This window comes from Aplidium turbinatum, chromosome 10, assembly GCF_918807975.1.
Source record: "Aplidium turbinatum chromosome 10, kaAplTurb1.1, whole genome shotgun sequence".
Lineage (NCBI taxonomy): Eukaryota > Metazoa > Chordata > Ascidiacea > Aplousobranchia > Polyclinidae > Aplidium > Aplidium turbinatum.
In genome coordinates, this window is record NC_137481.1 from 4326247 (window position 1) to 4398335 (window position 72089).

At 37.5% G+C, this 72089-nt stretch overlaps 2 protein-coding genes and 1 non-coding gene across 3 annotated transcripts; all 3 read right to left on the reverse strand.

Moving 5' to 3' along the window:
* Positions 1-9990: 9990 nt before the first annotated feature.
* LOC145778778 (uncharacterized) lies at positions 9991-12504 on the reverse strand. The gene is made up of 2 exons (XM_082590355.1): positions 12034-12504; positions 9991-11770 (listed from the first exon to the last, which is right to left on the reverse strand). Exons 1-2 carry the CDS (start codon positions 12422-12424, stop codon positions 11754-11756), a joined length of 408 nt encoding a protein of 135 aa, XP_082446481.1. The 5' UTR covers positions 12425-12504; the 3' UTR covers positions 9991-11753.
* A 6965-nt stretch (positions 12505-19469) lies between these two features.
* On the reverse strand, positions 19470-19576 carry LOC145779165 (U6 spliceosomal RNA). The gene has a single exon (XR_014290517.1). It is a non-coding gene; the product is annotated as a U6 spliceosomal RNA (small nuclear RNA).
* A 27001-nt stretch (positions 19577-46577) lies between these two features.
* On the reverse strand, positions 46578-56142 carry LOC145778784 (gonadotropin-releasing hormone receptor-like). Its single transcript, XM_082590365.1, has 8 exons — positions 56016-56142; positions 52830-53046; positions 52268-52374; positions 50839-50961; positions 49540-49762; positions 49051-49262; positions 47305-47432; positions 46578-46924 (listed from the first exon to the last, which is right to left on the reverse strand). Exons 1-8 carry the CDS (start codon positions 56094-56096, stop codon positions 46801-46803), a joined length of 1215 nt encoding a protein of 404 aa, XP_082446491.1. The 5' UTR covers positions 56097-56142; the 3' UTR covers positions 46578-46800.
* Between the last annotated feature and the right edge of the window lie 15947 nt (positions 56143-72089).

The following is a 72089-nucleotide window of genomic DNA, read 5'->3' on the forward strand; positions in this document are numbered from 1 at the left end:
TAGGCTACTTAAAAAACAGCATCGGTGAAGCCCTAAGGACCCCCCGAAAACCCAAATACTAATAAAATATTTAAAAGTAAACAACTTGCAAACTAACTATACCTAACAATTTATTTGACATATTTCAGGTATGAGTTGAAATCTGCCTTCTATAAAATATAGACATATACGAAAAGTGGTGGCAACTATTAACTAAGATGGATTTTAGAAATTTTGCTAGCCCAAACAATCCTATACAAACCTTCAACTGACGAATTATTTGAAATTTGTCTGTAGTCGTCAAAAAAATTTAAACGTAACTTTTTAAATCAAAACATGTCACACAAACTTTTTTAGAAATCCTTTTTTGATTGGATAATATTGGTTAAACACAAAGCGTCTGCCTTGATGAAAAAAACATCATTAGGCCTAAAATAGTACAAAAGGCAAAAGCGATTCAACCAACGTTAACTTAGTGAATTTTTTTGGAAGCAATCCTTCTAGATTTCTTGCTAAACCAGTTACTTTTTCCAACCTCAACTATTACATTGTCTATTGATTGATTGATTGATTGATTGATTGACATTTTATTTTGTTGCGAGTATAAACACACATATTCAGCAAAGTCAGATAAAACAAACGGTAACGTAGAATGTGTGGATACTGCAACGGGTGGCTGCGAAGTGACCTGGAAGGTCTTCTAGTCGAGCAGCCACCCTCAACAAAAGAAAAAGTTACAAATTAAACATCAAAGAAGCGAGGCAAAAGAATCTAAAACATAAATTTACGGTATAGTTGCTTGAATGAACACAAAATGCATCATCTAATAAAAGTTTTACATAGGCCTGAAGCCATCATCATTGACATTAGTAATAATAGTAAATTTTTATAAAGATTTTTAAATGAGTTAGGTGAGTTTTTTTCTTATTTCCAATGGAATTGAATTCCAAACTTCCACTCCTGTATACTTGAAACTACGTTGAAGTTTTGAAGATGAGTATTGAGGAACATAAAAATTATCCTTGTCAATTGCATTTCTGGTATTGCGAAAATGAACATTTTTTGTTTTTTTAAAATAATTAGAAAAAGTACATGGTAATGAATTGTTTTCATATCTGTGCATTAATTTTGAATTTGTGCATTAATTTTGAAGTCTATTTCATTTTACGAATCTTGCTTAAAGGGTGTTTAAACTAGTATAAAAAAAAATTAGAGCGGTTTTATAGCTTAGATATCAAACTTCGTTTTTTCCATCGCCGGTTTGCGAGGCTATTTTCATTTTAAAACCGGTCCGCGAGAGAAAAATGGTTGGGGACCGCTGGTATAAATCTTAAAATCATACTGCTAGTTCCCATTTCAGGAAGTGTCTTAGTACCAGATCGCCTTTTCCAGTTAACTTTGCTCAATTTTGATTTTGTTTTAAATATGCGTTTTTTTATTTCTCGAGCCCCTTAAAACAGTGGTTCCCAACCGGGGTGCCGCGGCACCCTGGGGTGCCAATTGCAATGCTCAAGGGTGCCGCGAGATATTGCAATACTGCGGCCCATTCTTTTATTTTAACTTTAAGTTTAACCCGTTAAGTGTGGAATTTATTTATTTTGTTTAACTCTAATCCGCGGTAAGCCTTTGTTTTCTAACCCAGGAAAAACAGCGTGAAAGAGATTTGGACTCGTTGCTGTTCTTTCCATAAAAACGTTTGAAACGCATCATCATTGCCAGGTTTCACGGCGCACAAAGTCAAATTGCAATGATAGAATATCGGATTGTGTGACCCAGCACGATTATAAAATTGTACGATTGTTTACGAACCATTATAAAATAGGAAAGTTTTGCATGGGGGATACAAGCACGATACATAGCTAATCGAGAAAAGGTTAAGTTATAATTAATTTGTTCTTTATACTTATGAATATATTTTGTGAATTGCTTTGCGATTACAATTGGGTCTCCAAATTAGTGTATAGGCTATTTAGTAGATAACTTCAACCGATAAATTGAAACCACTGAGAGAAAAACTGCAAATGTGGTTCTTAATAAAGGAGAACGGAAACTTTGACATGCTTTCACATTTCTCTGAAATGAAGAACAAAGAAGTTGTCTCACTAATAAGTAACTCGGCAACTAAAATTATTGGAAGAAAAAATCGAGAAGTATTTTCTCAGCTTGTCCACGGAAAATTACGCATGGGTGAGAAATCCATTTTTACTGGACTCTCATATTGTTTTGAATCTTAAGAGTTAAGAAGAAGAATTAATTGACATTTGTAACGATGGAAATTTTAAGCTTATGCACAAGCAGATGCCTCGATCTCGACGAGTTCTGGATAAAAATTCAAAATGAATATCCTTGCGTTGGAAAGAAAGCTATTGTTCTTTTGCTGCAGTTTTCCACGTCATAGCCTACCTATGTGAGAGTAGATTTGCCGTATTAACGAACATAAAAACTAAAAAACGAGAATGACTGCTTATAGTCGAGGAAGAAATGCGGATGGCTTTATCGACTGTACAACTCATTCTGTGTTATTTCATAGTTATTTGAAATACAGAAATCTCATAAAATTGACCCAGTTTTGCCAGGGTGCCGCAAACTATTTATCTCTTTGATAGTGTGCCGCAAGGTCAAAAAGGTTGGGAACCACTGCCTTAAAATGATGTCATGCACTAGGACAAAAATGCGCTCTGGCAACGCTACTGGATGTGACTTCACTGCAAGGATGCCAGCGTTAGGTTTTTCCACCTAGATCTGCTTTTTTTTACCACATCTGGATTTTAAGTAATTTTTTTTAAATTTAGGTAAATCTAGGTTTTTCGGTTTGTAACTTTTCTTTGATTCAAAAACTTGCTTATACAGCTCTACATAAAATTTCAAAACTAGCACAAACATGATGGCTTTCTCGAGAACAGGTCATCAGCAGCACATTCGAGCAGTGGGAAGAACTGGTTTTGTATTTTCAGTCTCAATGTAAGACTGACAAGGTTGATGGTGCAAAAACGGATTTACGATGCACTTGTTAATCTTGAAACAAAGCATATGTTCGTTTTTTGCAATATGTTCTTAAAAGAGTCATAAGCTACGGTACTCATAAATAGTGTCAACCTGGAATTCCATTGTGCATGTTCGTCTTCACAAGTTGTATTTTATGGTTTCTACAGAATATAGAAATATTTCGAGTCTCTTCATCAGCTAAAATTACATCATGCACAGAAAATTAGGAGAAATAGGTCCAAGCAATGCTGAAAATCATAAGAACATGTCAGCTGTGCACCTTGGTAGACCAACAATGGCCTTGTTGGAATAGGAACCCCATTTGTTTTTGTATATAGTTATGTGCCATCAATGATGGGCATTATCGGCAATAAATTGTTATCGCCTATCGTTATCGCTCAATTATTTTTTCAGTTATTGTTTATCGTTATCGCCAAAGGCAATATTTGATTATTAATTATCGCCAATAAATTTTATTTCGGATCAACACACAAGTGGAAAGAACGTGAAAAGTAATAATTTTACTAGCCACCTAGTTGATGAAACTAAAATTGAAAGCAGTTTTTCTACAGTGCCTGAAGTGTGTGTGCACAGGTCGTTGTCAGGGGGGGGGGCACGCCCCCCCACGGCAGCGACGGCCCTGACAGCACAATAATTTTTAGAGTTGCAAATTGCAATGCACAATGAAATGCATGCAACAGTTTTCTTGTTGTTTTGCTTAGGGACGGTACATTACGGGACGCGCAACTCCGTTGTTCCTTCAACATTAGAAGGGTCAATTGCCAATTTAACATTTTTTTACGCTTTACTGCTGGCTTGCTTTCAACTAAAAACCTTAAATTACTTTAAAACCAACTTCACTCTTCTTATATAACCCATAAAAAGTAAAATATTTTGTAAATTACAAAAAACGTAACCCTTCTATAGGGATTGTAGATCATAGGGATGCGAAACTTCATCCGCTTTTGGCTTATCCTCAACACTAGAAGGGTTACGTTTTTTTCTAATTTACAAAATATTTTACTTTTTAAGGGTTATATAAGAAGACCTAAGTTGGTTTTAAAGTTATTTAAGGTTTTTAGTTGAAAGCAAGCCTGCAGTAAAGCGTAAAAAAATGTCAAATTGGCAATTGACCCTTCTAATGTTGAAGGAACAACGGAGTTGCGCGTCCCGTAATGTACCGTCCCTACCCTTCTAGTGTTGCGGATAAGCCAAAAGCGGATGAAGTTTCGCATCCCTATGATCTACAATCCCTAGTTTTGCTGCAATCGGCTATCGCGAGTGAATTTTACAATTAAAATGTAAGCGCACAGGCGAGTTTGCTGTAAACAGCCCTTTAAGCAGAAAGCAAAATACAATGTTTGGAATTTTTTATGGTATTTTCATTTGATTTAATTATTTTGCTTACTGCACGTAAGCGGCAGTGTAACTCAATTGATGAAAGCATCCAACTGGTATCTGAAGGTATAGTTAAAAGCACGGCGGTTACCTCAGTGGTTTGATTTTGGATCAAGAGGTTGAAGGTTCTATAGGCTACCCACTGCCGCTGTTGCGATTCTATTCATGCATAACTTACAAAAAGTTTTGTCTCTTTACAGTATAGGCCTTATTATGTTCGATTTTTCGTCATGTTGATGAAAACAATTCGTGCTGTATGAGATGGGGCAGCGCCAATCAAGAAAAAAAAAAGTATCTTTATCTGGCATTATCGGCGATAATTTTATCGTTTATCATTATCGCTTAACTTTTTTTTGATTTATCGTTTATCGTTATCGCTTTAGGCATTTTTCGTTTATCGATTATCGTTATCGATTAACTGAAAAATGAGTTATCACGCCCAACACTATGTGCCATAATAACTACCAACATTAGCATGTGCATTTGTATAGCCTAATTATATATACGTGATACTGTTTCCAGCTTTCTGAGACTTCTGTGTGATGATATAAAGTGGTGTTAAAAGTCCATGCAGGTAGCCTACTTTTACTCGCTTTACCACATCTTTTCTGGACCTGGATTTACTTTACCTCATCTGTTTTTTTGTTTTTTTTTTAACACACGATCCAAGTTTATTGGAAATTTATCGCTGGCATCTCTGCTTCACTGAGACGTTGCCAGAACATCTTGTTTGCTTGACGCGATGTCCAGCACATCTTGAGCATCACCATGCGGCGTATGATAGCTTGTTTTTCTGAAATGCTTGTAGTCATGCAAAGTTTGGATTTAGCAGTCGCCATGGTCTTAGCAGTTGACGTACAACGGGGTTATCGAATTCAAAACTGTCGATCCAAGACAAGGATGTTACCTTCAAGTCGGTCAGAAAGACCTAATACCCAGAGAAATGCAGGATCCAGATTTTGCTATTTTTCAACTGGTTCGGGTTGTATTTTTTGATAGAAGCCGGATCTGGGTCCAAAATTTTAAACACAAAAACGGATGATAACTTTCAAATAAGCTAACATTTTCCGAGTTTTGAAATATTGCCAGGAGCATCTTCTTACTTTCGTTTGTGACCTGCGCGGTCTCAACCCCTCCCTCCTCCCAAAAAAAAGAGTAGCCTAAGCAAAAGCTATGATATGTTACCGAAATTATGAAATTAAATTTGTTCACAAAAAAACGAAAAATTAATTCTGATCTAAAGATATTCAGAAATTATCAGATCCGGATCTCAAAAATCAAGAGGCAGCCGCTATGCAGTATAGGGATCTTAAAAATCTTGGATTTGTGCACCCTTGCTAATAGTTCAGTTCAGTTTATTTTTTGTTAATAGCCTATGTATCAGGGTTAACAGCCTATGTATCAGGGGTTCCCAACCTGGGGGCCGTGGCCCCCTAGTGGGCCATGAGCCTTTATCAAGGGGCCATGGAAAAATTTGAAATACAAGCTCAACCATCCCATTAACTGCATAGTGCATATGTAATAACTAATTAAAAACGATGAAAACTATTAATACTACAAAAGTGCTCAATGCTAAGCAAAAAGGCAAAGCAGAGCGAATTAAATCAAATATAGTTATTACTATCTGAAGCCTTTACAAATTGTTTCACCTAACGGATCATCAGAAGGTCTTATTCAAATAGAATCTATTTCAAAAGACGTCTTATTCAAATAGAATCTATTTCAAAAGATTCTATTTGAATAAGACCTTCTGATGATCCGTTAGGTGAAACAATTTGTAAAGGCTTCAGATAGTAATAACTATATTTGATTTAATAACTAATTAATGTGCTATCATGTTTATCCTGTGTTGTATTTATATCATTTTATCATTCTAATTCCCGGTTACTGCATAAAGTTAAACCAGTTTTTAATTAAATTTATTTCTTAATTTTTTCAAAAGATTGAAAAAAATGGTGGGGCCATTGATTTTTCAAATTTTTTAAAGGGGGTCCACGATGTAGAAAAGGTTGAGAACCCCTGCTATATATGATGACCTAAAAGAAAAAAGGAATGTACAGCTGTTTCTTCATTAGGGGGTGACAGCAAACAAAACTTCAAACTATTGCATCACAATTTTAAATTCAAGTTTTCTGTCACAAATTTACCTAATCTAAACCAGCTAGTAATTAATCAGGGTAACGCCTAGAACATCACACGGCCAGGGCGAAAGAGAAAACTGAATTGAGTCCTGTCTTTGTCATAAGTTACCATGGGGGGTGGGGAGGGAACAGGTTATACCTGGGACTGGTATATAAGTCCCCTCCACCCCCCTTGGTAACTCATGACCAAGACAGGACTCAATTCAACTTTCTCTTTCGCCCTGGGCGTGTGATGTTCTAGTCTTTTCGATTAATCAGAGCCGATAACAGTGTTGTCAACTTTGCGGTTTTCCCGCAAGTTTGGGCTTTTTTTCAAGTTTGCATTTTCTTTTGAGTTTGCGAGTTGCTTGTTTTTTTCCCCGTCTAACTTTTTTAAATTTGTTTGTGACACTGAATTTAGGAGTTTTTTTATTGTATAGTTAACATTGCATTTTTTCTTTTTAAGATAATTATTGCATAAAATGGATTAAATAAGTGTCATTCTAAAAATAAACGTGTTGTATAGACTTCAAAAGTTGTATTTAAAATTTTAAATTATCAAACTGCGTCTTTGATATTGATTGCAAATTATTGGGCTTGTTTTTGTGTTGATTTTCCTGTTGTTTTTTTTTAGATTCATTTTTTTGTTTTAAAAAAATAACCTGGCATCACTGGCTGCTAGTTTTGTGTTTTTTTGGCAGAATTGGATTAATTCTTCTAAAGCAGGAGTTCTTAACCAGGGCTTCACGCACCACTAAAGGGTGCGAGACCTGTGCCTAGGCGGTGCGGGGATGCTTAATTACCAAGGTTTGTTATAATATGACGTACCGTAAGAAGCAAAGTTGTTTTACCAGGTTTCAACAACAATTTCAAACTGTAGGTGGCTATTACTTTTCAGCCGATCCTAGGAGGGGGTGCGAGAACTGGTTGGTAATTTCAAGGTGGTGCCGACAAGGCAAAAAGTTAAGAACCGCTGTTCTAAAGAGTTGACAGTGCAATATTTAAGGTGGTTTTGATTTCGAGATTACATTATTAGAAATTAGCCTAGTCATGTAATTTGAACGTACCCGATGATATGTGAGTTTACCGTATCTATTTTAATGATAAACAGTCTAACTTTGGAAGTTTTATCATACGAGGAATTGAGCTGCGTAGTATAGTGGTTTAATTACTTTAAGTAAAAATTTGAATAAAACTGGCAACATTGCAAATGAGGTTAAAAATGATAGCCTACTATCAGCAGCTGTCATCAATTCGTACAAAAAAGTTTTAGTACAGATAGAATACCAAGTTAAGTGGAAGGTACTTGAAATGCCTTTTGATAAAGTAACTTATCACAAGTTTAGTTTTTAAGTAATGTGCAAATTTCTAAAAATCTTTCATACGTGGAGTAGCCTCAGCCTATATCTAGTGATAAACAAGCCACCATTCTTGAACTTTTATTTGTAAGCAGGGGCGCCGGAAGCAGGGGGGGCGGATGCCCCCCCTGCCCTTAAATTTTCTGCAGATGGAGGGGCAGGGGGGGCAATGGTGCCCTTTTAAAGTCATGTAAGCAACTGCACATTTTGCAATATCACAAGTTCTGCTATTCGCTTTTAGCCTAATAATAATCTTTCATTTTTGCCTCAAAATAATATTTACGGCAGAAAATTTTGCAACACAGTACAGGCCTTAAAACTCGTTTTTCTTTTGGAAGCTCCTTCTCGGCGGCCAAATCTGTGTGCTTGGAGGCCAAAATACAAAATAAAAATAACGATAGCACAAGTAAATAGAATTAAACTTGCAACAATGTTAAAATGATCACTTAGCGTTGTTGAAGTCTGGGCCTGGGCGATGTCCTACAATAGAATCGTTGCACCACGCAATAACTGCTTTATCGGGATTGTAATCCAGTACTGCGGGACCATCTAACGACACTCGCACGAGTGTCTCCAATGTGGCTGATTTTAAAGAAGTTCGCCACTCCCGTAGAATTCTTTTTAGCAACGAAAAACAACGCTCGACATAATTGTGTTGACGATGACGGCAAGGTAATAAAATAAGTATTTCAATGATGTGAAGGACATTACTAAAAGAAGCATAATTTTTGCAAAATATGATCAAAAAATGTTTTCCCCTTGGACGTCAACTAACCTAGTTCTCCTTTTTAACAACGATTCAATGTCCGACAACATCGAATCGACATAAAGACGACAATATTGCCAGCCGATGTAAATTAGCACTTCGGATTAAGACTTTGTTAAGATAAACGTCGAGAATTACAAACAAGACTTACAGCGCTGGTGATTGCAGCTGGATATATTCCATCAATAACAAATATCCCGCACAATGCAACAGTGGCGATTATGACTCGCTGACCTAATTTTGCGTCTCTCTTCGATACTACATATTTTCGACAGTTAATCCACGACCATTCTATTGCAAAATTAAATAATTGGTTAGAAGAGACCGGCGGCCAAACTTGGCCGATTGAGGAGGTAGCACCGGCGGTCATTCAAGCACTACTTAGCAGCCATGGCCGCCGGCTGCTTTAAGGCTTGACAGTAGGTTACATCATTATAACATAGCATGATGCCCTTCTTTGTATACTGGACACTTGTAGGCTATCATTACTCAATACATAGTGAGATGATAGATTAGCATTATCGCTATATCTTAAAACTTGACAAAAGATTTGCCTTTTAGTAAAAAAAGTGCTCTTTTTTCTTAATCTTGCCCCCCCAGTCAAAAATCGTTCCGGCGCCCCTGTTTGTAAGCGCTCGCAGCTTTATACTATCTATTTACAAACTATTTCACATTAGCGTTGGTTTTGTTTGCCGAAGTTCGTTGGCCTGTTTGTCACCACTGAGCATTCTCAATCTAAAGTCATAAGAAAGGGTAACAATAGAATATTACTTACTGTACCGTAGGTTGAAATAGTTGTGTTCAAATGAATTTTTTTACCTGGCAATCTTAACTTTCTTTCACTATAGGATGGCAAATTTGAGGGAATAGTAACTTATAATTTACGATAACTTAGTTGACGCCAAAATATGGAAAGTTACAATTATAATTCTCCAAATGTCGGAACTCTTCCTTCAATGGGAGCAACTGTAACTCCTCAAGATCAGCCTCCTGTTCCAACGTACGAGGTTGCGTCACAATACCAACAGCAGTTCATCCAGCCTAATTATCCCCAGAATCCACCTCCAGCATTCAGCGCTCCGCCTCCAGTGTATTATCCCCAGCCTGGTGCTTATCCAATTCAAACTCAAGGGTTTGCGGTTCCTCCGGGACAAATGGGAATTCAGCAAGGACCAATGGACATGACTCAACAAATGAACAGGAAGGCCAGAGACCATCAAAGAATGATGAAAACAAGAATGGTTATTAGCGTAGTATCAAGTCTTGTGTTTATTGCTTTTATAATTCTTTACTCTTTCGGCATATTTTGACTTCCTTCTGCTTGTAGGACGCAAAGTTGGAATAGAAATTTTATCACTAGACTGTTGAGCACAATTTTTGACGAACTTGGTATTCTTTTTAAACAATTTTTTTTTTCATAAATTTTTATTACATGTTGAAATGAAATGCATTTTTGTGGTATGCCGTTGGAATAACCCAGCATAATTACAACACAGCAAAACCATTTACCCAAATTCCAGAGTTCACACTTTACTGTACTACGGTAAGTTAGGCATTCAGAAAAACGCTACGTTACCTGCCCAATATTCTTAAATTTCAAGCAAACCCTTACAGTACAACCTATTTTAAATTAGTAGTTGCTCAAACTTCATGCTTTCAAGACTAGCCAAAATTTTAAGTTATACAAAGTTAGTCTGAAGCAATTTGTAGCCAAATCATATTGCAATCATATTTTTGGTTATTTTTGCACAACGTTATCTGAAAAGAAACTAGAAGTTTAAGAAATACAGTATTTGACTTAGCATTAGACACTAAAAAATGCAAAGAACATCTAAGATTTACCAACAGTATCATGTGGTAAATCCTAGTTTCTTTCTAGTTTGAGGTTTTGTATGAACGTTAAAATTTACAAACATTACGGTGCTTTGACGACTTGATAAAAAATCCTTTTGGATTAATTTGAAGTTGAAAAATTGCCACTGAAAATAACACTTTTGTCGAAAATTCACACATCTGGCAACATTTAAATCATACACTCAATTTTCTTGGTAGGTTTATTGGACAATGGACATCCTGTACATGGTACTTCTAGATATCCCTGTACTAAGGCTATAACTTTGATTGTACTGCATAGAACACTAAGCAACATTTCGTCATCAATTTCTCACAAGTTGGATATTTTGCTTTCTTGTTCAGCTTTAGTAGGGCTCAATCCAGCATACAACGTAAGCTAAAAAATATTAATTACAAACGCCTTGTCCTCTTGTGCTTCAAGTTCTTTTTTTATTGGTTTTGCGGCGAATTTTACAGTAGCGTATGTACTTTCATAACAAGAGCATATATTTGAAACGGTTTGGACAAGAACATCGACTATTGGTGAACAGTGATATGATTGATATCAGAGTGATACGCGAAGTCTAACTCGAGGTTTGCAGTTGCAACTTATGATACCTTAGGCCGAGGACCACCAACATCGTCAAAAGTTGCGTAATTTATGATAAACAAAAATCCCTTTTATTCAGCATGAGCACGGCATGCATAGCTTACTTTAAAATAAGTGATCAAAATAATACATTTCTGTTTTCTGAATGTAGCTGTGCATACCTTATTTTTGATGCTACAGCACTAAATTACAAAAGTGGAAAGGCCATTGTAAAGTCATCACATGCAAAGAAAGGTAGCCTAGGAACAATTGGAAACTTAAGTTGTAGAAATTGAGCTATCACCAAAAATATGTTGCATAATGGTTAATGCTTGTCCCCGCGCAAAAGTTAATTTAAAAAACGGCTTCATTTCTCTATAGCACACGCTGGTGCGTTTTTTAGATAAAAAAACAAAAGACAAAAAAACGATTAAACAACATTGAAAGAATTTTTACTTGGTTTATCTCAAAAGTGGTTCTTCAACTCAAGTCTTCAATTAACGATCTAAGATTTTTGGTGTCATCAAAAATTGCTTTAACGTCGACGTCCTCTGCGATGTAGGCGCCTTCGAGCTGCGACATGACCATGAGCGCGCGTTCTCCCACCATCGCCAGCAAAGCGAACAGGTCGTGCTATGGTCATTAGTGCTTGATCACGCGTGGTTGCAAAACCAGTTCGACTCTGGTTAAAATGAACGCCAATACAAGCCTGACATCGTGGACAACTATGCTTGACACCGTCCTGGAAAAGAGAATACAAAACGCAACATACACAAGGCCAGAATATTGGCGACAAAAGCATGCAAACAAGGCAGCAAATCTCACCACAAAGACTTGCTGAATCTTTTTTTATGTTTCCTTCTGTTTCAGTAATTACTGATTCTTTACAAAATTGGCAAACAAGATTAACAGGCGTTCTATCTGAATGTTGAGCATTTGTAGTAATTGCTCCATTTACAACTTTAGTATAAACGCTAGTGGGACCTAAAACATTTACAAATTCACCATTTTGAATGCCTTGAGGAATAGCTTGTTGCATTGTTCCAGGTATTGGTGCTTGCTGAAAGGTCATTGGTATTACCGAGGAGTGATTAAATCCGACAGGACTGGAAACAGAACCGTGTGAAAATGTTTGAAAGTATGGGTTCTGTTGATTTGGCATACCAGTCATCTGGAAGGTTTGTGGTGGGGGAAATCCCCCATTTGTATCTGTGTAAGGTGCTACCATCGGAAAAGCTGCTGATTGAGGACCTACTGCTGGTGAAAACGGCATTGAACTAAATCCTTGAAAGGGAGTGTTTGCATTATTTTGAACCCATGTTGGGGGATATTGTAGAGGTGCGGCGCTGGCTTCTTCATAGTTAGGTGGAGGTAATTGAGCAGTTCCATCTGTCATTTCTGTATTTTCGTAAGTGCTGTTATTTGTTTAAAATAGTTGCAAAGATTTCCATACTTATTGGCCCTTAAAATGGATTTACATCTGTAACGATATTTTTGATTCTTTACTACAGTAGAACTCGGTTAATCCGGATCTTCGCCTAATCCGGATAAAACTGGAAGTACAAATGATTTGTAATCTTTTTCTTAAGAAAAAGCTTCGGATTATCCGTATTATTTAATCCGGATCTTCGCCTATTCCGGACAAAAGTTGCGCTTTCTCTATCGCTTTATCCGGATTTGCCCAACAGTTTTGCCATTTTATGCTAAAACGTAACGTGGCTTATTGCGAGAAATTTCTTATCTATTGTTCCGTTAATGTGACGTAATAAATTATTACGGATTTCTTCCTTTCATGAACAGTAATCCCTCCTAACGCAAAATTCGTGCGCAAATGCCCAAACTCGTACTGTAACTTGAAAAGATGTCGGTGGAATTTTCGTCGGTATGTTGGTGACGTTTTTCCAATAGAAGACTTTGTTTGACCGTGATTTTTTGTAAGTTTTCCATAGAAACTCGTCTTCCGTAACTGTTTTCAAAAGTTTTGAGTGACTACAGATTATTCCAACACGCATGTCTGAAGATATAACTTTTGCCAGTGTGTTCTTGCGTTAGACGCAGAGTCTGCAAATACATTCGTTTTACATGCATACTGCATTTCAAAAGAATTCTATCGCTAATTTGGTGATTGCCCGTCTCGGAATTGGCAGATGACCACACTAATGCGTTCAATTTCGGTGATTTTTACCGATACCCTTCTATCTAGGTAACATCAGGCTTGATAGAACCGTCATCGCTTAATCCGGATCTTCGCCTAATCCGAATGGAATCGCCGGTCAAATCGAATCCGGATTAACCGAGTTCTATACTGTAGTTTGATTTGATTTCGACAACCTACAGTTCAAGAATTATAAACCGAAAAAATAGAGTCACCTCAATTACAACTGACTGTTTTTTTAGTCTGATTGCAAGTGAAAGCCGTCTAGTTTAAGTCATGACTGAGTTTACTGGTTATTAAAAGCTGACTTCACCACCAGAGACTTTAGTTTTGTTTTGAACTTTGATCCTCAGACTGACAAAGCCTTGATTGGTTATTCCTGGTAGGGGAAGGTGGGGTTAGTTGAGTCATGTTTCAGATTTTTCCTTATATTTTTTTACCTATTGTAGATACACCTATGAAACTCTAAGTGAAACAAAGGTAATGAAGTATGCTTGCTACTACCCATTTATCAAAATGCTATCTCATGTTTAATTCATGAGATGCATAACTTTTTGGGTCTCTATTGGGCACCGCCCTCATCTGGTACCTCTGATCTATACCATCAATGAACGTTTATTGTATTCAGGAGTGGGGAATAACCTACTTTGTACTGTGGGCCACAAAAATTATTAACAATACCAGGCGGGCCACATGGCCCTAAATTCGCCCGTTTTCTCAGTCTTTCCCTGAAAAAAGAATCTTCACTGCAACCAGACCCAAATTTTCCTCGGTTATTTTACCCGACTTTATGTCGTTTCTCTAAGAAAATAAAAATAGGTCTTTACCGCAACCAGGCCCTAATTTCTCTCGATTTCGCCCTACTTCATGCCATTTCTCTAAAAAAAGTTTTCATACCGCCTAGACCCAAATTTCACACATTCTATCGAAATTAGTGACGTAAAATCTAATAATTTTCATGCTTTTCCCGCTGGCCACATTGTATTGCTTCGCGAACCAAATTTGGCAAAATTGGAAGTATTTCCATTGGAGACACATAAGTGGTCTCTGAACTAGCTGAATTCCGAACAGAAGTTACGCTGGAACAAGCTTGATGTGCAGCACTAATGTTGGGTGTTTCGAAGGTTGCGGACAACTGATCCGTGTGTTCATTGATTTCTGAAGCACAGTTTTCATCTTGAATCTCAACACGTAACTCTAAAGGTCGGTTGGTCATTTTTGAAGGAGCAAAATCTATGTCAGTGAAAATGTCTCTGTATACAGGATATATCCCTGTTGTCTCAAAACCGGCAGCAATATTTTTGTGGGAAAAAGCATTTTCATAGGCTTGGTTTGTAATGCCAGCCACATCATATATAGCCTACTACAAGCCTTTCCAGGATTATTTATTTGCCAGGAACTCAATGCTCTGTTGTAGTAGGCCTTAAACGGGCCATACACAGCCCTGTCCAAAGGCTGTAATTAATGAGATGTGTGAGGGTGTAAAACTAAACAGAAAAGTAGGCCTAATGGATAATTTTAATCAAATAATAGCTCATTTTGTCCACGTAACTGATTTAATAATGCACGTTTAGCAATTCAAATTCAGAAGTAAGATTTCGGCAGCCTACAACTTGAGGTAGGCTTAGTTGAGTCACTGCCTCAACTAGCCCTGCAGCTATTGACTCAACCAACCCCAAACCTTCCTCGTGACAATTATTGAACATATTATCTATACGTAAAGCTTTATCGGTCTTACGCAAATGTACTGTGCTTAAGATAGCTATAAACTATATGAAACTTTGACGCTATCTTCGCTTACGCCTAGCATAGCTTCAGCATCCCAATCAACATTGAGCTGAAATATATTTACTTTTTAGTCCAAAAAATGGCATTTTGCTGACTGCATAACTTGCACGGCTGCTAAAGCAAGATGGACGCAGTTACCCATAATGCTTATTGTTTCTAGCAATTAATCTTCACGAAGTCATGCTTGGTTAGTCAGAAAACAATGGTGACTCAACTAACCCACTGACTCAACTAACCCCACCTTCCCCTAGTTTCGCATACTTGTAGACTGTAGGCTCTTGACGCAAGGCCGGTTACCGAGATTGACAGAGTGAAGTTTCCGATTGTTGAAGTGTTGTTGCGGGGGAATTATTCCATTCATTAGGTGCCGCTGAATGGAGAACAGTCCTGAAATGCGTTGTTCAAGCGCACATCCCGAGAGTCGAATCAGAGCCGCGTGATCTTGAGCCAGGCGCTTAACCACTGAGCTAACGAGACTCACCTTCAAAATAATATTTTAAGAAAACAATGCAAATTATGACATGCATGCCAATGCAATAGTCTGCTTTTGGCACTTGCAGTAATCATGAAATTTGGGACTTGTGCAGAAAATTAGAGTCACTACAATGCAGTCTACTTTGATTAACTGTAGCATATCTGCTGTGATGCTATTATTATCATACTCTTTTTTTAACTGTAATCTTTTCAACAGCTTTACTGTACATTGTGTTTTTATTTATCGTAGGCCTAGCCTACATCTTTTTCACAGCAGCCAATAACCATATCTATCTATCATATCTTTAGGGTAACGGTATCTAATCGGTAAAAATCCATATGGAAAAACATTCCGAATGGAAAATACCCAAACAGAAAATATCCATACAGAGAATATCCATCGTGGTAGTTGGCCTACATCATTTGAAGGTAGGCCTAATCTGTAATTTTCAGCGGGACTGGAATGCAATTACACTGGACAATGGACATTGTTAGCCTATTCAAAATATCGTTCGAACTTTTATTTCATAATTGATCAGCCTCAACATTAAACAGCCTACCGGTACCGAGTTTTGAACTTTTCATCATGATCGGTTTGTCCTTTCTTTTATTGATGTGGCCTGGCGTTTGTTCTGCTAGCAGAAATCCCTGAGGTGCTGCACTAGGCCAGTCTTAGCCTCTTAGGACTAGGCCTACCGTCTACTCATGTTTTTCCTTTACCAAATTTTAAGCTATCATCATGAAATAAAACTTTCCACGATTAAAAACAAAAATTAATTTCGTATTGGTGTTGATATTTCATAACACATTTACACAATGTCCAGAACTATTGCACTCCAGTCCACTGCAAATTGCTGATTAGGCCTACCTTCAAATGATGTAGGCCAACTACCAAGATAGATGTTCTCTGTATGGATATTTTCTGTTTGGGTATTTTTCATTCAGGATATTTTCCATATGGATTTTTTTTCTGGATACCAACTACCAGGATGGATAATTTCCATTCGGGATATTTTCTGCATGGATTTTTACCTACATTCTATCTTTAGTCAGTAGCCTTCTCTTTTTGCTGACCTAACTCTGACTTGCAGATTACAAGCAAATACGGTATGTTTTTTAGATATAGGGTAAGATTTGTCATTGAAAACAATCCATAAATAAAACATTTCAGGCTGACATTTTCGTTCACATCACCAGTGCTTCCACTTTTACAAAGCTAGATTACCACTTGTATTACCACATTTGTCCTCAGATTACCACATTTTTTGCTGTGATTTTCTTCCCGATTTTAACCATATTTCGACTTACTTATACAATAACAAAGTGGCTATTTTTACTCACTTGTTGCCATGGTTACAATCAGGTGTTGCCAGAGTTAGGATTAAAGTTAGGAAGGGTTAAAGTAGGCTAATGGTTAGACTTAGGAATAAGGTTAGGGTTTTGACTTTTACCCAGAACTAAAAAAAAATTCCAAAATGCAAGTTTTTGTTTTCAACAGCTTTAAACTTTTCACAAATTAGGGCAAAATTCCTTATCTGGCAACGCTATTATTTGTCTATATTTACACTATATAGTGTAAAATAAGGTCTAAAACAACTGCTCAGTTTATTAACAGTACCGGTTATTAACAGTTATTAAAACGTCTGAAATAAGTAAGCAAAGTACTGTATTTGACACCGCAGCTAGAATCTAAAAGACATCTTGACTATGAATATGGTCACCCTACGTTCAAAGTCAAAAGTCAGGATGCATTCCAAAATCAAACCGAAAACAGCCGAACATGTCAGTCGCATGCTATTATAAGTAGTTTTTTGCATATCTGTTCGATTTCGGAAGACAACAGTTTAAATGCTCTTATTTATTGATAGTATTTTATGTCAAATTTTCAATCTTTACAATTTCCAAATTTTGGCAACGTTTCCACACAAAATTTCCATATTACCTCTAAGTTACCACAAATTTTTCATTACCACATTTTTACCACAAGCATGATGAAAATTTCACAATTATGGTAATTACCACAAAAGTGGAAGCGCTGCACATCACACCGGCTAACCTTGAAAAAATTTATTGCTGTGTTGCCAGATTCCACCAAATCAATTTCACCATAGCTACCTCTCAAATTCCACGAACGCAACTCCACTTCACCAACAGTTTTTTTTTTTAGTGCAAATCGACTCCGACAGTTGTTTTGTCAAATCAACGGTTACCTTTAAAAGAATGATTAAAAGGTCTTCACTCGAGCATGGGAAAGTTATTCGGCTAATTTCTTCATGAAATGTAAAAGTAAAAAAGGGACTAGGCCTATTTCAGTTATGTGAGCTTCCTGAACAAGTCTTCTTGCTTGTTCCAGCTTTTCAAAACTTTGAAATTTCTCCAATTCAAAATTTTGTCTCCAGTGACTTTAAGACTTCCCCAAATTAGAGACAAAATTTTCTATCTGGCAACGCTTTTGTTGACTGATCTTGTAAAAGTGGACATGCCAGTTTATGACGTAATAGTGAACTACCCTCTAGTAATTCAGGGGTCACCAACTGGCGGCCCGCGGGCCGCATGCGGCCCGCCACGCTGTATCGCTGCGGCCCGCGGAAGGTATCAGCGTACAAGTATAACCAAAAATACTTTTCTTGAGGAGTTAAAGAGCACGAAGGCAAAAAAATACTTTCCGGGAAGCATATTTTCGCTTTGCATGCGATTCCACACTACTGTACCAAGATCTCGACATACTTCCCATCACTAACTTGCATCAATTAGAAATTTCTAAATTTGTCTTTAAATTTAAAAATATGCTATTGCCAAGCTATTTTGAACCTTACTTTAAGGAAATTACTGAAGTACATTGCCATGGCACTAGAGCTTCTCAAAAAAATAACTTTCACTTACGTAGTGTCAGCTCAAGAAAAGGCCAAGGCAGTTTGAAATTCTTAGGCCCAAAAATATGGAATGATTTACCTTCTGAAGTAGTAGGGGCTACGAGTGTAAAAACTTTCACAAAAAAATGTAAAATTTATTATATGAAAAAACTTTGTCTGTGACTGTTTTTATTGCCACAACATTGACGAGTGTTATCGCAAATTTTTCGGATTGAACATAGTTGATACTACGTAGACCTAGGTCTACTACTCACGAACTAGTGCTAAGTACTATTTATTAACGGCTGTCATCTTATTAACTGTATTCAAGTCGGCCTATAAACTGACTGATTTTGTTAAGGTTTAAAGTTATATACTATGATTAGGCCTACTTTTAGTGTTTCTGTTTCGTCTTTTATGCTAGCAGTTAGAAGTTGTTGTTTATGCATAGTTTTTTGTTTGTTTTTTTTCTCATAACTTACTACTTTTGTAGGGCATGATATTTTTTGATATTTGAATAAAATCACAGCAATTCACTTGACTGTCGCAGCAGTAAACAACTTTTTGTTTTCATTTTTTACGGAACTTAAGCTTAGCCTATCCTATTTTAACGCATATCTTGGTTTCAACGTAATGCCGATGTTTGACATTTGTCACATTAAAAACACGGGAAGCAGCTGACTCGATGACTAATATAGTCTTTCGCTGCTTCCTGTCTGTTGTAGATTCTAGTTATGGTGCTATTTTATTTGCATTGTCTATATTTTGTACCGTATACTTTTCTCGCAACAGACAAAATAAAAGGTTTCTCTCTCTCTCACCGACCGACCAATCAGATTATAGTTCTAGGTGGGGGTTGCTTAAAGTTATTCCAATGCGATGTCCAACCACACCGTCCCAGTGGTTGATTAAAACGTCTGTTTTCGAAATTGCCTGTGAGCATAGGGTTGCTTATTGTTTGCAAATGTCATGTAAACACTAATGTGCGTTTCACCTTTATTGTGTTTCTCGAGCAGTGTTCTCTTTATGCAAGTTTTTGTTGGAAAAATAGGTCGGTGTGCCAACTCAATTTATAATAAATTGGCAAAATATTATATATAAATTTGAAGACTTTTTCTGATTGTATAATGAAAATATTTAGCTTTGTACTGCAAAATGTTTTTTGTTTTTAAAGAAATATGGAACGCTTCACGATTTTGCGTGTCATCCTTGTGCAGGGGCCGTACTAATCTTCTCTGTATCGCTCCAATTTTAGCATATGTACTGCTGAAGCAAGTACTGCAAAATGTTGTTAATCAACAAATTCTTGCCACGCTGATAAGCATCGCAAGTGACAGTTGTCTATAATCAAAGAAAGACGGTTTTATAGACTCTCACAAAAGGATAAAAAACCAACTCATTACTTTTTTTAGAGGGAAGACTGTTCATGAATTACGATAGAATTACGATTTTTCGATGATTTTCACAAGCGTTTGTTTCATGGTGCCTGGTTTCTTTTTCCCTGTTATTGGAGCCTATTTTTCGCTGATAGGCTACGTTTGCAGATCACTATTGTTGCCTGTATTGCGATGTGTCAAACATTTCCTTGTTTACTGAAATTGTTAATTGCAAGATATCTTTTGTGAAGCGAAGTGACAACACCACTCTTGCTTGGCGATGAATATTCTGATGAAATCGCTCGCCTCGCTATAAGTGCGCAAAACAAGTGGCTTCGTTTATTAGGTATTCTTAAAAAAGTCAAAAGTGTTGTAAAAGGAGCTTGGCCTGGCAGTAGCGTTGTTCGATTAATTTTGTTGTTGCGGTATTGTAACATAAATATGAACAACATGTAACGCTGGATACTGGGTACGAAATGCGTTCTTTTCTAGCATAAGAGTCAACCTACCTAAAATTTTATTAGTGCGGCCCGCCACAGCTCTCCTTAGTGCCAAAATGGCCCGCATGCAAAAAAGGTTGGTGACCCCTGCTTCTAGTTGGTTGCAAAGGGATCAGAGACCGAGAGAGATTTCTTTTACTGTATTTCGTCTGCTGCGAGAATAGAATACTGTGCCTGATGGTGATGAACATGATGGTGCCTTGCACCAATATTATTATGTCTTGCACCAATATGGTGATGTCTTGCACCAATATGGTGATGTCTTGCACCAATTCGATGGTGTCTTAAACCAATACCAATATGACGGTGTCGCGAACCAATAGGGTGCGTTTTTGTAGAATGAGCTCTTATTCTACTTCTATGGGGCTGTGCTATGGTTCGAGCAATTTGGCTTTCGTCTTGATCAATTCGAATTGCAAACCCGGTTTTGTTACGGTCGTAATGTACACCAATGCAGGCTCGACAATGTGGACAACTATGCTTGACTCCTCTACGCAACATTCTAAATAGAGAAATGATCAATGCTGGCCAGAATATTGGTATTAAAGCAAAAATGAGAAGACAGCATATTTCGCTGCACCGACATCTGTTCTCTTTATTTAACTTTTCCACTTCTGTTGCCACATTTTCTTTGCAAAACTGACATTCCAGGTTAACGGGTCTTCTTTTAAGGTTGTGAGCACTTACTGGCACTACTTCATTTGCAGTTTGATTTTCCACTCTTTGTGTAATAGTGTTGGTACGATTATCACTGTCTTGTTGCACAATGTGAATCACCGGTGGTTGTAAATTACTTGAATAATGGTTTGGCATCTCTTGCAAAGTGGTGGTGGATAATGCATGAAAGCTAGCATGAGGTTGATTGATTATTTCAGGGTCAAATGTTGGCAACGAATTTATTAAAACTGGAACTGCTGATGAAGATACGTGGTCTCTGTCACTTATTTTGACCGAAGTATGAAGTGGTGAGATGACCATGCTCCCGGAGTCGTCATGCGTTCCATGGATAAATACTGTTGCTTCTGAAGTCTCAGTTGAGGGCCTGGATGACGTTTCTGCGGATTTCATACGCCAACCGCACGCTACCTCATATTTTGGGGGTTGCAGAGAAGCGTCTTCAATTTCATATTGTTCCGTCATAGCTGTAATTTTTAGTTCTCGTTCGCATAAAAATTTTCAATTTACGACTGCAGTTATGAAATTTTAGTGATGACCTTCTTTGTGTAACAGTTTGCAATAGGCTAAGCTGTTTATTATTCACTTATCTTTATCGGTTACGGATAAACTCTGAAAGAAAAAGCAACTGATAAATGCAACTGATAAATGCAACTTCAGAAAAACTTTAAAATAAACTTTAGAAAAACCTAAGATTGCGCGGAAATAACCTTTTAAAATGATTTCACTCACGGGAATTTGTATAGCGCAGGATAACATTGTAGAAAGGCCAAAGTTTCTTCTTATAAGCTGCAAAGTATATTTTTGTTGGTGTGCGACAAACAACAAGGATTTTACAAAGGTTTAAACCTAGATTTAAGTCTAAGCAGTTTACTTACTGCACTAATAGTCTGAGCGTAAAATGCGAAAATATAGGGCCGCCTGGAATAAATTGCGACCTTAACAAATTTGGTATCGTTGGAAAGCTTAATTCCCTTAGTTTAGGATTATCACTCTCCTCCAACCAGGGACCCTTGGCAAAAAAAGTTGTGGCCGTTTTTTAAGCAACACCTTGCGCCGCTAGTGGCGCAGCTAATGTAGCTATGTTTTCAGCAGAAACAGCAAGCCGTGTAAAATTCTGGCAGTCGAAGTTGCTCCGGTGACCACTGACCAGCTTATTAGCCATGTAGTGGTATCCATCTTGAACTCTGAGCGTTGCACAAAAAGAAAAAAAAAATAGCCATGAGGTTTGTAAGTAACTAGGCAGTACTGAGTAGGTTTGGGACAGCAAAGATTCTTGATCTACCACTCTGCACTGGCTGCAGTACTAGCCTAAATATCACAGAACTGAGTACCGTACCAGGCAAGCCTACCGTAGTTTAATTTGTTTTGGGAATTGTTTGCAAGAACATCATTATCGGTACCGTAAGTTATGTCAGGTTATTCATTTAATTTGGTTTGCAACAGAAGTCAAAACGTTAGATAGGGTTCCGGGCAGCAGGCGATACACATTACACAGGTGCACTAGGCCTATAACAGTGTACAGTACGGTATGCTGGGCTATGATGAAAGTTAAAGGAAACAGGTCTAAATGTTTTTTACATGCAGCATGTCTTATCATCTCTAGCTTATGTTAAATTTTTGAATTTACTGTTGTTCTTTTAGTTGAGTTCTCTTTCATTTAACATCTTGGATTTTAAATGGCATTGCATGCAGGTGTGAAGTATTTGTACCAATGAATGCAGTATGGTAGTAGTAGTAGGCCACTGTTACCAGTGCACTGGTGCACAAACTGACAAAGGAAGGGTGTTTATTGAGACCTGGTAGCTTCTAGTGATATCCATGCAACAATACGTTTTCTGGTAATTGCACACACTATCAGTTAAATAAGGAGGCCAGCCTACCAGTAGGAGCTATGGTTCTTGTTACTTCTGAGACCACCTGTAAAGGCTATAACATATTCAGATATAGATTAAGTTTGAAAGAGCAAATGTTCTGTGTGGCCATTTTTTTCCCAGGTCTGATGTTAGTTTTCTCTCTTTACAGCTTTAAAGATTTTTATGAAATACCGGTAATGATTTCTAAGTTGTATAGCTTAGTTTATTAAACAGTTAAAATTGATAGACTAGTTTTCAGATGTTATGGAGATAATTGAATAATGGAAAATCAGAATCAAGCTTTTTGTAATGAAAGTTTATGCATCAAATGCCAATCTCATAATGTATCAAAGCTACAAGAAGTGAAACGAGGTGGACTGAAGACATTAATCAGCTATGCACAAAACATTGGTGACAGTCATCTTTATCAATATCTAAAAGAAAAAGAAGAGAGCGAAAGTAGTTGTAAGGTGCATGAGGTGTGTCAAAAATTACTTGCTGTTTGCTCATGCTTGGAGTGGATGTGATACAACTTCTGCAATATATCAACAAGGTACCAATATAATTAATCAGCTTTGGTAGCAGTACATTTTAATCTTGCTTTCAGTGTTTTATCTATAGTGTTTGTTACAGTGTTTTATATATTTCTGAACTGCTTAAACCATGCTTGTCTGAAAGTATATACATTTTTACCATTTTCTGATCAGCTTTTAAAAGATATGCAAGAATTCAGATGGCAGTCATTACCAAATCTACTCAATATTATTCTAATATTGTAATACTTTTATTTGGAATGCCAATGCATGGAGTGTATGCACACATTATTTGGTGACAAAGATTAATTATGTCATCTGTCTTGTTGCTTAGGAAAGCTGAAGATGTTCAATTACCTGAAGAAGGAAGAATTTCAACAATCTGCTGATGTATTTGGGAGATTAGATTCTACACGTGAGCAAATAACTGATGCTGGAAGAGATTTGTTATTGAAAAGGTTAGTTACTGGTACTGTATTGGTGCACAGTTAATTAAATAAGAAGAAATGAAAATGTTGCTGAGTAGCCTACCAGTCTGAATGAGATTCACCGATGGTAATGCTATATTTTGTTGATCCATCAAGCTTTAGTGCAAAACCTGCCGATTCACTTGGCCAACTACGGTACGTCAAGTACATGCAGATGGTTGCAAGTTGCAACAGCTTCCACTGTTCATCCTGAAAGATTGCCACCCACCGAAGCTGCAATTCGTTTTCATTCCTTCAGAGTACATTTGCAGGTGAAATAATAGTGCGTAGCCTAATGGTATTGTAACACAATACCCGTAATCATTTAGTATAAAAGCGTCTTTGCTCTATAGATTATACCACTTGAAGATATTTTTCAAAAATTGTTTACTGTCGGTAACTTCAAAATATTACAGCAAATTGCGCTATTAAACTGCGGTAAGGAAAAGATGCAAGTTATAGCAAAACAAGTTGCGTTATAATATGACTAGCATAAACATGTGGTGTAGGCTACTACAAATCAAAAATTTTATGGCAGCAAGACTTGATTTATCTAAGTTGATATAAAACTGTTGCTTCAGGTATGTCAGTGGAAGCATCTTGACACTGAAATCTTGGATCTCGCACAATGGGGATGGAAAGCTGACGCAGCAGGTGCAGTTATGCCAATAAAGGCCAATTTAGATCCGGCACCAGAATGGCTATTGAACGTTGTACGATGCAAATGCAAAAAAGGAACAAAAAATCAATGTGGTACAATGTCTTGCAGCTGCAGAAAACATGGCTTAAAGTGCGTACAGCATGTGGAGAGTGTCGTGGGGAAACTTGTTGCAATCTCAGTTGTGTACAAGAAGACTGCCCTGAGGATTGCGACGGTTTGATCATGTTTCAATAAATTATCTGTTCTGCCAACAAATTAAAATCAAAATTTTACAAGTGCTCCAGTGATATTAAAAACGTTCTATTCCGTTCATATTGTACTCCAATGTATGCATGTCATCTGTGGGAAAATTATCATCAACGTAACATTAATCGCCTGCGTGTTGCCTTCAATAATGCATTTAGAATTATACACAATTTGCCTAAACATTATAGCGTACGTGAACATCAAGTCTTGTGCAACATTATAACATTTCATGCATTACTTCGGAAATATGTTTTTTCTTTTGTTGGAAGATGCGAAGTATCCGAGTGGTTAGCGCGTTGGGCTCGCATTCGAGAGCCTGCATGTTCGACTCCAGCCACCCGCACTTGCCATTGTTTCTCTGGGCAAGAAACTTTACGATCATTGCCTCTACCCAGTGATCGATTTCGAGTAATTAGTCCAGTCGTTGAAGCGAAAAAAAGGGCCGAACCTTGACTTAATTGGTGTAAAGCTGAAACTTTGCACAATGTTTCTGTTGATTATGTACATTGACCAAAAAAAAATCCCCGTGAAAATCTTTTGGTGAAAAAAAGTTATCCGCCTTTTTTGAAAATCCGCCATTTTTTTCTCAAATTGGCGGATAAACAAAATTTGAATATTTTTTCGAAGTATCGTCATACTATGGCTTCTTTAAAATATGATATTATCATTGTCACAATTAATAAGCAAGTAGTTACTCAATAACATTTATATTTGACTTTAAACGAAGTGACATTAACAAAATATTATATAATAGCCTGCCGGTACGATAATGTATAATTGTTCCAAAAACGATAATTTTGTTCACTTACAGTCAGGTAAATATATGGTTTGACCCCAAAAAATTGCTACAAAAGGTTTTCCAAAGTTTTTTTCTAGTATATTTCATCAAGAATAATATATTAAAAATCTAGGAGCATCAGAGCACCGGAAAGTTGTCATTTTCAAAATGGCCGCCAAAACAGTATAATCACAATAATTCACTTAATATTCATGCTAGAGCTCTAATTCTGGCGTTTATCCCTAGGTTTAAGGTTTTGAATTCAATTCAATAAGACAATTCAAAGGTAAGGAATTCAATAAGACAATTCAAAATGAAATTAACTAATTAGTTTAATGGAAAGACTTAGCCTATATGAAACAAAACCAATAGTGAAACACTGGCAGTACAAGAATCGCAGACCACTTATTAAGTTATTTACATTCAGTTGCTTAATAAGTCCTGGTCATCATCTTCATCCAGTAATGACTCATTGTACGTATTGTCACAGGCATCAAGTTGCACTGTCCACATGCTGAGGTACAGGGTAGATTATTCTGCCTACAGCTACACCTGGCAGTGCTACAGGCAGTTGCAGTGGATAATCTATAAGAGGGAATCTGGGGCCGCATTCATGTCCGACTCTGTTGTCACAAACTGACTGCCTTTCAGTTTCCAACCCCACCCGTAAGTTTCCATATTACTCTTCTGTCCTAGCCAGACCATTATTTGGTAGTAAACCCTTAGACGGTGAAATTTTGTCGATGACTCAGCAGGTGGTAGGCGTTCTGGTGTCACAAATGATTGGGAAGAGACTACTTTTTTTCTTAGTACTCTGTAGTGCTGACGAGAGGGAATCCGTCCGCGTGCCTCCAAAAATCACAGCCATCGCTTGACAATCTTTGTTCACAATAGATGCTGCTGCCTGCTTTGGAAGAAAGAAGTAATTGGCACAGTCTTTCAGAGTAGCATCCCCCTTTACCAGCTTGTGAAACACAGATTTTCTTACCCACACCAAAGATTCTTGATGTTGTGTCACATCCATTGTAGGCATATAGAAAAAGTAATTGGGAACATAATTCTTCACCCATCACCATTTTTGATACACTTTGTCAGCATTTTCCTTGTCGAAGCGGAAATATAGATCTTTGTTTGCTTGTTGTGCATAATGAAGAAGCAGGACCAACAGAACTGTGTCTTCTCCAATCAACGTTGTCGAGTGTGACACTGCATTAAGAACAGTAGCCTTCACAATCGGCACATCAGCATCCCCTGGGGCATTGATCACTTTGCAGCCTTTAGACTACCCCGAAATGTTTTACTGATCAAGTCGATCATTTTTTCGTTTGTTTATGTTCATGCACATTAACGTCATCCTCGGCCACACCATTCACAATATTGCTCAGGGTTTGATCCTGAGAAAAAGGTAGGCTACATAACCAGCCAGTGATGTCTTCTGCGCTTCATTGGCAAAGCGGAGTTGCATGATTTCAATCCTAGTCTTCTTTGTGATGTTGAGTTGTGATATGTTGTGCCTTGGAATCACACGGTTTGCTTTCTGACCCAGTGTCAAGGCAGCAATCATTCCCATCCCGTGGAAAGTCCCCTTCCCATCCAGGGTGATAATATTATGATCAACATTATCAGCTGCAAATAACATTGTACTTTCGAGTAGGTCTATGTTCTCTAGAACAATGGATTCTGACGCTACACAATCAGCTGCATTCTTTTCAAACCTCAGGACTTCTGCGTAAGAAGAACAATATCCCATACTGTGTAAACTGTAAAGTATCAACAAGAAATCTCGACCTGTACAAATGATGTCCTTGAACAGCAAGACCAATTTGCAATGGTGCAATCACCGCTCGTGGTCTGACAACTTGGCCAATAGGCCTACTTGCAACATTTTGCTTTGTCTTTTCCTACTAATAAGGAACTCAACAGTGTTCGTAAAGTTTCAGGCAAGTGGGCTACATTAGAGCAGGACCGAGATTGAGTGTCGGTTGCGTAGCCGAGTGGTGAAAACGTCTGCGCGACGTTCGAAAGGACGTGGGTTCGACACTGCTCCAGAGCACGCGGCTGTGTCTCGGCACAGACACTTAGGCCTAATGGCAAGCCAAAATAAGGGGAGCAGCTGACTCGAAGACTAGGCCTATATGTCACTTCGCTGCTTCCTGTCGTCTGTTGTAGGCTATCGCATCTGTGATCGCAGTGTTCGACAGCCGTGGCCGAGTGGTTAGCGCGTTGGGCTCGCAGTCGAGAGCATGCATGTTCGACTCCAGCCACCCGCACTTGCTGTTGTTTCTCTGGGCAAGAAACTTTACGATAATTGCCTCTACCTAGTGATCGATTTCGAGTAATGGGTAGTACCAAAATTTAAGTCATAAGTAGAGTAGACAACCGGAAACAGACATTGCCGTCGGCTGCAGCGTGGGTCAGGTGTACGTCGGAAGGCGTACACCGATGCATAGCGCTCAAGTCCGCTTTCCCGCAATGCAGGATAAAGATAAACAAACAAACAAACAAAACAAGTGTTACTGTATGTTATGTATCGCAATGGGGGCAAATAAAACACGATTATTATTATTATTATTGAGTGCGTCTGTGCTTGGATAGTGATCATTAACAGATGGAACACCATTTTTGATGAGCTTTGCCGCAGTTTTAATTATTTCTCTCCTTTGTGACTCTTCATCATCCTCATGCCTTGTTTTTAGGACATGAGATCGGAAGATTTCGGATGTCTTCCCTCTCATAGTGACAATGCAATGAAGGCCCTGACCTTCATTTACATAAATAGATTCACCGCACTATTTCTATAATTGGGTCTTCAGATATTTTGATCCATAAGGAAGGCAATCATCATTTGCTAAAAACTCCTTCATTTTAGATCTGAGGTCTGATATCGTTAAGTGTTCTTCATCATTCTGTTCAACATGGGAACACATCTTTAGAGATGCCTGGTCCTGTTCCTCATCCTTCGGTCGCCCAAATTTTCGACGTTTTGCCTCAGGTACTCCGCCGCATTGCAAGGGTACGTTAAATCCATATATAAAAGTAACACTACAAAAATGATGGTATAAACAGTCTGCAGCATGCAAATCGCTACCGTAGTATTCAATACGACCTTTCACGGCGCATGACCAATCGTCAGAACGTCTCTCACAACACTCTAATATAGTCCTTGCAAAAATATCTGTTTTAACAAAACTAAAGCCAGGTCTATCCGTGAGAACTCGAGTCCCACAAAACAAACAATGAGTCTTACTGTGAAAATTGCCATCAAGAATTCGAACACTTCGTTTCCTCGTGACGCAGGACCCACTTTCCTCTGTTCTTCTTAAGCTGTACATCGATTGGCTTAGTAGGCCTATAACGTTTACGACAGTCTATGTGTACTTTTCGACTAGCTGTCGCAACAGTGTTGTCCCTTCTATTAGTATTGGCAGCATTAATCCCATCAGCACCCTTTTGACGCAGTATACTGGAGGCTTCAGAAGCTTGAATTTCCTTGTCACAGATCGTAATTTCTTTGCAGGCATTTTCCCTGAACTCTTTTTCCGTGTATCCGTAAACTTCCTCCGGCAATCACGCGGACCACAACTTTGCAAATGTGAAATACTTGCAGTATGAAATTTACTTTTAATTGAGCACTAACACTAACAATAATTTCACAAAAATTGAATAATTCAGTATTTGGACATCCGCCATTTTGAAAAAAATGGCGGAATTTCGAAAAAAGCGGATAACTTTTTTTCACCAAAAAATTTTCACGGGGATTTTTTTTTGGTCATTGTGCACAATGAAAAGAACCAATGTACAAAATTTCAGCTTTACACCAATTAAGTCAAGGTAAAACCCTTCAACGACTGGACTAAATGGGTAGTACCAAATTTAAGTCATAAGTAGAGTAGACAACCGGAAACAAACATTGCCGTCGGCTGCAGCGTGGGTCGGGTGTATGTCGGAAGGCGTACACCGATGCATAGCGCTCAAGTCCGCTTTCCCGCAATGCAGGATAACGATAAACAAACAAACAAACTCTATTGTTGCCTCCCTGATGAGGTCCGATTGCCATCGTATATCAAATTATCGTCTTCATTATAATTATTCTATGTATGCTGATATCTAGTTTTGATGGCTGCCATGTCATCTGATTGTTTTTATCGTTCTGAATACTTTCAGTTCTTCTAACTTGCAACACTACCGTACCATTGTCTGTAAACTTGTAACATTAGATAGCCTATTTAGTGAGATTTTGTGCATTTGCAGTTTGTGTATTATTTCGTTGTTGTTGTTCGTTATTTGTGCATTTGCAGTTTGTGTATTATTTCTTTATTTTGTATATTGACAGCTTTGTCTGATGCAAATAAATATTATTATTTGTGTAGCCTATTGCCCAAATTTGAGCTCCCGGAAAGATTCCACTGGATAGTTGAGCTGTACTCCTCAGACATGGCATATCCACTAGCAGTGTGAGTCGAATTTTCACCGTCGACAAGAACAATAGTTACACGCCTTGGGCACTGGCAGCAGTGACCGAGTGGTTAGCGCGTTGGGCTCGCAGTCGAGAGCCTGCATGTTCGACTCCAGCCACCCGCATTTGCTGTTGTTTCTCTGGGCAAGAAACTTTACGATAATTGCTTCTACCCAGTGATCGATTTCGAGTAATGGGTAGTACCAAATTTAAGTCATAAGTAGAGTAGACAACAGGAAACAGACCTTGCAGTCGGCTGCAGCGTGGGTCAGGTGTACGTCGGAAAGCGTACACCGATGCATAGCGCTCAAGTCCGCTTTCCCGCAATGCAGGATAAAGATAATAAAACAAAACACTCCACGGCATAATTATTGAAGTAAAGTTTTAAAAATTTTCGCATTTTTTGTATAATGCCCATAATATAGCCACTTGTAGCGTTTAGTTTTGTCATTAAACCGGACCTGGGGTCAAAATGCCCCCTTGAATCATTATATGAAGCTCCGTTATGTCTAAAAACGATTTTTTAGAACAAATGTATTGGATCTGCAATTATCAATGGGCTGAGAGTAATAGGTAAGCAATTTTAATTTGATGACGTCAGAGTGACGTCATTTAAATATAAATAATATTTTATCATATGTGAGTTGTCTCTTTCTTATACACATAGGGAAAAAAGTTAAAAATGAGCCTAAAAACTTGTGCAAAAGGAAAAATACAGTTTCGCCACTAGCGGCGCAAGGTGTTGCTTCAAAAACGGCCATAACTTTTTTTGCCAAGGGTCTCTGATTGGAGGAGAGTGAAAATCTTAATCTAGAAGAGTTAAGCTTTCCAACGATACCTAGTTTGTTAAGGTCGCAATTTATTCCAGGTCAAAACGTTTTACGCTTAGACTATAACTCTAACCCTATATCCGAAAAAGTTTAATGACGTCATAGAATGTTGACAATAATGTTAAAGGTGGATATATGTGAACCTGTAACCTTTCCAAGAGGGCAGAAAGCTGAAAAAATGCCGAACATTTTTTATTATAAGTTAGTCAGTTGCAATTTTAGCAGTGTCTTGTTTTAGAAGCCTGGGACGTCATTTGCATCGAATCCAAGCTTCTTAAATGAATTCAAGAAAAATGTACGACCAGTCCAATTGATGTCAAGTTATCTTGTTGTGTATCGCGATACCTGCATTTTTTTTTTATAAATTTTGTCTCTTTATATTTGTGTACATTCTCTCCATCACAAATGTGAAGCTTGCAAATTTTTGTTCTCTGTAGGTATCATAGCTGATACAGCCCTCGATGTAGCCTACAATGATGTCCCAATTTGATCGATCTCGTGCGTCTTACCAAATTTTAGTAGGGTTTTTGAAATGTGGTTGAAAATTGTGCAAACATGTGAATATTTGAGCTCCTCTTGACCGTTTTCCTAGTATTTTTCCACTTAAAGATAAATCTTCAAGTTCGCCTTTCTTTATGATGTGACCCAAGAACTTCAGCTGCCGCATTTCTAAAGAGCTCATTATCTGCAGCTCCTGGCTACGGTATGTCTTTGTATTGCTCATGGCCACCTAAAGATACGGCCTGATTTGTCACATTTTGCAGAAATTTCCAGGTTTTTCTAACTTTGGGCGAAAGTTTAAGTAATTTTTTCTAAAAATTAGATTTTTACGCTTTCTTTATTCTTTTCCCCAGATGACACAATAGGTTTTAACATCCTCAGATGTTGAAAAACAAAGAAAGTTTGATTTCGAAGGTTTTAGTCAGACAGTTAATTTTAAATAACAGTCTGATTTTGCGTTTTTCAACTTACTTTTTCTCATTTGCTACTGCTTCCCCAAGGCAACAAAAAAGTTTTTTGTTATTAGGAAACCGCAAAAAGTAAAAACATCTCAAAATATGTCAGTCAAGCACTAGCAGTAGCTGTAATCAAAATCTGCAAAATGTAACAAATCAGGCAGGTGGCCATGTATTGCTACATGCTGGTTGCATGTTTCTGATGAAAGGCTGTTTTAGAACATTAGATTTATCAAGGTTTGTGAGAATGATAGAAACCTCAAAGTCAAACGAAGAAAAAGTTAACTGAAAAAGGCGATCTGGTAGGCCTACTAATATACATTTCCTTTCCTCAAGTGGGCAATTTACTTAATACAGAAGCAATCACTAACAAAACAAATCGATACGTTTTTTCACTAAACTTTAAAATCTGGCTAGGCCAACACTCACTACTGTATTTCAATACTATTTTATAATTGATGTTGCGGAAACGGTTTTCGTCCAATAGGACTCATCAGCACAACTGATTGGAAAAAAATTGCAATATAAATTGAAAGTAGTAAGTACAATTGGTCAGTACAAAACGAAAAATTACAGTTGAGTTCCTGGTAGAAATCGTTGTTATATTTGAAGCTGAAAGAAATATGCCAACCGACTTCAGCCCTTGCAAACTTCAAGTAGCCTAATCTGTGCAGTGTTGCTAATCATGGGTCAATTTTTTTGTTATTATCGTAAACTTAAAATTACTGCTTTTTTTCAACCAACTAACAACTCCACCAAAACTACATTGTTACTCCACCACGCAAAATAAATTTACGTTGAGTAAAGAGTTGCTTGACAAATGCACGAAAAAGTGGTTGATTTCTGTTAGGTAGTCACATTTATAACTAGATTCTTTTAAGCAATGCAGCTTATTTCTGTCAAATTTTGTCAGTGGTCTATGGGTAGCCTACACTATCACATCTCAACATCAACGTTAGTGCAGTAGCTTAACTTACTAAGTGCTCGCATCATTAGTAGGGTCAAAATAGGAAATATATGGGCTGACCCGAAAAAAATTGCAAGAAAACGTTTTATTGGTTTTTCCTTTGGCTTAACCTCAATAGAACAACATATGAAAAGTTTTCCAAGATTTGAGCATCACAAAGTCTGAAATATGACGTCACAAAAAGTGGCCTACTGCAGGTAAAAAATCTCTCTGGACTGTCAATTGTGAACCAACATAGCTGTTTATCCATAATTTGTTGACAATGAATTTATAAAAGAAGTGTCTAGTGTTGTTATTTTTCCATTATAATAGAATATAGATAGATTTTGCTTGTGTACAATTAATATTATGACGTCATTATTATGTCATGATGCCTGTAAGAGATAGCCGCCTCTAAGCAAGCAGTTTCACTGAGCGATTGTTACTAGGGTAGACTGAAAAAAAAAATTTCTAAAAAAATTCCCCTCCAAAAGCCTGGCAAATGGCCTAAAACTGGTTTGGGGGTGTTGCCCGCTAAACTGGTCGAGCCCGGGGCCGATAAAGGTCACGGAAAGGTCAAATTTCATAAAATTGCCGTAACTTTTGAACCAATTATGATAGAAAGGTGAAACTGGTCTTAAAAGATGCAGAAGGGCAAAGTTTCTATCTGTTGTAAGAGTAAAGTCTTATCTATCTTCTTCAGAAATAGAAATATTTCCAAAAAACTGCTTTTTAGAGGTCTGAGACAATAAAATATGGAACAAAACTTGTATCAGGTAGCTACACTGTGCAAACGTGAACTTATATAATGCTATAGAAGATTAGCTATTAAGGAATGATCAACACAATGTACAGTAGGTGTGAACATCCAGGTCAATCATCTGTTCTCTTCCTACCAATCATCGATATGTACCCCGGCGAAAAAACATGTATTCTAGCCACACTTGACTTCACCTGTAAGCGCGCAACAAGGCACAACATTCCATCTGTTATAACTTTTGATCAGCCATTGTTTTGGAAGGCTTCTGAAATTGTTAATGAAGTTGAAGCATCAAGTCCACTAAAAGATAATGTCTAGTTACTTGGTAGTTTCCATACACTCATGAATCTGTTGGGTACCATCGGGACATTGATGGAGGGAAGTGGACTGAAGGAAGTCCTAGAAACAATCTACGGCGAGAATGCTGTGGTACACATGATGAAGGGAAAGGCTGTGCAGCGTGCGCTTTGAGGACATCTCCTAGTAGACCATAGTGTCTCACCAACCAAATTGTCTCAGAGATCATTGAATGTGACATGTGACCCAGAGTTTGAGATTTGCCTGCTTGAACTTGAGCAATTATACAAACTGAGGAAGGTATTATAGATGTCGCCACATTATCCAGATCAGCGTGCACGGTTATGCTTGCTTGTTCAGTTTCCGCAAAGAAATACGAGTTGTCTGGAATTTCGAAAACTAGCAAGCTTTGGTTGAATTATCAGCGGAAGTTAGGAATTGTCCGAGAACTTATCGAGGCCGATCGCACTGGATCATGGGAAATGCATTTCCATACCATATCCGATTCTCTCCCAAGATTTGCTGCCGCAGGTCACCCAAATTATCTGAAGTCAGCTTACCTATATCTCCAAACGATTACTGTCTTAGAGATTGAACACCTTGATGTGTTTCAGATGTTCACGCAAGGATACCATGTCATTCGGCGAAGTGAAAAATTGTGAGCTGGACTAGGTTGCGACTTGGTGATCGAACAGACGCTAATGAGATCACTGAAAAGTACTGGGGGGCTTACACGAGGCAGTGGAATGACGGAACATCAGCGGACCATCTGGACGATGTCGTCTCCTGTATCATCTGCCTACTGTGCTAGGCAAGAGTTTTGTAATATGAGATATACAAGCAGTGAACAGCCAAAGAGGAAACTTCAGCAAGAATTTCAAGGGACACAGTAGAACGGACTAAACTGGCTACTACACTCGAACTCTATAGCCCATTTAAAGATGAGATCACACTGCGCAATATCATTACTGGGATGAACGCTGGCGCTGACGTGAATGTACACAACCTTTTTGCTGTTGGTATGGAAATTGTTGCCAATATGGATGGCCAGTTGATATTTTCGTATTCACATAGACGGAACACAAAGGTGAAAACATTGGCATCATCGAAGGCAATCAAGGTTGCAGATGAGCGATTGATAGAACCATCACTCCTGTTTCAGAGGTTTCATCACTCCTGTTATGGTTGCGTCGCAGTCTGGAGACCTAAGCTTGGGTGAAGTGATGCAGTACGAACTCTGCCCATATTCACCATCTTTGTTTGAAGCTCAAAATCTATTACGCAAGCCAGACAAACCTGCCCTGCTGGAAGCAATACGGAACTATGCCGCTTCTGTGGAAAGTGCTGTTCTTCGGACTGCATCAAAGACAGAGCACTACGTCCTAGATGGGGGTCCTCTCTTACATCGACTGAAATGGACAGAAGGATGCACATATAGTTCAATTGTGGATGATTACGTATCTTTCACAACTGGGTTGTATGGTAAAGCAACTGTCGTTTGCGATGGATATGGAGGGTCCAGTACAAAAGATAACGCACACCAAAGACGAAAGACATTTGCTGCTAGAAAGTCGATGTGACCGAATCTACCAAATTTGTTGGGTGAAGCAAGACTTCCTGTCAAATGATACCAACAAGCAGTCACTCGGTCGTTGATATGATATCAACTCGACTAAAATAGTGTGACTGTTATGTTGTGAAAGCAGAAGGGGATGCAGATGTAGACATAGTACGAGCAACGGTGGATCCATCTAAACTGAGAAACACCACGCTCATTGGAGAGGATACAGATCTCCTCATTCTGCTTCTTTACTATGGTGATGTAGACTGTAAAGATCTGCACTTCCGATCAGACAATGGGAAGCCAACTATCCACAACATCAGAGTTCTGAAAGATTTACTTTGGAGTTAGGTCTGCACTGACCTGTTGTTTGTTCATGCATTTACAGAATGTGATACATTTTCCAGAATCTTTGGTGTTGGAAAAAAATCAGTGTTTCAAAAAGTTATCAAGGGAGACTCTGTATTGCGATCATGCTCAAATATTTTTTGTGCACCACGCTCTGAACAAGGTGTAGAAAGTGCTGAATGTATGACTTTAGTATCACTATTTAATGGGACAACATCTGACTCGCTCGCAATATTACGTGATGGCTATCTCTGCAAAAAAGTTGTGACATCAAGCACATTTGTTACGCCTGAGCAGTTGCCGCCGACAGAATATGCATTGAAGTACCATTCATTACGCTGCCACTTGCAAGTGATGGCATAGATGGGCCTAAGTACTCAAATGGACGATGAAAAATGGGTTTGGAAAATTCAAGGGGATAAGCTATTACCAGTGATGACGGACAAAAACCCTGCTCCTGACGTTCTACTAAAAATGGTTCACTGTAATTGTTCAACTGGGTGCAATACACTCAGGTGCGATTGTAAGAAGTATAAACTTGAATGTACAAGGGCATGTGGTTCTTACCAGGACGGCAACTGTGCAAATATTAACACTGCACCCATTCTAGAAGATACTGATGACTGATTTATAACTCACACCTGATAAGACAGTTTCGTGAATTCTGGTATATAAAAGTCTTCTTTGAACGTATTTAGTGATGGAAAAGTGTGAATAAACAAGATATGAATGAAGACATTGGCATATTGATGTCATCGGAGATGAGGCAAACTGATTAAGTTTTCTGTAAGTCAATCTTTCGCACACGTATTTTTTACTATATCTCCAAATACTTTAAAATTGTAAATATTCGTGTAGCCTAAATAGGTGAAAACGTCATGATAATGTAATAGATGACGTCAAAAGTGAACGTTAGAGTACTGTGTTAACCAGGGGTTCCCAACCTGGGGGCCATGAGCCTATTTCAAGGGGGCCTTGGAAACATTTGAAAAATAATAATTTTTTTAATTTATTATCTCTAATCTAAGTCCACTCCAACACTATATAACAAAAAAAATAAATTAAAATTTAATAAAAATACTAGTACATTTTACCCAAATCTGTGGGTTTTCAACAAGGATATTCAATATGACATGCGGCTTGCTCTTTCCACCACCAAACCAGAAATTAAGACAATGTCACAGCAAAAACAAGCTCAACCATCACATTAACTGCATACGTATAATAACTAATTAGCCTAATGTATTATCATGTTTATTGTGTGTTGTATTTATATCATTTTATCATTCTAAGTACCGGTTACTGTATAAACAAGTTTTTTAATTAAAATGACGTTTCTTAATTTTTTCAAAAGGTTGATAAAAATAGGGGGGCCATAGATTTTTCAAAATTTTCAAAGGGGGCCACGGTGTAAAAAAGGTTGGGAACCCCTGGTGTTAACTGTTAAGATTACTGGGGTAATGCAGTTTATAGTTAAATTTGCCATTTTTATTGGTTAAGAATCAGTGTCTTTTTGGATTTGGTACCTATATACGAGTATTTCGGTAAAATGGCGGCCATCTTGAATTACGTAATATTTAGACCCTTTGTGACGCTCGAATTTTGGAAAACTTTTGATATGTTGTTCTCTGAACCGAAAACTATTGGAAAACACCAAAAAACGTTTTCTTGCAATTTTTTTCGGGTTGGTCAGCATATTGACCCTACTACATTACAGCAGGCTCAAATCAGAGAATGTGATGACTTATCTTATGAAATCAACATATGACTTCCTCTAAAGTGCGTGGTAATATGTAGCCTCCGTCATCAAAGAAATCGACAAACCTTGTGCGGTGTTAGTTTGGATAAACGTCATTGTTTTTTGGGTTTTTGTGAGATAGCCTGGCTTCAGGGTTTGTATTTTATACGTTGCTTTAGTGTTTATCTGTGAATTATTTGTTTATTTTTAACTGTTTATTTACAGTTCAAAACTTTGTGTGTTTTATACAAAAAGCACTTCGACTAGAATACCGCAAGGTTCGATATTGCTTCTTGCCGACGTATTTTCTCATTATGTATTTGGCTTGTAGTATTGAAACGCAAATAAACAATCTCTCTCTCTCGGATCTTGGAAATGGCCACTTGCTCCCCCAAACCAAAACAAACATGTAACTTTCTTCCGTTTTTGTGAAAATTTACTCCCTCGGTTTTCTCGGTCTTTATACGTAACAAGTAGTTTAGGGCGCGTGTGGTTTCAACTGTGGATGAAGAGATGGAAAGTTTTCTACCACTCACAAACGAAGATACTGCAATACTTCGAAGTAAACACATTCCTCTCCTCAATTCGCTAATTGACAATAACGATTATTAAGAATGAAAAAGGTTAATTGGTGGTGGGTTAATAGGTTAACTATTCCAGTTGTAATAAAGGTATGAGGTGAAATATGCCTTGCAAAATCTAAGGGAAACGTGAAGACACCTCAGACGGATTTTTGGAACGTTATACCGTACAAGACTACGCAAAATTAAAAAAATTAAAAATAAATTAGTGAAATTTTTTTGTGTCATGAAAAAAAAACGTCTTGAAAAGTAGCTTCACTTGATTGATCCTCGGCCTGAGATGGTTTCTATGAGAGCTTAATCCTGGCAGTTTTGCATACTTGTAGAAGCTTGGAACCACATACCCAGGCACGGTCACCGAGATTAACATGAGGAAGTTTTCAACGTAAACCTTATAACTTTAACTTCTTCAAAAATCCGGTTTCCAAAATATGGGTCGCACAACCACAACTCAAACCTGAGTCGTACAGGACAATTTAGAATTGGGACTCTTGTAGGCTACATGTAAATTTCTCACAACTTGTCTTTTTTTCCAGTTCTTTTAATTTCCATATAAACTTGACCATTGAATCACATGCATTTTGTTTGGCTTCATATTATTAAACTGAATAAGAAAAGTCAAGACTAGTGTAGGCCTACTATAGAGCAGAGTTTCCCGAAGTGCGTGCCATGAGAAAGTTGCAAGCGTGCATCGTCATCACAAGAACGCAAATTCAGGCAAAATGTATGCACTATTTTCAATCAACACACATTTTTCTCTAGTATAGGATGTTAAACAATAGCAATACAAAGAGGCGTAACAACCGCCCTCCGAACTCTCCGATCGGAGGGGGCCCCGCAAGGAATGAGGGCCCCTCCGCCGAAGTTTTTGGAAGACTATCGAAATACAGGATATAGGCTTACCACACGGTCACAAACGCACGCGAAATAGCAGAGCTTATTGGTATTGAGCAGGTGTTTTCAAAAAACACCTTACGACGTAGGAAGAGAATGTTTGGTTACGAATGTGCTGATGATTCGAGTCGTCTTTTTGCTGAAGAAAAATTCAAATCGCAGTTTTTTCTTGTTCTCACTGATCAGACCATGTCTTCTGTTTCTTTGCGCTTTGACCAACTCGTGGAGTGGTACAAGTTGTTTAAATTTCTAAATAACGCTAGCAGCCTGAAGAAGTGTTGCAGAGAAAATGGGTTGGTTGATTTTGAATCTTTATCCTCGGACTGACAAGGCCTTGATTGGTTATTCCTGCTAGTTTCGTATACTTGTATAGGCTCTTGACGCAAGGCCGGTTACCGAGATTGACAGAGTGAAGGTTTCGATTGTTGAAGTGTTGTTGCCAGGAAATTATTCCATCCACTAGGTGCCGCTGAATGGAGAGCAGTCCTGAAATGCGTTGCTCAAGCACACACCCCGAGAATCGAACTTGCGCCGCGTGGTCTTGAGCGGGCGTGTAACCACTGAGCTAATGGGGTGGACAATGGAACTGGACAATCACTGCAAAAAATTAAAAGAAAAATGGGAGACATTGATGCCAACGAACTAATAATGGAATTGAATCGTTTTATTTATGTCATTGATACAAAGATGATTAAGTGAATGTACCGCCACAAGCAGCGTGGCGTAATCGGTTAAGGTTAGGGCAAGGAAATAGTCATTTCGATTGCATGGGTTCGATTCCAACCCTCTAGTAATATTCTTTTTTCTTCTGCAACAGAACTGAGTGCAAGAAGGACCTTAATGACTGTAATCAATTGAGTTTATAAGGAAAATTGTGCTGGTTCGCACGGAAAACTGTCCTATGTTAAAGTGCCTACCGAACCAATGAATCTCGGACGACAACGGTGCTAGTATCACGCTTGATGTGCTCACAATCTCACATGCCTCACATGACCCTGCGTTAATGATTAGGCTACAATTCTAGATGTTTGTCTTTCTGGCTTAGTGCTAGTTAGTGTGACTCATTATTTCCCAAAACAAAACCACATAAAGTTGTTAGCTATGTTCCAATGGCAAGTCTACTAAGTATCATAAGTTTCCGAAGTTCATATGTCTTTGTTTACTGCTTGCAGCATAGCCTACATGCTTGCAGCATAGCCTACATGTGGTTTACCTGGATCAAATCAGAACCAGTTATAGAACTCTGCACTGGCAAATAGCGTGTACACAACTGTTCGACATAGAGCCAGTTTGAAGACAGAAAAAAGTAGACTACTTGCATTCTTAGCCTGATGTTATTGTTTAACGTAGTTTGATAAAAATGGCATGGATTGGACTCACATATAACAAAGTTGTCAACAGATTTTAAAGAAATCTTGTTAAAAATTTACATTTCTGTCTCAGTGAAATTATAAAGAAATGGTCTACTACAGTAATCTAAATAGTTTGGTTTTGTTTGCTCAGGATTTACTATAGTAGCTAGTAGGCCATGTATTGTGCTAGAGCTAGAAAGACAAATATCGCATTTCCTAGCGTAAGTTTGCATAGTGGCAGTCAACCACAAGAACAATAACCGCGACGCAGGCCGACTTGACTCAATCGTGTCTTCATCAGTAGGGCTGCACTTTTTCGTCTGTTTCTTCGATGTTATTCTTGATTAGGCCTCGGGTTTGCGCAGCATTGTGTTTTGCACCCATTTTTGTAAGTTTGACCTAACCATCTTTGTCCGAATTCAATTGCACTGTTTTTGTAAAATTTATATGATAGAACAGTAAAAGCACAACAATAGAATACTAATACAATGCGCTATAGAATAATTCTGTGAAAAAAAATCGAAATTCTTATAATCAGAAAAGGTAGAAGGTCGGGACCTATGATAATAGTGGGAGCCATGATCCACTGCTTTTTTTCGATATAACTTAATTTTGCATTTTTGACGTCATTTTATTTTTTATGTTTGGATGACTTTCCCTTAAAATTGTAGGCTACTGAAAGTTGAAGAGCGATGAAGATTTGTTGTTGTTCTGTTAAAAAAGTAATTTTTTTGCACTAAGTGCGTTTCAAGATAATTGATTTGTTGCGCAAGAAATGTTTGTGAAGTTTTATTTTGATGATTGGTAATGTATTCATGAAAAAATTAAACCGAAGTTTTTTTGATCACAGAGTTAGTTTGTTCTCAGCAGTTGTTTCATTTTCAAAACATTAGGTCGAGTCCCTTGAGTCATCTTATGGGAGACCTGCAAGCCGTGATATATAGGTGTTAGCTGTCATTGTTTAAAATAGCTACTGTATTTTTGTTCTTTCTTTACTTTCACTTGATTCAACATTTGGTTGATTTGTGTTTTCTTTGCATTTTTAGACTAGCTGATGCTTTCATTTTTTTTTAATGTAACGCAAGTTACCGTGATTCAGCGCCCGCAGATGTTGAACCAATGTAAAAAGGCAAGATTTTCTGGTTGATACTGTACCTGTAATAGGGGCTGTTCAACTGTTCAAGTATCTTATGACATAAATTTATTGTATTTTTGATGTAGCTTCGCGATTTCTATGAAGAACTACTTTATTTGTTGATTGATGGGTCCATACACGTGTCTTATCGCTCCCTGCATGTGGGGAGCGATAAGCCACTTGGCAGGTATTTATGATTTCAAGCGTAAATTAAACAATTGCTGAACTGATAGCTTGTGTCTTTGTTGCTAAGTAGGTTACACCAAAAGACATTGCAAGACCAATTTTTAGAGAAAAATTTCGAAAAACGTAGAAGATATGCATCAGAAAGAATAACGTGGCTCGCAAGTTCGACCTTTCCCTGCAGATGTATGGAAAACAAGCAGCCAGCAAGGCTGGCAAGTGACATGAAACTAACAGTTTGCAGGAAAGTTTTAGAATATTTTATCAATAAAAGTGCGATCCAGAATATAAACTTAACATGGAACAGGTTAACATGGAAACAGGGGATCATAGTAGAAGCGTTCACGTCGCGATCCCTGTCAGCACACTACACAGTAGTAGCTGCGAATTCTACTAAAACTTCTAAAGAGAGATCATGCACTGAAATGAAGGTCCCACCATCAGAGTCCCTCCCCCCAGGAGCAAACGCTCCTTGGGCAAAGTGGAAAACATTAAATCGACTCCGAACCGGTGTTGGACGCATTGAGTCTGCAATGGTGGAGTGGGGCTACAACACGGGCCCAGCTGCATGTGTCTGTGGCACCGAGCCCCAAACAGCGGACCACCTTCTTGTTTGCCCTCGGCTTACCACCCGGTGCAGTAGGTGGGACCTGTCAGAGTATAACTCCGTTGCGGAAGAATGTGTCAATCTGTGGTGTATCAACGAACTTTAGAAGACTCGATAGAAGAAGAAGAACATGGAAACAGCGTTCAAAAAAATTTATTTTAAAATATGTTTAAAATTTTGTCTAAGTTACTGCTTCGAATTTTATGTTTATTGTTGGAAGTTGTTACGTAATTCAACGTGGAAAGTAACCGCTCACACATCATTAGCCAATTTTTTAAAATATTGAGTGTTTTATTTTTTTCTTGCCTTCAATCGCACTGCAGTATATAACCTGGTGAAATTTTATTTTGTATGTTATTCGCTCTGAGGATGCGCATTTTCATGGTGCGCAAAACGTCAGTGAAGCAATAAACCATCCTGTTTGTTGCTTTTACTTTCAATTTCATCAGATGAACGTTGCAACTAGTGCTAGAAACGAAAATAATAACCTATTAACAAGCATTTCTTGTATGATCCACAGGAAATTTGATATTATACACTTTGCTTTTGAATAACAAAGCTTGCTGGATATTCATTAACAAACGTTGCGCAATGCAGAATTCTGAAAAACGTGATAATTTTGCAGCATGGTCTTCACAATCTTATGGTGCCATTGATGGCTCCCAATATTCAGGAAATGATCAAGTACCTCTTCTTCCAAGCTTAACAAAAAAGCCCATGGAGTTGACTTGCCAATTCTGTGGCAGTTTAGTTACAACTGAAGTTCAGAAAATTCATTTAAAAGAAGTAGACCCAAAGGGGTATCGTTGGCGTATGGTTGGAGACATTATCTTACATATTTTAATTCCCTTTCTGTGGTTCCGCTTCCTTTGTTGTCAGATTAAGAAGGCTTGGAAAGGAGCCAAGCATATCTGCCCAGTTTGCCGCACTTGTATTGGAATTCATTTCAGTCAAAAACGAACTGGTTATGCCACTATTCGCAATCAAGATGTCACAACAATAGCTATTAAGGTGAATAAATCAAGAAGGCGTCGAAGAAGAAATTTTGAAAGGGTGTAATCAAGTCTGGATGTAGCAAAATACATCAATGGCGGTGTAAAATGGTTTTATGCCTGTCATTGCTATTGAACTTGTTTTAAAGAAATTAGTTTTTACGGTAACGTATCAGAGATAGCGTTATCAATTTCTGATTAAAGCATGTGCGATGTCACAAAAATATTGAATCAAGAATAATATCAGCATATTATTACTATTAATGTAATTATTGTGATGCCTACAGTTTACTTATGTTTCTGAGTTATTGCTACCAGTAACTGGACTATGTTTTTAAGGCGCTTTTTATGTTTATACATTGAAATATATTTGAAACATTGCGCCTACCAGTCACACGTTGGACTTTTTAGTCAAAAGAGGGCTTGTATATGACGTGATTTTTAAACTGTACCACCTTCGTTCCGACTTCCGAAATCCGAAGCAATGCCACCACACATATTTGACGCATGTCCTCAAAAACAACTTACCAACATCAACCAAGCCAGCATCTGAGAGCAAAAAAAAGATGATGGTTTTAATATAACTTACGAGGAAACTAGTTTTGTTTCTTGTTGTCAATATTTCAATCACATTGTTTTATTTGTTTGGCGTACACAGGCTAAGGTCCGGTGATTGTGGATTTAGATTAAGTGGACGGAACGGCAAGGAAGCCAATCTTCGTGTCCACCTTCAGCCATGCCTTTAAGTTTCTCGCCAAAGTCACAGTCGCATGCTCTTCAGTGGTGTCGAACCGGCCCCCTTTCGTTCGTCCTTCCAGATCTCTCACCACTTGGCAATGCAGTCACATTGAAAAGATACTATGCAAAGAGGTGCAATATGGTTAAAAGGTTATATCTCATTATACAAAATCTTTGGCATGGCCAGGCATGTAATCGAACTAGACATACAACCACAAGCTGAAGGCGATAACCATTTGTCAGCTGAGTTGATTTAAAGCAGAGGTGACGAACCTGCGGCCCGCGGGCCGCATGCGGCCCGTCAAAGAATTTTGTGGGGCCCGCAAAACAATTTGACAATCGCTCATGCATTAAAGACACAAGACATCTCAAAGCTGTTTTATGCCTTCACTGGTACCGCACACCTTTCCTTTGTGTCATTGCATTATTCACCAGCAAAGCCTTTGCGCAAAATCTGTGGAGTTTGATCAATGATCATGTGATATCGGCATGAAAATGAAAGATGAAAGATGAAAATCTTAGTATGCAGTTGAGAGTTGCCACATCGTCTCTTCGACCTAATATTGAACGCTTAGTCAAGCAAAAAACGTTCCAAAAATCCAACTAAGCAAAAAAATTCACTGCTTCAATGTTATTTTTTAATATTTTATGCTTCAATGCTGCATTAGATAGCTTCAGCTGTATGATTCGCATGGGCTTTTGTTTGTTGTTTGAAAAAGAAATTTCATTAACTGATTTGTTGTTTCGGAGCATAATGGTCGAAACATTTAGTCAACTTGAGCAAAAAGGATAGAGCCAAAAAAAGAAGAAATCATACTCATATGAAAGCAAACGCTTCGAAAACTAAACTGTCTTCATTATCAGTGCAAGTAGGCTACTGTTGCTCTCTCCTTTTTGCTCAAGTTGATTTGTTTTTATTTTTTACTGTTGTATGTTTCGATTCTGCGTAAGCGTGGCCTACGGCGTAAGATAATTTCAACTGTGTGGGTTTTATTTGTTTGTTTGTTTTTATTATCTTTATCCTGCATTGCGGGAAAGCGGACTTGAGCGCTATGCATCGGTGTACGCCTTCCGACGTACACCTGACCCACACTGCAGCCGATGGCAATGTCTGTTTCCGATTGTCTACTCTACTTATGACTTAAATTTGGTGCTACCCATTACTCGAAATCGATCACTGGGTAGAGGCAATTATCGTAAAGTTTCTTGCCCAGAGAAACAACAGCAAGTGCGGGTGGTTGGAGTCGAACATGCAGGCTCTCGACTGCGAGCCCAACGCGCTAACCACTTGGCCACTGCTGCCGACTCGGCCACTGCTGCCAAATTTATTACTGCTGCCAAATTTATTACTTCCATCTGCCGTTTGTTACTTTTCATGAATAATTTCTTGAGTCGCTTCTAAAAGATTTCATAGTAGGTTACGATTAAAAAGTTGTGTGGCCCGATAACTCATGTGTAATTGACAAAGTGGCCCGCGACTGCAAAAAGGTTCGTCACCCTTGATTTAAAGGTAACTGAAACTACTTACTTGAAACTACTTAATTGTCTGTAACGATGTATAAAGTAGGCTACTATTATACGCACTATTTTCAATCAACACACATTTTAACAATACATAAAAACTTAACTGCCATCCAAGTACCCCTAAAAATTTTCTTGTAAACTCTTAGAGGTTCGCGAACCCCAGGTAAAGAACCCCTGGGCTTGGACGACAGTATTGTTGTCTTGCGCATACCGAGTGCTAAGCAGAGATGAGATTCAATGCCATTTTACAAGGTCTTGGCATGACCTGGCAGGATCGTACCCACGTGCATGAGTTAAAGACAAGCTGTTGTTGGTTATAGGCCATGAAAGTGTTTTGGTGCCGAGAAATCGGTCAATATCTGTAAAGGTTGAAGAGCACATGTCGTCCAAGCATTGGCCTTGTGTGATTTTTGATGTATCGGTGTATCAGATTCAAAATAGATGTTTGAGTGCTTTAAAGGCTGCGGCATAGTGCAGTGTCCAATTAACTCATTAATAATTTAATTAATGTCACTACGCAAAATATATTGATAGCAAAATAATAAAAGCATTTTAAAAAGCCACATTTGCAATAGGGGCCATTCTTTTTGCTACACAATGGCCTACATGGTTTCGACATAATCTAATCATGAAGCCTACTCAGCTAAATTCAAACTGGGCGCAACTGTTTATCAAGAAGGATCAATTTACAAAATAAAGCTTCAGAAAGGTTTTGCAGTTTCAGATGAGGACCGAAGCCCACGCTTGGCTAACAAATGTTTTACAAACAAACATAATTTAATGAGCAATCAGCCTCTATAAATACATTTTTCAAAACTGACATTTTATAATTTTGGCACATTTTTTTTTCTACTTTCATTTGAGACAGATTTTTCAAACTTCCGTAAAGATGAGGGTCGCTTCAACCAGTAGGCTATTACTGTACCATGCATTACATGGTAGCGCTGTGCGGCCAGGGCCGTTCAGAGGATAATGTCGGCCCGGTACCAATAAGATCATGGAATCCAAGTCAGGACATTGCAAAGAAAAATGTACCATATTTAAAGAATACGTGGTATCTTCAGTCATCCTTCCAGGCTTAAGTCCAAATATAACACCTGGATCCCCTTGTGAACGCTGCTCTATATGGCAATAGATAATTACACTAACTAGCTGAAGTTTAGAGACTAAATAATTTGTAACGTTGTTGGTATGCTGTATGTTAGAAGGCAAAGTTCGTGTCTGCGATTCTTGGATGTGCATATTATACAACTTTTGATAAGTTTTTTTTATTGCATCATTGAACCAGCGGTTTGAAGTAATCAAGTTTTCATTTCAATGAAATGCTGGAAAGTTTTCGCCGACGAACAACTGGATCGACTGATTGTCGAGAACGAGGTTTTTGTTCTTCAATTGTTTCTACTTTCTTTCATGTGGTTGGTTCAATGGTTTACCGTCTATTCCTGCTAAGTACATGACACTCGGTATCGACGGCAAAAGTGTATTGCCCATCGCAATTCAATTAACTTGAAAGTTAAAAACACTCCCCGTGGCAGTGCTTTTGGATCAGTTTTCCTTTCTTGACTTCCTTCATGATCATATTGTTGCGTCTTTGTTCCGTCAGAGTCGGAGATGTTGTCCTCCGACGCCATTGTAGCCTGTTCAAAAAGCGGTAAACCGAGTGCTCTCAACATTCAACCATGCAAACTTAAACAGTGTTTTTTAATCTTTTTGTAGCCACTAACCTTTTCTAAATAGTTATTTTAATGTTTAAATTTTAGTATTGTTTATAAACCATTTTGCATTTACGATCTCTTTGGGTTTTCGTGGACCATAGCTTGGGATTCACAAATTACCAATCTTCTTATGAAATTAGTATCCGGTGAGGTTTTACCCAGACTGTAAAATATATTATTTTTACCTTGATTCAACGTCTGCCGACGTTGAATCAACGTAAAAAAGAGGGATTTTGCTGTCTGGGTAAACCTCCAATTACCTAGACCAGAGTTTGGTGAAGTTTATTTGTTTATTTAGTTACCGTTTTGACCAGTGCAAGCAAGGGAAGTTGCGCCATAAATCCTTTCTAATGTCCTTCATAAGCATAACAGTGATGAGAGGGTGAAGGCACGGGTTCAAGTAGGAACACATCAACATTGCCGCTTCAACCTGGAAGAGACAAAATGACAAAAATATTGATAAAATATCTTACCATAAAAGTGATTCACGTCTGTCATGAAGTGACCTATTATCGGTGTTTTAGAAACGACTGAAACTATGAAACTAAAACTTTAACTTTCTCTTGTTTTGGAAATATTATCACACACAAAGGTTATCTAATCCAGAAATGGCTACTTTGTTAGGTTGTAGACAACAGGCGTTTACAATATGATTTTACAGGCGGCCTTTGTGCATCAAAACTGCGCATTTTCTGTCATCTTCCAGCTGCCGCTGCTTGTACTATTTTATTAGTTGCAGTCAACACTTGTAGAGTTGTTAATCGAACCAAAAGAGTCAAAACGGGCAAAATATGTCCCCGAAGCGTAGGTACCTGGCACACATATCAAACCAATCGATTTTTCATCTCTTGTAATCTAATGTTTCATGTAGGCTACGACCTATTCTGTTGCAAAGGTTTGCCCCTGTGACTATGAGGTGTCAGTGGTAACTATACAAGTTCAAGCCTACATTCGATGAAAGAAAAAGCGTGTTTATCTTGCTTTACTGCTTATTGTTCGATGCTAGAAAAAGAGCCAAAGGCAACAATGGAGACATTGTCATGCAGCTAACAATTCAATCTGTTAATTTCTTGAATTTATTTTCAATAGAAATCCTCTTTCTGGCAACAATCAAATTATCGTTAATTTAATTTAATTTTCTACGTATTGCGTCATTGGTTTATGACGCTCAACGATGACTACGCTGTTCTAACCATTCCAAAAACAACGTACTTTGAAGTAGAATTGTATATTTATTTTCAGTGCTTGTAGGTCTGTTTTTAACAAAATATAATATATTTTAGTTAATTGTTAGAATATCTCTGAAAAAAAAAATGCTTCTATCTTCATACAGTGGCGGCCTGACAGCCACATAGGTGGCCCACTGATATGTACCCTAATTCCCTGGTATTGTTTGACTGCTGTTCCTCTACCACAACGTATCTTTGGACACAGAGCCGTTGAGAGTATAGTTTGAGCTCGGTATCGCTAGGATTCTCAGGTTCCATAATTGCTCAAATTAAGACACTCCTGAGAAAACTCACTTACATCTAAACAATACGCGGTGTTTTCTTTAAGTTTCTGACCCCCTTCGAAAGGCTACGACCCCTAATATCGATCCGGGTATAAAAGTACCTCATGGACCTCTGTCAATGGTAGAATTTGAAAGTACTGGACATGTATTACGTATATTTATAATATACTGCATATGGGTATCATGACTTATTTATGCCAGCTTTTGCTCAAAATATTTTGGATCTGCTGGTTGCATTGGACACTATTTGTAACTGTTGCAATATACTCCCAGAGTATATGCGACTTATACGTATAATTACAGAAAAACTAACATGGATAAGTTATGCGCTACATAAGGCTTTATGTTAGATAGCAGTTTTGCGTAGCTACTTTATTTGTGACGTGACAACTTAGACAATATATACAGTATATCTATTGGCCATATGAAAAAACTGCGAAGGAATTTTCAAAGGTCTGAGTAGGATACATAACTTTCCTTCATAAAGGTTTAAATTATTTTCCCTAAATTGTTCACAAACCATTGTTTTACTTACAAGTCTGTTGCCTCCTCTATTTACGCCATTGTTCTTCATATTGTACCAGTGAATGAATCCTATGACATAATAAGGACCCCAACAAAGAACAAACACAGCGGTGATGAGACCTGTTACGATGCGGGATATTCGTCTGGCTCGAGCAAGATACTTCCTCGCTAAACTTTTTCTCCTCGAAACAGATCGAAATCCAGACGATCGAATCGCAGTCTCTGATGTACAATAAAAGATCAAATTGCGGCAAAATAAAGTGGCTTACAGTATTTGTAAAATATTGTTGGTGCGTTTTATTTAAAAGTCATTAATAATTGAAAGTCCAAAAATGCATCGCGGCCACACAAAAACGTTGTTGTGGGCGCATGTGGCCCGCGGGAAGCGTGTTTTAGACCTTTGTTTTAGAGGCTAGAATTTACTTTGTTGGTTAAATTTTCAGATAGTTTATCACAAAAAGCAAGAGAAAAGTTTTCCATAAAAAATAAAGTCGTGCACCTTTCGCCTTTTTATTCATCTTCCCAATGTGGATCGCTACGATGACGTAGCACGCAATTATGCAAACAAGTGGAATAAAAAATGAAAGACAAAGTGTGTAGAAGTAGAAGATCCTTCGACACCGCGTGTCCTCTATAAGAGCAAAATCAACGCACTGGACAATGCTGTGATCTGGACATTCGCATTCCATCGGCCAGTGTTGATAAGCAGAAAACATGACGCACTGAATATAAAACAAAATGTTTTGGTTCATCATGATAAAAGTTGGTTCTAAACCTATTTCTGTATAGAGAGAATTACAACGTTACGCTGTCTCTCGAACCAGGAGACAAAACTTGTTTGTAAAACAAAAATATTTGGTACCGGTTTTTACTTCAAAACAACATCAACAAATGACTGACAATAACATAATATGATTGAATAACATTATTCAAAACAAATACAATACACTAACAGAATAATAACATAATAAATTTAAACGTTTTCGACAAAAACTCTTTACCCTCATCAGGAAATACTTAATACATCTAAACAAAAACAAACAACTGTAAATAATGGTAATGCTAAGTGACTAAACAAAGAATGACAATACGCACTGTGCTAAGAACTCAACACAACTGAAGAACCGATACCAAAAGGGTTAACATTTCGTTGTAACGTATACTAGAGTGTAATCACAAGACAGAATTGCGAGATAACGAGCGGCATGAAAAGACAATCCGAGGAAGCAATTATCACCTGAAGCAATTGTAATCTAATATAAGTTCAGTAAAAAAGATGCCCCTCCAGCGAATAACTGCTTGTTGAGCTGAGGGTTGTGTTGTTTTATTTGAAGTGCCTTTTTGGTTTTTAATTGTAGTTTCAAAGGAATTATAGTTTTAAGTTGTGATTGACAGTTCCAAATTATTTCAAATGAATGTGATGTGGAAAGTGACGTCACAACAAATTCTGCATTCATGTATGTGATCTTTAATTGCACTGTGTTTGTTGATAAAATTTTTGTTTTTGTTTAGATGCATTAGATATTTCCTGATGAAGGCAAAGAGTTCTTGCCGAAAACGTTTGAATTTATTATTTTATTATTCTGTTAGCGCAGTTAGTGTATTGTAGTATTTGCTTTAAATAATGCTATTCAATCCTATTAAGTTATTGCCAGTCATCTGTTCATGGTATGGTAAAATTTCTTTTCATCAAACCCATAAAAGAAGATAACTCATTCAAACAATGGAGAAAATGTAAAGTGTCCAATACAAACTCAAATAATTTTGTTTTTATGACATATATTGATAAAAACCTCACCCCGGGAATTGAATTGAACAAACTGAAGATCCAAGCGAAAGAAAAGAGAAATTTAATTCTTTTCCTTTTTTTACCCGCTGAAACCCGGCGAGGTAAACTTATGACCCTGTCAATAGACATCACCTGCGGATGAGCAAGCATAAAACAAAACAGGTAATTCTAGTAAAAACAGAGAGAGACTGTTCACCAGGCATTTTATAATAAAAGTAATTTGCGTTCTTCTGGTGACTATTTACTAGGTTACCTCCTGATGTTAAAGATGATAACTAGCTTTTGTATTTCCGACGTTTCGTCAGTCAGCACGACTGACTTTATCAAGGTGGCTAAAACAGGTTAACACAACCTGTTCAGCAACGATGGCACAACACAAAAACGTACTGATAAAATGAATAAAGTAAGCAGCAAGAATCAGAATTAAAACACGCAACAAGACACCTAGAGGTTAAACTGAATGCAGTGAATGCCTAAAACCAGTAGGCTGCTTTCCAACAGCGTAAATTTATCTATCTATTGGGCCACCGTCAAGAAACATTGAAAAGTCATCAGACAAGACAGAAACCAAGGGAATTGGCAATAACAATGATAGAGAAGACGCACTGAGAATGGAAAAGGTGAAGTTAAAGTTAAAGTAATTTTTTGTACACAGAGGGAAAATTCTGACCATCTTTCTGGTTGAGAGCATGTTGTGCTTTCTACATAATACAGGTACATAAACCAGAAAGCACAACATGCTCTCAACCAGAAAGATGGTCAGAATTTTCCCTCTGTGTACAAAAAATTACTTTAACTTTAACTTCACCTTTTCCATTCTCAGTGCGTCTTCTCTATCATTGTTATTGCCAATTCCCTTGGTTTCTGTCTTGTCTGATGACTTTTCAATGTTTCTTGACGGTGGCCCAATAGATAGATAAATTTACGCTGTTGGAAAGCAGCCTACTGGTTTTAGGCATTCACTGCATTCAGTTTAACCTCTAGGTGTCTTGTTGCGTGTTTTAATTCTGATTCTTGCTGCTTACTTTATTCATTTTATCAGTACGTTTTTGTGTTGTGCCATCGTTGCTGAACAGGTTGTGTTAACCTGTTTTAGCCACCTTGATAAAGTCAGTCGTGCTGACTGACGAAACGTCGGAAATACAAAAGCTAGTTATCATCTTTAACATCAGGAGGTAACCTAGTAAATAGTCACCAGAAGAACGCAAATTACTTTTATTACAGGTAATTCTGTTAGCCAGCGAAGTAGCCTATATAGATATCTTCTCAAACCATTATCCTTTACAGTAGCATCTCTTCGTAGTTTTGGAAAATATTGTCAAAATGAAGTGGTGAAAGATGGATTCTCGCCTTTAAGGCTCATGCAAAGATTACGATGAGACTCGATTTGGAACAACTTTTTATGACAACATAAAGGAGCCAAACATTTTCATCTTACCACAATTACAGCAGAGGAAATGTACATTGAAAATTGCTTCAACATGTTCATAAGTCGGCAAAGAAAGTCTCCTGCAATCCATTCAAGTGTCCAGTGCCAAAACGCATCTAAATTAACAAAAATGATTATGAGGGTAACTTAGGTTGTTTTTTTTTTTAAGTGAAACTATTCGTATAAAAATCCACGGGTTACTATTATGCCGCGTAAAGTTTACATACAGATTCTAGGCCTAAGTTTTCAAGATTCAGTAGGCTACAGATGCCAGCAAGTTAAAAAAACTGGAATGCTATACAATATCATAGCAGTCAGATAAAGTCACACCAACTACACTCTGTCGCTATATACAAAAAATATGAAGTGGTATCTTCAAATTTCTGGGGCCTTTGGAAAGGTTACGGGCTCCTAAAATTTTCCCAAAAGTAGGCTACTCCCTGGACCTCTCTGTCAACGCCACTGGGTGATGGCAAAAACATGTAAATCGTATTTCATGCATTAATTGTACAACAATAGTTAAATTAAACAATAACCCGACAGTTTATGTTGAATTGAAACTTGAACTCACCCATGGGTAAAATAAAGCAGGTGAAGGCCAGGTTGGCGAGCGACAGATGCGTCATAATGTACTGCGCGTGACTTAATTGTTCATTCTTTCTCCGAAACGAGATGCTCACAAGGACAGACATGTTGCCAAACAAAGACATAAGAAATATCACTGACGTCACAATGATACGAACTAAATGATAGGATTCGAACACCAGACGATTTGCTTCCAAAAAACTCTGAAAATATGAAACGCCTTTGTTCGTTTCATCAAAGGTTTGGTCGTGAAGCTTTCTTTGCAGATTCATTGAAAGTTTAAACCAGCTCAAATCTCGTTGTTACTGGGAGCTGTGTTCGGAAAACTTATGAAAAACCACTGTTCCCATAGCGAACCCGCAGTATTAGGATGAATTAAATATATCGTTTTAGCTACACTTGTGAAATTTATCTTTTAGCCTACATCAAAGTCAGCTGGTTCCCTTTAGTTGCACTTTATCTTGGCACGGCACTGAAGTCTCGATATAAAAAGGTGTTTTTCAAAATGAAAGAATAATTTTCCACCACACAATAATGTTTTTGACGTCAAAGTGAACGTATTATTTACGTCATCAACGTCAAGTCCAGTGGCGTCCGCAGGGGCGGCATTGATCCGTGGATTTAGTATTTTCTTTTAACAATATTGTTATTTGTTTTGACAGTGCTATCCAAAACATGTTGAATGCTTCAATACTAGCCTATAATTCGTTAAATTGTTGAAAATGTTCTTTAAAAATGGAGGCAAAGCCTAATGCCCCTCCACCCTCTGCGTACGCCACTAGTCGAGTATATTTTACGTAAAAAAAAACAGAGAAAGACAATTTATTTTAAATCGACAAAATACATTTTGACTGCTTTCATGCTTTGCTTGGATACACGAAGACTATTTTCAAATGGGAACAAATAATTTGATCCGCCGAAAACAATGAATCATCGATTATTTTATTCAGCAATGTTTTGCAAATCTGCTTTGGAAAAGAAGATTGATTAAGCACAAAAACAGGCCACTTTGCAAACAAACAGACTGATTGATTGTTTTTTAGGACGAAAATAATTTCAATTCCTATCCGCTATCCCGCTCAGCTAGTCACCTATCTTTTTGACATTGATTTAACATCTGAAGGTTTTAAAGTCGGGTTATACTCTTCCTCCGTAAATATGGAGACATACGCAACTACAGTTTCGGTTTTATTTCCAGTTATCAAACCAAAAAAATGGTGCTTGCCATAACACAACAAATATCTATAAAAAGGTAGAAGCGACAAAAACGAACCTCGGAAACAAATTTAGGAAATATTTCATGTTCAATATCACTGCCCTATGCAATTTGTCAAGATTTACAATAATATCTTTTGCTTCCAAATTAAAATCCGGAGCAGATTGTTTGTTGGGGCGGGAAGTGCGTGATGGTTTATTCGAATTGAATATGGTAATTGGAGTCAAGTATTCAAACAAAATGTTCAATTTTATGCTAAAATTGAGTTCATGTGTGATGAAATACTGTAAACAATAACATAATACGGTTAACTTATCACTAAAACAACAAAAAAGTAAAAGTAATTGATGAGATATCAGTAGTGAACAATTTTTTAGTAAGTTTCGCGATACGTTGACTTTTTTTTTGCTGTAGGATAAATCTCAGACCATGCCGTTATTTACTTAAATAAATTAACCGCGCTATGAGTCCATTGTAGCGTGCTATAGTTTCTTATAACAATTAAACTCAGTTTTAGAGCAAATGTGTAAATTTTATTTTAACACTATGACCTTTCATTCACCGTTTCCTTTTCGTGTGGACAATTTCCTGGTTTAATTACAGTCTTCTTCATTTGAGCCTTCTTCGCCACACCAAGGGTCGAGGGGCTTTTGCCTTCTACCACCCTTGGGCAGTTGCAGCGACTCGGTCTAAATGTTTGGGCAGGTTTCGAGGAGAAATTGAATTGATTCGTCATCCAGTTCACGCAGACCATGCACACTATTTGGCGCATGGTAGATGGCGCAGTTACAGATGGTGCGGTCTGCGGTTTGTTCCTCCTTGCCACGCTCACAGATCGTGGATGGAGCCATCTCCCATTTGTGCATGTTGGAGCAGAATAGTCCGACGCAAGTACGCAGGCGATTGAGCCGCACCCAGGCCTTCCTTGGCAAGTACATTCCGGTTGGGTGGGGGTCGGTGTCGGAGATGAATTTGTGGAGCCTTGACGAGTTCTTTTTCCACTCCGAGCTCCATTGGTGGTCCGCCCAGGTAGCCGCACTGATGGATTGGTCTTCAGCGGTTTTCTTCAGAAGTTGTCTGGCACGTACAAATGGGTGTCGATTTCAATCGCCGGGTTGCTCGCTCACAGACTTGTAGAGACTTGAGTGGAGCAAGTGGTTGGGGTTCGTAGCGCGGCGAGAAACAGACAGGATGGCTTCTTTGCGACAAAGCTCAGCAGGTGAGATGCCTGCAAGGAAAAGGAGATTGTCCGATGGTGTAGGTCGCAGGCATCCTGTCACGATACGCATCGTTTATGGCAGTGTCAATTTGATGGCAGTGGGCACTGCGGCTCCAGACAGGTGCACAATTATTCTGCTGGAGCGTGATGAGCTAGCACAATGGTGGCAATACGCAAGGTGTCAACTCCGGCTCCCAAGCCTGAGCCGTCCAGACGCCTTAGCAAAGCTGTGCGTGTTGAGATCTTTTTGCGTAGTGACTCGAAATGTTGACGGTAAGTGAGCAACCTGTCCAGGACTACCTCTAGATATTTAAGGTTTGGCAAGAAGGACAGGGTTTTTTCATCGGTGTTGACCTTGAGCTCACACTTTGTTTTAGCTACAATTAACATCTTTATCCGAAGTAAACTTGATCAAAAGCTTAAAATTTGATTTTTTATTAAAATAAACAAATTTTGGATCAAACTAAAACAAAAAATTTCGAAACCTTTAAATCTCTTTAAAATCACTCGTCATTCTTGTCTAAAAATATTTTTAAAGTAAATTGTCATTCAATGACAATGCAGATTTATTGCATATCTTCTCGATTCGGATTTGCTCGTAGAATCACAACTGTTTTAAATAAAAAACTGGCATTTCTAATCGACCAATCTTCTGCATAAAATTAATAATTATAATTTTCAGTCGAAAAACAAAAAAATGTTAATTATATTTTATCAAACGCGAAATAAATATATACCTTAAACATGACGTCACAATCAACGTGCGTGGTTTCAGTCAAGTTCTCCAATGAGCATCCGGGATCTTGGGTCGTTGTCATGGTTGCAGCCAAGGTGTACTAGTGCTGGAGAAGAATCAGGAGCAAACACTTTTGCAAAACATTGGCTGCAGTCACACTTGCATTTATTTGTAATTACAGAAGAGTATTATTTTTCTATAAAGCTATAACTTAAAACTAAAAAAACATGGATTCTTAGTTTTCGGCTGAGTTTGAATTTTATAAAGCTCTTTGACCTTTACAATATTTTCTGAAGACTGATACCCGATTAAATAAACTTCTATACTCTGCTGATGACATTGGATAAATTAGAACTTTTCTTATTTCTCTGCTCAAAATTTGTCTCTCTATTCTCTTAGGAACTATTCTGGTGAGGCCTATAATTAGTAGCTATTTGTGGGTTTCATTTTACTTTTTACATAGTTTATTGAAGTTGCAATATAATTCAGGTTTGTATTAAAATGCGTCGGTTCTTTGTGCTGGATTTGCAAAGTTTCTTGTTAGTAGCCTATATCTATAAGCAACTTTCGATATGCTTGCCAGTTTTGTTTTAATCTATTTAGCCTACACCACTTCTCTGTATCTGTCATCACGGGGTCAAATAAATCGTCAGAATTCGCTCAGAGCAATTTCGTCGCTTTGGAATTGTTTTCAAGTATCTTTTATGGAAGTGTTTAAATTTTTGCTGTTTGACGGCTGACAAGCACGTCTGGTCTGCTAAATATCTTTCTTTATTTTCGAGTCTCCAACAAGTCAGCAGTTGTGAACTGAGCACATGGCAGTTGAGCAAGTGACAACTGAGCTAGCAACATTTTAGCAAGTGCCTAAAGTTGGTAAATGGTAACACTGAGCAAGCCATAACTTGGAATGGCAAAATTCAGAAAAATGAGTTTGACAAGCGATGACCAAGCAAGTCCGACATGAGCACGTAAATCTCATTTGCCGACGCATGCCGACTGTTCCGACGACCACTTAATTTTGTAGTAATCTGGTTAAACGTTGCACAACATCATTCAAACAATAACAAAACAAACTCCGTAAACAGTATCAAGTTTTTCTCTTTGCTTGACTTGTGTTTTGTGTTCTTTATACCGCGTTTCTGATTTCAAGAATACACTTTGCATTTTGATTTGTTCTGATGTTGCTGCAACGGAGACACCTCAGTTTTACAACTCTTGCTGACTGAGATAAAAAAGCAAATAGAAAAATTAACAGCAGTATTGTTATTACGTATGTATCGACATATTCTTTCTTTGTTTTTTGTTAGTAGGCTACCTGTCCAAGAGTATAAACAACTTCCAGCTATGAAATACACCAGCGCGGCGATGAAAGAAGAAAAATGGAAAGCTAGCGAAAGGTTTATTGAAGTAGACTTGTGGAGACACAGTTCTTTAGATCCTGTAGTAAATTACATATTCACAACAAGCATGGCCTTAAAGCTAAAGGCAAATAAATAACCAAGTATCGCATTTCCTAGCGATAAAACATCACAGTTCCTTTTTCAGGCCAACTGACGCCAGTAGAATTTATGACTTATAGCCTACCGTACATACAAGCACATTGATTTCGTCACCTGGTAGATGGACTGTAGTCGGAATGGAGAAAACGTCTTTTCAAGCTAACTCTAGCTAGAAAACAACAACTTGTTGACAAAACTCCGTTTTTATAGTTTGTATTTTAAAATTCCTGAAATCCAAGACGTGCCAATTATTTGTTCCACAGCAGCAAACTAAGGGGCTAACAAGTGGGCCGTTCAGAGGGTAGTTTGGGCCCGGTAGCAATCATAATATTCTTAGTCTCTCACCACACAGCTATCACAAAATACGAGAAAAATTATTAAGAAAAGCGTTGCTCTTTCCAAGAATAAATTTGATTTAAACCAAACCTTGTAACTTTAGGCTTAAGTTCAACAGAAATCTAGTTTTTAACTATATTAGGCTATGAATTTAGTCAAATAAAAAGTGTGCAAAAAACTGTGCATCATTAGCAAAACGACAGATACCGTATGGACAAAATATGTAAAATACGACCAAAACAAAGTAAAATATGCCGACATTTTCTAGGAGCAAGCCCTCCTGGTCTCTTGTCAATAATTTAAAATTTTGCTAGATCTAAGTATTTACATCGGTGATTGCGCATGGAATTTTTACGTTTTTGAAATTGTAGTGCTTTCCGAGTTTGTTTTAGAACCACTACTGTGTATGATACCCTCTAACATTCATTCAGTCTTTGTCATTTAGTGTCAAGTTTTGATGTCTATACAAAAGATTCTGAATTTGGTCTATAACAATGATTTTTAACGTTTTTTTTCATTGGCACTACCTTGAAATCACCACCCAGTTCTCGCATCCTCTTTTACAACAGCTAAAAAGTGATTGTCGCCTACAAACAACAATGTGAGCGAAAAGCCTGACCTGAATAAACACGTCACAGTTTCTTACGCCATTTTGCAACTAAACTCAATGATTCACCAACCACGCACCCCCAAAGAACGGGTCATACCACTTTCTATTAAATTTCGCGGTCTAAAGGTTTATTTTCGTTTTAATCTAAGGCAATGTTTTTCAACCTCTTGTGGTTCACGACCCCTTTTAGGTGTTTAATACAGCTTGCGACCCCCTTCCTGATAGGTTTTCTGTAGAAATACAAATTAGCACAAAAATACATTTCAATAACATTTAATTTCAAAGAACTGGCGAATGTCACAACTTTTAATGCGACGGTTTACTCTGCAACTGCTTGGCCAACTTCTAAATTAGTGGTTGAGTGCTTGATTACGCCAATCTCATATCATCTTCAACTTTCCTTCGATTTCTTGCCTTCCTTTTGATATGGACAAGAGCAGAAAAACCACTTTCGCAGAAGTATGTTGTGGCAAATGAAAATAATATTCGAAAAGCTAGTTCAAATAGTTGTGGGTATGATTTACGCATAGCACACCAGAACTGAGAGAGTGGCATTTCATGAAAAACGTCACATGCGGAAGAATCATTTTCAAGATCATAAAATTGGTCTTGTAATTCATCTGGAATATCAACAACATCCAAAGCAGTAGAAAACGGATTTTGTACAAACGCGGCCTCTCTTTCTTTGAGTTCAGAGAAATATCGTTCTACTTGAACAAACGATGATAAATTGGCCTACAACCGAGCTACCCGTTCTCTTTCGTAACAGTGTAATCAATCAGTAACTTGCTACGACATTAATGTATACTAAAGTGATTGCTGCAAGATTTTTCATTTATCTGGAAATTTTTGTGACTTTGAAACTTTTTTATGAATATCTTTGCGACCCCCTTAAAATGACCTTCGCGACCCCCTTGGGGGTCGCGACCCCCAGGTTGAGAAACGCTGCTCTAAGGGATCAGCTGACTAGATGACCAAATGGTCTGTCACTTCTCTTTGTAAATCACATAGAATCATTTAACGTGGTGTCAATATTTTCAGACCAAACTGACCCATCAAACGCCTGACATTTTTATTGTCTACACCGGTAGCCTACTCACGGTAGCCGACACCTTATTCAGGCATGGCCGATGATGATGATGATGACACCGGTACAAATCTGATTACCATAGTGAACAGTGCAAAGCTTCCACTTGCAGTTAAAGTGTTGCTTGTTATTTCATCAAGCTACTAGGTGCCGCTATATAGAACGCTTTCCTCAGATGCGCTGCTCACCTAGCAAGTCAAGAATGAAACAATCACCGCATGATTTTGCCTTTGTTCGGGAACAAATGAAAGGGCTTATCGATTGAACTATAGAAATGGAATCGTAAATTTTCCGAATGCTAATCTAATTCCGATACAATTGAATTAATGCCACGATGCAACGGGCTTTTGATCTATAAAATTTAAAAAAATGTTTATTCTTTCTGTAACCAGTGTCATTTTGCATTGGTGAAAATAATACATCGGTTTCAAACGCATATTATTATTGAGAGAGCGCTGCGTTATTGAACGTGCAACAATTTCATCAATGGTCGATACTGTGCAGCCACCCTGACATTAATATTTTATAAGAAAGCAAAACACAGATGAAAACAAGGAATTTACAACAAACCAGAGACATAAATTCTAAATATTGACTATGTCCGCTTTGCTAATATGTTAATGTAACGTAATGGAAATTAAAGAATAAAAAAGGAAGCAGTTTGGTTTTTGTAAAGAATAACTTACTCTAGCTTAATATTTCTGCTAACTAGGGTAAAAATAATACACTTTTTCAAACCCGCGCCGTAGCCATGAGCAATCAGAAAATTATTACAGTACTCGTAACCTATCTCTTTACTTTGAAGGTTCTACTTTAACGTCCCCGCATACTTCGGTGGCATGCTTTAGGTTCTATTTTCAGTAAAAAATCAAAGGTGAGTCCCATACTTGATCCAAGTCTCGAGAGATGAGAAGGTAAGGTGGTACTAAGCCGTCGGCACTAACAAGAATAAAGTGGCCAGGTTCTTTCTATCAGCGACTACGCCCACCCAATTTATTATACCCCGGTTGGAGGTGAGCGATGTTTTTTAACAACCAGCTTAAGCCGGGAGTTGAACCAGGTTTGCACGATTTGAAAGCGGGCGCCTTATCCGCTGCGCCATCCCACTGCCTGTTTTAAGTAACGTAGTGTAAAATCCAATTTTATCATTTGATTTATGCGCAAGTTTCATAACGATAATTTCATCTTTTGTTGTAATTCCACGTCGTTAGACACTCTTGCTTGTTATTGAAACTCTCCCATCGCGTTATTTCATTTATTTATAGACATCAAAATGGACAGACTGTGATTAACAAAATATGAAGCAACAGATGGGGGTACATCAGATTCCAGCACGCATAAACAGCAGATATATAAAGTATTTCATTTTTATGCCAGGGTAACTTCAACAGCGTTACCACAAGTCCAAATATAATTTCATTGTTTTATGATGTGTCAAGTTAAAAATGAATCCATAAGGTAAGTATAAGCAGTTTGAAAAGATATTACATAGCGCAATGTTCAGTAGACCTCCATTTGAAGCTGAGAATTAGACATTGAAGACCTGAATTTAAAAACTATTTAAGTCACGTATTGTGGAAATTGAGTTACTACCAAATCGTGTGATGATCGATGCCTGTTTTCGCAAAAAAAAGATTTAAAAATCGGCCTATTTTCGCCATAACAGGCTGTTGTTTGCATGGAAATAAAATATTAAACAACGTTAAATAAACTTTAACTTGCTTTTTCTAAAAAATCGTATTTTGGACTTTAGTAGTTCTTCAATTTGGGTCTTCAATTGCTTAAGGGTGACTTAGTCGGCTGCCTGTCCAAGTGGTTAAAGTGCCTACTGGACATTCGAAGAAGCATCGATTCTACACCGCTTGAGAACCCGCAACTGGGCCTTGACAAGACACTCAATTTGTTTTTTCAAAATAATTGTGAGCAGTTGACTCTACAATTGCAACTCCTCTTCACTGCTTTCAACAGTCTGTTACGTGGCGTATGCGTATGTTGCGTACTTACGTTGCGTATGTGATTGACGTTGTACCGACGTTTCAGTACGCTTGTTGGCGCAACGAGTGCAACGTAAAATTAAAATAATGTGCTAAATGTTAGGTGAATTTTATTGCCAAGCTTAGCAAGTTTTATAGACTATATTTTGCTGCTCTTTTACTTGCTTGATGGCGCTCGTAAGCCCGCCGTCGTCGCCTGGGGTCGTATGCTATGGTCGATAGGGGCTGGTCAGGTCGGACAGCAAATCCTGATAGATTTCGATTAAAGTAAACTGCTACAATACACCTACATTGCGGACATATATGCTTTGAACCTAACCAAGACTTCTTGAGTAGCATGTATATCATGAAAGGCCAGACAGTCGGGATCAAACAAAGGAAGAAGAGCTTGCACAGTTCACATTGATACTTCGTCTTTGAATAAATATGCTTCCAGTGAATTGGTTCCACTCTGGTTGTGATTTGCAGCTTACAAAATTGGCAAACTATAGTTACCGGTTTTTTCTTGAGCTTTTTCATAGTTTGAGGCACAGAATCGCTACCTGTTGTGCCTTTTGGGAAAAAGGCGCCAAGGTGACGAATGTTTGGCACATTAGAGATAACTTCCCCTTGAAATTGCTTCCTGATAAGTTCTTGCTGTCTCTGTCTGCTACTGAGACTGAACTCATGATGTACTGGAACAAACTGCATGTCCATCAATATCAAAGAGCCTTGAGGCTCAGGCATATAGCGGTGGCTGTTTATAAGAGAACTTCTCAAAGATGTCTCATCTGATGATCTCCTTAGCTTACTTTCGTTTTCTTTCCAAAATTTCTTTTTGTCTTCATTTGTAAACTTAAGTGAACTTTTACTTTCAATTAGAGGAGACATTTTTTTGCTGGATTTTATTAGTTGATCAGTCAACACACTTTAGAACTTGGTTCAACACTACAAGAATTTTTGCTGTGTGTGCAGTTTTATTTTTACTAAACCTAAAACTAATTATAATTTTATTTTTAATAAATTTCGCCAGTTCATCAACTGTTTTCAGATCCATTGTGACATCAAAATGCATGTGTTATACATTATCAGTAAGGCCATTTTATTTTATTTCGGATGATTTTTTACTTTTGTTTTGTTGAAACTTCTGCAGTTTGTGGTTTTTACGTTGTTTCAAGTTTTGATGCACTTGTTTTGGTTAAAATATTGTAGAAAATGAAACTTCCAGAAAGTTTAAAAACTATTTATTCGAGTTTTATCGATAGCAGTTTAATAAAAATTTGGATTTGTTCTGCTTTGTTACCAGTGGCGGATGTAGAAAAAACAAACTGTGGGGCACCAGAGTAGGGTTTCGCTGAAACCCTTCTGGTTTCAACGGAACAAAATTTGTAAAAAAAAATGTAAACAATTAAATAGTTGATGCATAAAAAATAGCTTGATAAGGGGCCAGGTGGGTTGTCCTTTAGAAAATGTTACGACAAATGACTATATTAAAAATGGATCAGGCTGTTCATCAGTTATTTAGTTAAATAATTAGTTTGCTCTGCTTTGTTTTTTTGCTTAGCATTGAGCACTTTTTGTAGTATTAATAGTTTTTATTGTTTTATACGTTTTACTAGTGCAAACTAAGCTAAACCATCACTAGATGTATAAGGTGAAAAATCGCTTTTATCTCCTTATACATCTTGCGATAATTTAGCTTGATTTGCACCAGTAGAACGTATCATCTCATTTAATCAAATGACAAATATGACATATCAAACTGCATTAATAAGCAGCCTACCTAAACTAAACTACAGTAAGAGTAAAAATGGTTAAATCTATAGTTGTTTTATTTTGACGAAGCACTTTTATACACAATTTACTACTATACGTATTTGTTAATAAACCAAGCATATTGTACATGCATTTTATGTAACGAAATAATTACACACAAAGTCGCAGAGATCTGCACACAATGAGATTCAACAACACAACTGCAGACGCCTAGTCTTGGCAACTGCATAGAATGGATTCACTCTAAACTTGTTGTCATCAATGTGGGTGGGCATGTTCATGTCTACCTCTCCTCCCCACCTTAAGAAACCGTATTGCAGAACTTTTTGAATGAAGCAATCCGCTTGAGGATGAGACAAATCTGAAACAAATAATTCGTTATTAAACATAACGTAATCACTGATCAAAGAAATAAATAAAACCATCCTAATCCTGTAAACTTCACCTAAACAAATCGCTTGTTTGAAGTAACTGATTGATGTCATCAAGTAGGCTACGTTGCTAATTAAACCAGCTTCAACTCAAGAGGTGAGAACAAAAGTACAGTACCCAAGGCACATTTAGATCTAAACTGAGTTATCGCTTATTTTGGACACTCTTTGCAGTTTCAAGTCATATACCACCATTTCTTCGCTGAAATTTGTACTTAAGTGTCTCGTTGATAAACCGCCATCATTCAAAATCATGTATTTTTTGTTGCTACATACTGTAGTCTTAATCTGAGTGGTCAAGATTTGTTTTGTTCTGATATGAGTGCATCGAAGGCTAACGTTTAAAACCGATGAGGCTAAGTTCTCAGATTGAAAAATGTACTTTCATCCAGTGGCGTAGCCCAAGGGGGGGGGGGGGGGGGGGGGGGGTTGGGGGTTACAACCCCTCCCCCCTTTGGCACGCGTGTGACGTCACGATATTGAGAATGATGCTTTCAGTCTAAAAAAAAATTGCCTAGTTTTAAACAAAATTGCATTAAAAGAGCGAGTTTTGCCAATACCAAACATTCAAACATCTCAGCCAAGAATTAGCAACAAGACAACACAGAGACTTAGCTTTATTTCCAAAAAATGCCGAAGAAAACATGATCTTATCCTTTTGCTATGCTACCAGACAGCACCATTTTACAGGAATATTTGTACCCACATTTTTGTTGAAAATGCTCTCAGAATGCACCAAATTCAAAGTAATTTTTCAAAATTTTTTGGGGGAGGCCCCCCAGACCCCCCGCCGCTGGGTGGTCAAACCCTCCCCTTTCAAAATTCCTGGCTACGCTACTGCTTTCATCTATAAATTTTGAAGTTTAAATAATGTTTGAAGAAAGGTGGGCTGTAGCAGCAGTGCAGCACGACACTATGAACAAATGCTGAAGAAACTTCAAAAACACTTTACTTATACAACCTGCAGCTTGTTGAAGTTTCTTTGCGTTTGTTCATAATGCCGTGTTGCTACAGCTCAACTTGCTTCAAACAACCATATAGCAGTGACAGCTCTAAATAAACTAAAATTAAAATTAACTTACTTTTCAAGCAATCGCCATTACATGTTTGGTTGCTCGTTTGGACCACAAAGTCAATGGCATGGCCCATGACGTTATTGAGCTCATACTCGAGCATTGTGACTGTAGGCATTGTGTTGTAATTCTCTCTGTGCAACCGCTTGTAAGAATGGCAAACTATAATCTGAGAAGTACAGTTTACGTCAGTAATGCAAAGTCGTCATGTAAAACGTCAGAACATGCAACAGGTGTAAACTTTCCCCTATTCGCTAGATGGCAGCATAATAAAATCTTTTTATTTGAATTTTTAACTGCAAACTGTGCACACCGTTTCGGCCTTCTTTATATACATAAAAAAATTTAAGATAAGTTACGTCATTTTGTTGGAACTCTCCGATTTGTGATGATTTAATGATGATGTAATTCCACATGCTGTAATGTTGGCCTATACATTTCAGCCTTTTGCTTGTAAAAATGAAAACTTAGTTTTTGTACTACGGAATATTGCTGAAATCGTCTCATAACGTTGCCAGCCCAGCCAACAGTGGTTGAGACTGCGATGGATGCAAAATTGCACTCAGACAGCCAAATCTGTCATTTTCACATTGACACAACGTCTGCGAAGGTTGAATCAATGTAAAAATTACAGATTTTTAAGTCAGGGAACTAAGAGTACTAGACTTTTATCATCACAGCCAGCAAATCAGTAAACAAAATGTAAACAGGACATTACGGTAATTGGGTTTGCGGACTAAAACTTGTATAAACTAAACTCATGTCCAGCAGTCTTTGCGAGAGCATGCTGTCTGTATTCATGCTTCATGCTGCGAGTCAACGATGTTTGTGATGAAATGACTAATAGCTTGATTGGTAGCTCTGAAAAAGCAAACAGCGCCTAGTATACAAAATTGTGTAGTTTTGATCCGTTTGCTGCATTTAGGTTTACCTTTTGCAGCTTTGACTAGGTGTTTTGTACTAAGAATTACCTTGCAGTAACTTTGATGGGGGAGTCCAAGGGTAGTTTTAGACTCGAACCCGGAATTACTTTAGAAACCAAGCGAGGAGCGATAAAAACACAGCGCTATCTTCAGAGGTTTGATTGAGATGCCCCGGCCTCTGATTAGTAAGGTCCAAAATTATCCGCTTAACTGCCCTGTTAACTTGTGTAAGTAGCTTGTTGGCTTATCTTAGAGGTTGGTGTGTCTGTCCCTGAATCGGTAGGCATGTGTGCGATGCCTTGTGAGGTCATATCAAAGACATTTTCAAAGATGTAATGAAACTTAATCCTGCTTAGTACTCAACAATAGAACGGACTCGGGAAACAATGTACTTGGTCGGCCCTCTATATGGCTGCACTGGCACTGTCTGCTTTGTAGGCTACTGCGCTAGGGAGCAAGGGATATAGTTATGCGTCCGCTATAGAAAAACATACATTTTAAATATTATGATAAGCATGTAGGCTAAACCAAACATAGCCTACTAGTACACTCACTTTAACAGCACACTCTCCTGCCCATCCATCCATCATGACCATGTACTTCTGAAAGTCCAGGTCCACCTCTATGATGTCACTAACGTTGTCCCCGCAACGTTCCACGTCACCCACCAAGATGTGGTCACCAGAGAATTTGTTTAAGGTACAGGAAGCATCTACGAGTTTAGAAAAGGGTAACTTGAAATAAAATGACACCAATAAACTTTATCTTCAACTCATTAGCGTAAAGGAAACTTAGTTTTTGAGGGTGGAAAAAAATCTTGCCCAAACATAATTAAATTAAAGTGCAATTAAAGAGTGCATTATGTTAGATATGCTATAAGATTACTTTGTTTTGCTTGTCTATGGTTCAAAATGCAAACTCTCTACCAAAGCTATATAATTAAATGCACCCAAATATTTTTTACGACAAAGCATAGACTACCTGATTAAAAATTCTACACTGCTCCCAATAGTTTGGTATAATTTTGATTATTTGAGCAAAAAATCAAAAATAAGTTTAATATTAATGAAATTTTTGAAACATACTGAAACTTCTTGCCCAAATTTTTATTTAATTTGTCCAAACTTTCGACTAGTTGAAAAGGTTTGGGGTTCACCCCTGGCTCCTACGTCTGTGCTTCAACAGATCGGTTCACAAACCGCAAGTAATATTGAGCTTACAATAATTTTTACACAAAATATAAGTATTTTTTCGTCAATAAAGTCTTTGCCACGAATTGCTTTCTCTGTGATGAATCTGTTCTAGTTCCATATCCAACACACACAGCAAACTTTAATTTAAAGCTTTTGATAAAAGCTTTTTTTCATTCTCGTCGACCAAAAAAATTGTTTCGATTAAACTCAAGTCACATTTTTTAAATTTTAAAAACTATTTAAAATTTAAAAAAGTACACTTTACTCATTCCCATCTGCTCAAAGTGAGTTTCAAACTGTGAACTTCCAAACATCGGTCGATGTCACTCACAGCCAATAATTAGGGAATCCACCAAAAGTGAATATCTTAAGCGGCCGATTACCTCAACGGTGTAATTTGTTAACCGAAACTCAGTCCACGTGACATTAGTTGATAGATTGGCGATTTTAATCATCGGATTACGGTGAGTGCATTAGAACAATGAACAATACGCAAAATAAGTTGCTTAATCAACAGATTTTTTTAATCGGTAAATAATTAATCCACTGTTGGTGCGTTTAACCTTTATAATATGAACATCAGGTGGTTAATTATACGAGTCTTCGTCTTATAAGCTTCTGGGGCCGAGGGTCTTCCCTTTTACCAGCCCAGATTTACGATGTTCCCGGACTGCACTGGAAGGCTGATTTTTACATTATAGATTTTGGTAAGCCTACATACAGTTCCCAATAACTTATTTTATTGTTTTTCGAAAATGATTAACCTCTTAGCTGAGCTAAATTAAATCCTTTTAATCAAAAAAGCTATTGTTACTCACTGAAAATGGCTTGGGAAAAATCTGGAACAAGAAATAGTAGCAAAAGCAAAACTAACGTCTTTTCATGTATATGCAACATCATTGTGCTCTCGCAAACGTTCGCCTGCAAAATATCACAAATCAACACTTTAGATTAAAAACAAAACTTGAATAACGATTGCGCCGAATTGCTTTTGAAAACATTTAATTTGCTCTTCAATTTAACCTCTTTATATAAAACTGGATGTCTGCAGCTGCTCAGTCGAGTGGTGAGAGCCTTGGTTTGGCGTTCGAACGGGCGCTGGTTCGATATCGCTCAAAAACATTTGGCTGTGTCTTTGGAAAGACACTTAAAGGCGTGCCTGAAGGTGGACACGAAGATTGGCTTCCTTATCTATCCGTCTAAAGTTTAATTATAAGTTTAGTTTTCGCAACGTTCGCTGAACATAAGTTAATATCTTCATTTTGAGCTCTTTATTTTTCGATTAGATTGACCAGGTGGTCCAACCATTTTGCTCTTTAATTTTAGTTAATATTTTGTCGGATCTAGTACTGTGCTCTTCTTTTACGTCTATGTTTCCGTTTTTCTGCAATTTCTCTTTCGGTACGTTTGCATCTTGGGATACCCTATCTATAGATTATATTCCTTATGCAAAAACAAATTTTTTCTCTAATTTACTTTACTGAAATTGTCATAAACAAGCCACATAGTAGTAAAGGTGAAATAAGTTCGAAATAAAATGGTGCCTTGTGAAATATTTTGTTTTGCTACTTTAGCTGCTATGATAGTCATCAAGTTCAAAAGGTTGTTATAGAGTTTTATTTTGATTGATTTAGATTTTAATTAAATTTACCAATTTTCATATTCGTTTGGATAAAAGTCATAATGTGAAAGATATTGATACTTTAAAAGAGATCAATCTTTGTAGTTAATTTATTATTTTGTCATGGTTCAGAGAATTTAGTTGCAATTTTGTAAAAGCTGATAAAAACTCGAAAAAAAATTGGGTTAAATCAGTTGAAGCAAATTCTTTGTGTTCTGTCATAAAACTTAGATGCATTTCATTTTCTTAAAATCAAAAGAGACGATTAATTATTTTTTTGCTTATGCAAAACGAAGCAGCGTTATTTGCTCAAAAATTATGCAGAATGGTAAACTACTTCGGGAAAGTTGGGTTGAAAGGATTTTTTTAATTCAAGACTTGATTTGAAACAAAAATTAACAATGAGTTGATGCAAAATAAAACGCTTTTTTTTCAAACGCCCTTAGATTTGAATTAGTTAATAAATTTACCCTGAAGCTTTCTAGTGCTGCCAAGAAAAAGAACACAAGCCTATCCCGGTGACTAACTTTGCATTTTACCTTCATGTTTTGCTAATCAGCCAACATGCATGTCTTCTCTGCCTTGTTTTATTTGTGGTGCTAATTCAATGACAACTTCTTCAGTAACTACTCAAGCACGTAAAAAGCACAGCTTGGGGTATAAGCTGCTCTTTTAACGTTTTTTGTTGCTAAATTACTGTTGAAATCTATTTGAAATGTGATAAAAGGAGTCACTAAACAATGAAGAAACTGTCTTTTGCAAGAATGTTTATGATGAACTTAAAAACGTTGATTGTGGTTTAATTATTTTGGCACAATGACCTTTACCGTCCCTATGTTTTAATTGCCAGCTGAGGCAGGGTTAGGTGGTAATTAGCTATGAAAAAGATAACTAAACTTTTATAGCCGTTTATTACCCTTGTTGCTCAATTATACCAACCTTTCGTCATAAAAATTGGTTCAGTTGTTACCGGATCAAACTTTGTGGCATACTTTTAAACAAACAATTAAAATGTATGTATGAAAGAGTTTGCCATGTGTCATGCTTGTTTCAAGCTTAGACTTTCATGTGCAGTTCTTTCGATTTATCCTCATATCAAAATCTGTTACTATTTTCTCATGACCTCTACAGCCTGTTTACTGGGGATCATCAGAAGGTCCTTAATCAAATAAAATTTATTTTAATAAAAGTCTTCTGATGATCCGCAGTAAGGGTGAAACAAGCTGTAAAGGTTATTAGAAAATAGTAATTGAAATTGATGTAATTTGCTCTGCTCGGCTTTTTGCATGGCATTGAGCAGTTTTTGTAGTATCCTCTTAAGTTTTGGCTGTATTTTGAACATTTTTTTCTGTATGTAACGCGAAGAGGATCTTTGAAGGTATTGAGAAAAGTGAAGTGGTGTTTTCCACGTGTTTTCTTGCCTTTGATTTTTCTACAAAATGCCATGTATTTTGATTTTTTTCCGACGTGTCCAAAAAGCTTGACTGTCTTTTGATGAAGTTGGTCAAGAGAGTTCAGATTTGATTGGTTTGAGCTGGTACATCTTCATTCGGAAGTAAATTGTTATTTTTTTTAAAACAATACACTTAACTTAAATAATGGCAGTAAATTATAGGAATTAACTGCTTTTTAGGAACTAAAAAACTGTAATTAGTCCTGTGTTTTCTAATGTTGTGTAGTTTATGTTCTGAAGTGCAGCTGGTTGGCTGTTCAGATTTTCACTCAATGAGTTAGTTCACATGGAGACGATTAAGCATTTTCCCAGCTAGCAAAGTTAAACTTTTTTTATTGATTTAACGTCTACAGACGTTTAAACGCATTGTATTGTATTTGTAATATTTGCGTATTAGGCTATAACTTGTACGCTATGGCCTTTAGAGTTGCGGTTAGCTAAGTAACAGTTTGTGAGCAATGTCTGAAAGGCCTACTTTTGTTTTCTTGATCTTTTCAAAAATAAAGAACTGAAATTGAAATAATATATAACCTAAAACAACTACAACAAGTTTCGCGAACTGTCAGTAACCTCAACAAACATTAGGCCTACAGTTCTTTACCACATGAAAAATAAAAATTTCATTCCGGTGATTTAATGTTTTATTTCAGCGCTTATTGTGCTGTCGCTGTGAAGTGTAAATCACAAATTTGTTGCTGAACTAAAATCAAACAAAGCTTAGCTTGCACAGGTCTTACTTGAGCTACTTAACATTGGGATTGTTGCAAGTATTGCGTGATATATAGCCTCACCGCAATTACAATTATCTGTCATGCAAAAGGAAAGACTTCTGTAAGGAACGTATGAATGGTGGTCCGAGAAATGCCAGTTAAACGTAACTAGCATTATGTTACTCACATAGCTTGTACAAATTTACTTTGAGAATTTGTTTATTATTTACGTTTCTTTATACCATTGTTGAATAATCTTTGGTGTAGAATTTGCTTTGTTGAACCACAGACAAACCAAACAAAGTAACCTTAGCGGGTTTAACATGTTTTATAACACAAAGATATAACATAATCAAAAAAATCAACTCAAACGTTTTCGACACGTACGTGTGTCCTCATCAGCAATTACTTAAATCTGCAATATACATAAAATGAAAATTGTACGATAAATTTGCCTCGGGAGATGATTTTAAATTGGTCGATCAAGAATCTTTTTCGACGCAGATCTGAATTTTAGACTAAGATTATGGAAGCCTTAAGAATGAAACGTAACAATCCATCTCTCAACCGCCAGTTACTTGCCTGTGGCTCATCGTTCCTTTTGTGTGTGTTCTAATTGTTTGTCACATGCCTGTATATTCTATAAGTCATGTGATCTGTTTCAAGCCGTATAAGTTACTCGCAATCATTCTTGTATCGCTTGTAACACACTTCATCCATTTAAACATCTTTTATTGCACTGTACATTTCCTGGCAAAAAATAACATTATCTTATATAATAATCAACGTTAAAATGATAGGCTACTGCTAGTAGCTGATTTTACGCAGCAGGCTAAGGGGTAGCCCAAATGAATTAATTGAAAAGCAAGTCAGATGGGTGAGGTTCATTCTTTGATTCATATGATGCTCTGAATCCCCGTAGTTTGTTTTACCGTTTGAGGTAAACAAGACACTAAGATAGGAAGTTTTGCTGATTGCAGTGATCCTGTTGTTTAACCTTCCACCGAGTGTTAACGTTCTTCTCTTTAAATTTCCATCATAAATCTGTGGAAATACAAAAGTTGTTTTCTTGTGAGCAAGCTAGGAAAGTCTTGAGGTGTGATAAAAGGTCTAAATCGTGTAAACTTCAAATAAAAAATTTCGTTGCTTTTCAATCAGATTGTTCATGATGATGATGAATAATGATGATGATGATGATTGTGACTGATGAAGTAAATTGTAGGTTATCACTGGTTGTGTACTAAGAAGGAGGAATAAATGTTATGAAAATTTTGTGATTAACAACACAGAATTTCTTTTGGCAACCAATGAAAATTAACAGTAACAGATTTCCATGCTTAGATGAACCATAGTTGCTTACTGGTGAAGAGGAGCTTACTTTTCATACAAA

Bases quoted from the DNA above. Each gene is read 5' to 3' on its own strand.
- LOC145778778 (XM_082590355.1), bottom strand. From the start codon at position 12,424: ATGACAGATGGAACTGCTCAATTACCTCCACCTAACTATGAAGAAGCC.
- LOC145778784 (XM_082590365.1), bottom strand. From the start codon at position 56,096: ATGACAACGACCCAAGATCCCGGATGCTCATTGGAGAACTTGACTGAA. The intron at 52,375-52,829 runs GTGAGTTCAAGT...TTGTTAATTTAG, and splicing joins CTGCTTTATTTTACCCATGG to ATGCGTTTTGGCACTGGACA. The intron at 49,263-49,539 runs GTGCACGACTTT...ATTGTACATCAG, and splicing joins GATGAATAAAAAGGCGAAAG to AGACTGCGATTCGATCGTCT.